The 72,089-nt window shown below is 45.0% G+C and overlaps 1 protein-coding gene and 1 long non-coding RNA gene across 3 annotated transcripts; one reads left to right on the top strand and one right to left on the bottom strand.

Moving 5' to 3' along the window:
* Positions 1 to 34,673: 34,673 nt before the first annotated feature.
* Positions 34,674 to 47,117, bottom strand: LOC147756181 (uncharacterized). Of its 2 annotated transcripts, none has more exons than XR_015326791.1 (3): positions 47,002 to 47,117; positions 46,303 to 46,501; positions 34,674 to 35,813 (listed from the first exon to the last, which is right to left on the bottom strand). It is a non-coding gene; the product is annotated as an uncharacterized LOC147756181 (long non-coding RNA). The 2 variants fall into 2 exon arrangements; XR_015326792.1 differs by having other exon boundaries at positions 46,991 to 47,113.
* Positions 47,118 to 65,571: 18,454 nt separating this feature from the next.
* On the top strand, positions 65,572 to 70,004 carry LOC111249557 (uncharacterized). The gene is made up of 3 exons (XM_022803563.2): positions 65,572 to 66,124; positions 66,962 to 68,036; positions 69,219 to 70,004. The coding sequence occupies exons 2-3, from the start codon at positions 67,369 to 67,371 to the stop codon at positions 69,430 to 69,432; spliced, it is 882 nt and encodes a 293-aa protein (XP_022659298.1). The 5' UTR covers positions 65,572 to 66,124; positions 66,962 to 67,368; the 3' UTR covers positions 69,433 to 70,004.
* The last annotated feature ends 2,085 nt before the right edge of the window (positions 70,005 to 72,089 follow it).

Here is a 72,089-nt window from a genome sequence, read left to right as displayed (position 1 = left end):
AAGATTAAGATATAAAAATACAAAGGTGCCGCCCATTTACAGAGCAGCGCTCAAGAGAAAAAAGGCAAGGCCAAGAAACGCAAAGAGGAGAAAACGCATATAACAACATGATTAGCTGGTACTGCTGCACTGCTCGCTGGCCCGTTAGTTGAAACGCGCACGGACAGACGGAGCCTAGTTCTCTCGGTGTGTAAAAGTCGTGAACTTGTACGACGGACGCAGTCAAACGGATCTGGTTTGGGCGCCATCGTAGCCGTCGCCGCGGAGCCGACGATGGTGTTAGTGGCTGTAGTCGGCGTTTTAGGTGGCGCTGTAAAAATTTCATTTTTCAAATTCACTCGCTTCTTGTTCTTGTTCGTCTTTGAGCGCTATCTAGCAGACAGGTCGGTAGGCCTCTAGTTCGCAGACAGGCAGCCTCCCAGCGGCGGCGGCGGCGGCGGCGGCGGCGGCGGCGGCGGCGGCCGGTCATACGGACAATATCCCTTGGAGTCAGTCATAGGGCAGTTGTATTATAGGCGAACTGGCATCGCTGTAGAATGACGAGGACTCTTGGGATCTCACGTTTTCGTTGGGGTCGCTTTGTCGGATGGGGTCATCTTGAATGGCAAGAAGCGCAGCACGACTTCGCTATAACTCTGCTGTGGCTCTGTAGCGAACCCAAAGAGAATGAGTGACGGTCCTGTGTGTCGCCGGTTAAGTACATGCTGGTAATTCAAGGCGCTAGGCCGTTGAGTTCATCTAGGAGAAGGGACCACCGATGACAACGAATGTAAGGGCTATCTTGTCAAGACAATAAGACCATGTTCATCAGTAGCATGAACATTGTGCTCTGAAGTCGAGCCTTGTAGGTAATGCCATCAATGTCGTTAAATTAAGTCATCGCAAAACGAATTATTCTTTAACTAACATTCTGGTGGATGTGTTATCGGTAGGTGCAAACATGAGCATAATAACGTTTGTTTCAAGTGGCGTATGGCGCTATTGACGCTGGCGTGTTCATAATCAGTAACACAGTTGTATAGTTGCAGAAAAATACACTGACTCATTGAGAAATAGAAACCAGGAAATAGAGGGGTAACAAGAAAACGTCTGAAGTGTTTCTCAACGAACAATGCATTCATATTGTTCATCGATGAACCGAAGTCTGACCTGACGATACCGGAGTGTCTGCTTACAATAAAAGAGCTTTTCCTGGTGAACAGAGTAAAGACAGCAGCGAACTACCAGTGTGGCTATGGCTGCAATGTGTAGTGCGAGTTTAATCAGGATACCACCGTCACCGTGACGACCATCATCAGGTCGCCAGGATAGTCCAGCTCTGTCCTTGCTCTGGAGCCAATGGTCAGTTTTAGGACATTGCGGCTAACTGTGTTGGGCTTTTCGGCTAGGCGGACGGGGCAACGGGGCACAACAGGGGACAATGGAAGGCCAACAAGAGCTCCCAATGGGATCGGCGAACGATCGGGGCAAAGAGACGGAACGAAGGACTAAGTGAGCGTAGAATAGACGGAAGAGATCTTCGAGAAGAATAGGGACACTGGGACACAGACACACATGGACAAACATCAACACTCACCACATACGGCTGCTGCCTTCAGAGCTAAAGACAGTGAGTGAGGCGATGTAGTTGGGAGGAACCACAATAAAAGGCCGGCACCGGCTCGGTTTTAGCCGTCGTCGGTAGGCATAATGAATGAATGAATTTGGCCGAACCTGGAAAAGGCGGAGTAGCTGGGTGAGTGGGCGATATATCATTGTTGATTTTCCGATTGTTGTACCAACCAACACGGCAACCACCTCTGCGGCCAGGCAGTCTGGTCGCAGCAGCGAAACGAAGCAGACGGCGGTAACAGCCCCAACCGAAGCAAACCTCGGAGCCGCCAGCCCCGAGCGTCAGTGTTCATCTCATGCGAACACCAGCACTGCCTCAGTTGGCCCCGAAAGCCCACTGGTCGTGTCAGTAAGGCGAGCTCACTGCCCGCCAGTCGATCGGAGAGAAGGAAGGAAGGAACGGGCGACGTGGGCGAGAGGGGCTATCGCAGCAAAGGGACGTGGGGAGCATAGACTTCGAAATGGAGGAGACATTACACATGGAGAATGGAGAAACGAGAAGGAATGAGGGGAAAAGAACATCTATAGACGTAGGAGAAAAAGACGGAGAGAAAGACACAGAACGTATACACACACACACACACACACACACACACACACACACACATATACACGACGAAAAAGACGGACCAAGCAAGGAACAGAAGTGGCAGTGAAAATAGCTGAGTCATTCGGCTCCTTGTTCTCCTTTTTCCAACTAACTGCACTGTAGCACACGAATAACCTGCACTCACCACCCACGCGGCTGCTCGCACAGGCCAAGCAACAACCGCGACTCACAACGCTTTGTTGATCTCAGATGATGTCAGTGATCACAATAGCAGTAACAACAATCAGTACACCTACCGTAAGGGTGGTGAACGCCGCAACAACGTCCACAATCAAGTACGACAGCCTGAAAAAGCTCAGCGGACACAAGACGAACGGGAGCAATGTTTGCGAGACCTATGCATTTGCCTCTGCATGGGCCATTGTTATCTAGTGCATGCAAGCACGTTAGTGTCTTGCAGGCGCTGGTTTTGGTGGTTGCAGGAGGGGTGGCAGTTTCGGCGGCGGCGGCGGCGGTGTCGTCACGCAACAAGACTCACAATTTATGTGCTCCGTTTAGGTAATAACGATAGGCAAAAACTCATGCATGCTCCATGACCTTCCTGTAGTCGTGTACCAGCAACCTCGCATTAGGCCTTCAAAACGGTCCAGTGAATTTTGCTAGTGTATAATACTATTTACCTATAACTAACATTTGCAATGCTCTCTTACCGGTATCAGTAACTTTTTGCTGTAATTTCCGCAGGTCAGCGTAAACGTGTTATATATTTGTGGCAAAAAAAAAATTATACAACTAACTAATTTCAAAATGGTTCAAGATTGTATGGTCGGAAGTCAAAAAGAATTGTCGAGGTGCCTCGGAATCCTATTTATTTTACTATTGAGCCGCTTTTAACAAAGTCATCCTATTCTCTAGTTTTCCCAGTCAGCGCACCTATGTCGAGCGGTGCACGCAATCATAGATGTAAAACAGTGAAGTAACCACACCAAATAGAAAACTCAAAGTAAGAATTGTCTCTGTTTTCGGCTAATCGCGCCTAAATTGCTTCTGGAATACGGTTCACCGGGCGTATCGAGACGCGCTTACAGAGGCATTGCAAGGCAGACGGACCTGTGAGGCAGGAAATGGTTCCGGATGTCGAGACAAGACAAGATGCCGATACTTTGAGCACAAGTGTCAAACCTCGCGCATTCACGAGAGTACAAGATCATGCCCGCCACTGCCGAAAGCGATAGTGTTTCATGAAGCAACTTTTTCCCAGCAGATGCCACAACGTATGCTATGTCTGTTTGGGCCGCGCCAGTGGGCATGTAGCCACATACGCAGATATGAGTTGTGTCGCATTTTTCGCGTATGAGAGAAAAAAGAGCATAAGAAATCTTATAGGGTTCCCGTTTAGGGGTTCCGACAGACATGACGCGTTTAAAGGGTAAATTACCCGAGAATTATGTATGTGAATTCCTTTGGTAGGAAAGGAAATGCAGGCCTGAAATATGTTGAAATAAAACTGCATTGTACAGCGATGCCAGTAGCCATTTCAGTGGGTGTTGCAGATATCGACATGTTGCTACTTGGTATCGATGACTTTATCAGATGGCCTGACTTTCAACCGACTGTTTCAATGCTGCATCATCAACAAAAGGACCATGTTGTCTAACGAATATTACTTCAAAATAATTCCTTTTTTAATCTTTCGTAAATATGATAAAAAAGCGACTGCGGCAAGCTCCGATGTGGGTTAAGCGTCCGGCCGCGGTGTCCATAATAACTTAATATTGTATTATAGTATAACATATGTAACTTGCATTTATATTGCCTTAAGCTGTTGCTCTATTAAACAACGGGCAAGAGCAGAAATGGGGTTGAAATGGTTTTATCTAGCAGAGATCCATTTTGCAACATATACATTATGATGCAGCATATATATTATGGTAAGAAAAATCCCGTGCCTTATAACTGCTGATGTCAGTTCATTAGCGGAAATACCACAAACATGTTAAAAGACTATACAACACGCTACTCGACAATGCTGTAGTAACCTGTTTACCGTTTATAATACCTGTAGAGGCTGAGACATCATCCATATTCGACTATAAGCATGTACGCACTTTGATTATTCTGTAAAAATCCAAATAATAGAAAGGCGACGAATACATTGAACCCTTCTTGTGTTTAATTGATCGCTTCACATCGACAGGTCCTTGAAACACTGCAAAACATCGTCAACACCCCCCCCCCCCAAAAAAAAAAACTGTTGTACGACAAAGCCTAGCATAAATTGGTAATTTTGTAGATCAAATTAGGTTAGACTGTTTCGCAATTATTCTACTTAGTCGTCTTTATTATCTCAAAAAAATAAACGCGGGATATCGGCAACCTATTTATAGCCTCTCGAATACTATCTACATATTACCATATATTAACAAAAAGGCTAGCCAGAAGTTGAATCGCGATTAGGTGGTCAATTAGAATAGCATCCATATATAATAATAATAGCAGCCTATTTTCGAATAGGCCAGTTAGTCTGCTTACATTTACATCGCAATCTGGTTGTTATGGTGTTCTGGCCATCGGCTGCCATACAATAGACGCGTATATCGGTTGACAAAGAAAAGAAGACGTATCAACAACAGAGGCCAGGACCAGATGGACGGGCAGGCATTGCCAGTGGGAATGCTGGCAGAAAGCATCAACGGAAATCCATGAGCACGGGATCGTGTAACAGTGCAAACACCAGGAACCAAATTTCAATAAGGTAAGATATCCTTTAGCATAATATGTTTTATTTTTTCCTACTAGCCAAACAGGTATGGTAAATCTAATTTGCAAATGTTTTCTCTCGATATCAGATCTATTCTTACCTCGTAACACAACGATGAATTTGGATAATAAATGGTCGCTGTTACGTTGAGATTCATACCGGTATCTGCTAACTGTCACCTGCGGCATCGGTCTTTATGCAAATCTAAAAAACTCAAACAGATATCATCAAACAAACGCGAATGCCAGAACAATTGTCCCATGTAGAGAAAGAACGTAAATAATTAGTTTCTAGCCCCGAGGCATAAAAACTGCGAGCTTTCAGGAAGGGCAAAAGGTTTAAACTGTGGACCATACTGCAACGATTGCCCAACGAAGTGATCACAGTAAGAAATGAAGATTGAAAACCAATGAAGCGCACACAGTAGTACAAGCATTAATCAATTTACTATAGAACTTCTGATTTCGTCGCCAAGGTACGTGGATTAGATTTGCCGGTTTAACCTCAATGAAAACAGTGCTTTGAAAACGTACTCTTTACTTTACATACAGTAACAAGCTACTCGTTGTTTTTTATTTTTGAATTTAATATTAAATTAAATATCGACAAATTAGACCCAATATCTATTAGGTATAAATTTTGTCGTATGAAGGGGGTAAGCGTTAAATATCTGAAAAATGGTCGTTTCATAGATAGATGCCTGGAAAGCATCAGAATCACGTTCGTTCTTCGAAAGCTGCACAATCTCAGAAGACGAATCAGTGGCAAAAATATCCTGCTACACTGCTATAATTATTAGGAAAAGTGTCAAGATTATAGATCTGTGTTTTCCAAAGTGTTTACCAAAGTTGGCTTTTGGCAGCTAGCTCCTTTACTAAAAGGTGCAAGAATATATTTGAGAACGAAATAAAAAAAAAATAACAAAAAGGCATAATGATAAAAGTGTTTAAAATAAACTGGAAAGTTGGGAAAGGATCATATATGTATTAGGTACCTTAAAGACATTAAAGAGAATTCCGACAACTAAATAAACGTTTCGGGTTTTATAGTGAGTATAGAGTGTTCTTTTTCATGAAGCAACAATAAGTTATTTTGTTTGAATTAGAAATACATATTATATAAAGTTGCCATTAACTTGATGAATTGTAGGTGGAGACTAAACGAATAAGGAATACTAGTCAAGGTTCCTGCATTTGTCCTTATATATGTCGCCAATAAGGCGAAGTGATCATAGCCAATAGTATTGCAAACATAACTGCGTGTACTTATTGATCTGGCGAGAATCTGACATTTCCAAAAGATGTGGGCATTCATATTCTCTCAAGAGGTGTATTAAATAGCACGCCATTTTCGTATTTTATTATTATTATTTAATATTATGATTATTAAATGAGTCATAATTAAGCTCGAGGCTTTTATATTATGCATAGAGAGATAGACAAATATATATTTATGAAAGGCAATATTACTGTGTTGCGCGCGGTCGGTTTTTCAGGAGAAGCTATACCCAGGACCTTGCGGGGTAGAATCAACTTACGATCGTGAGTAAACGCATCAACTTTGCTATAGGGGAAGAAGGGGTAGAAGGCATTTCAAGCCCCCCAATCCCTTGAGCTTCGGGTATGTTTAAAAGTCACTAAGGCCTGCAACGAGTGGCGTGATCAGTTGTCGTGAGCGCCCAACGTAGGTGACGTTTGGTGGCTAGCGGCCACGAGGAAACCGGAGTTTTAAATTTGTACTTGAAGGCTGCCTTAGTGGAAGAACAAGGGTGCCGCCGTAGACGAGTGAATCTGGACAGTACGGGCGAGTGCAAGCATCCCCGGCCTGTCGCCTAGGGAAGCAACCACTCCCGGTAAATCTTGACTTCTTCACGATCCTAAATGCATGGCATTTGGCGAATGGATGGCCACTCCCAGGTATTCCTATCCTAAGCATCTTTGCTACTGGCTCCTCGCGTCAGGCTGCTACCCTGACTTTTGCTTCTTGCCTCAACGCCGTCCTTGTGGCTATGATTTAAAAAACGACAGATCGTCCGCCAGTGGAAGCTAATCGTCAGGGCCCAAGACAGTGCAGCAGGGCCACGAGCCGCTGCTGGCCGTCGTCGCTTAGAAAAGGGTGGCCTGCCCCTCCCTCTTAAAGGTCAGACTTCAGAGGTGCGCTGATTAGAACAGCAGCAGCAATGGTGGATTTTGCCACGTCGCCATTGCAGTGCCAGGATTTTCGTCGTCGTTGGACTGAGAGCGTAGTTTGGTAGCAGTTACACGATGTCATATGGCGCCACACCCATCGTCAGGGTTTAGGCGTCAGGGGAAGATGAAGTGACGGGGGTCGTCGCGACATGAGATTTTAGGGCTCTTCCGCAAAGGTGCGAATTTAGTGTAAATCAGGAAGGAACGGGCAAAAGGAGAATCCCGTTCCAATCTTGCTGCGCAAAAACCGCATGCTACTTCCCTGTTCAGCAGTCTGATGCGCCACGGCAGGAAGTTCAATGAAAAGGTGAGTAAATTTGAAGAAAGGAAGGCGACAAACGCGCAAAGGCGTCTACAAGAAGAAATGACGAGTTGAAAGCAGCGTCTCGCTAGCTTTCGTTGGCTAGGACAACTTCTACAAAAAAAAAAGCGGCCTTTCAATTTCGCTACTCGTCAACATTGGTGTGACTCTTGATGAAAAACAGTACCACTGTTCCTTACTTATATCCAGTTGTCCTTTCACATTTATGTTGTACTAGTGTTGTAGTTGTCAGAGGCTGTACTCCACTTCGGTTCGCTGCGGCGGTAGTTGTTTCCTCTAGTTTTCTTTTGCTTGCACGGCTTGACGCTCGTTCCGGCTTCTTCTCCTGTTTGTGCTTGACCTTATTTAGCTCATCTGCTAAGCTGAAGTTCGTTTTCATTGCTGCAGCAGCCGCAGCACCCTGTCTATCCGTCTGACTTTGCCGGAGACCGCTACTTAGCTCAAGCTGTAACGGAAGACTTGACCGGATGAAGTCGCGGCGACAGCGAAGTATCCGAGGTGCTTTCCGTTCCCGTTGACACTGGCGACTCGGTGGTCGACAGTCACTCCACTCCAACTCTAATATATCACCAGACACTCTAGACACGTTAACACCAACATCGCTAGCGTCGGCAGCCGCTGATACATCACAACAGTGCTTCCATTCCGCACTGCCCTAGATGCTGCTTCTTTTTCCACCTTTCATCCCTATTATAAGGACATGGTGACTGAAACCACTAGCCCCTTCAGTTGCTGTTGTCCGGGTACTACAGCCCTTAGACGACTCACTTTTCGTTTTTCCTTTCGTCGGCCGAGGGAAACACAGCCAGGACGACCTGACAACAAAGGCGGGCCTACTGACAAGCAGGCCAGCAGGCAGGCTCCAAGTAACTGCACGTCTCAGAAAATGATCAGGGCGAAGACGACGGCAATTTGGAAGAACGAGTTCTAGGGCAGATAAAGGGCAGACGCGGAGTAAGGCCGAGGCAAGAAAAAAGGAAAAGCTCTAAAGTCATCCAACGCATGTTAAGCATTGCGACGCAAGCAAAAGGAAAACGACACGGCCTGTTATGAGATAGGGGGTGTTTGGAGTTTCTGGTAAGGCTCAGCCCGTCAACTCAGTCCGCTGACAGTTCGATAAGTTTGCCAATATGAATGTATTAATTGACACTACTAATGAAAAACTAGCAGCATCATACTACGAAGCGATTATTGCAACTGGAAAGCCCGTAAAAGACAATGGAAGGTTTGATTATACTTAACTGAAGAGTTGAACGACAACGATACTGTCAACATTTATATGCAGACGATACTGCCATGGCTGATGATAGCAGGTGCTAGCTAGTTAGAATACATAATTGTCAGTAATATGAAAGGAACCTTAAAAATAGCTTTTAAGGTTTTTTAGGGTTTGCAAACAAATGTTTATGATAGGTCTAAAGTGACACGTATTTATTTAAATGTAGATTTTGCGACCAAGACTAGCAGTCAAAACATCTGCACTGACGAATGACGACAGGAATAGCTGATACTTTTTGATTCTTTTATTCTCCTTCTCTATTTCTATTTATCTATAATTACAATATATGCTTTAACGTATAGTTTCATCTCGCGAGTGTTTACGATATGTTAGATTCTCATCAATAGTTTGGTATACCAGTGTCTTCAGTAGCAAGACGATTTCGTGATACACAGTAGGTGTTATACAAATACATTGGTAGCTTTCGGGTTCGTAAACTTACAGCCTTGGTTGCTTCGCTCGACGCTTCTTCGTGTTTTCCATTGGCACGTCGTGTCCAATGGGGTAGGGTGGGTTTAACCATTAAGGCGCTTTCGAACATATATGAGTGATGTATTTATTTGAGAGGAATGCTAGCAGCTGTAAATGTGACAAAAGTGCGAGAGCAGCTTTTCTCACATTGTGAGCCTTTTTGGAACACAAAAAAACTTGCCAATGGTGACAATAGAAGTCTTTTTTTACTTCAGAACCACGCGGCGGCTAGAGCGATACATCAGGCGCATCAGTGACACTGGCTTCTTGTCGAGATCTGGATATTTTTTGAGGTTCTCATCAGCCGTGAGCAAGCTCCTTTACCATCGACACCCAGCTAGATCGAGCTTCACCTAAATTCGTCGCGATGCCTTTGTGCATGTTTGATCGTGCCCATGGCTATAACCGTGTTCGTGTGGTCCCTTCTCTCCGTCCATAGCTAATGATCTCTAATGTCTCCAACGGTGATCGGGCGTCACGCTGGACAGCACCCATTTCTCAATGCAGCCACTTCAAGTGCCCTCGTCCGTCTGCCTTTTAACTTCATCTGTTCACACTGTGAGCTTCACTCAAAACGGAAAACGCGACGACACACGTTTGTACCGTATGTCATAGCATGTGTGTATGAGAGGGTGATTACGATGTTAGAGTGACCAAACAGACGTTCTCTACAATCCGTGCATACCGACGCTCGGCGTTCTACGACAAAGATCATGGGAGGGCCAACACGAAAATGCTCTATGCTTTGCTATATTGCGAATCTAGTATGGCTTTACCGTTGCGCTTGTAGAAATGTGTGGGTGCCGGGGCTTTCGACCCCCGGATTTCCACCTGCTCCCGTTCAGCAGAGTTCTTCAGAGGGCGGAGTTCTGACAAGAGATTTGTGCAAATCGATTTTGAATTGAGTTGCCGCTGCTCTGCCTCTTCTGATTGGAAGGCGACTTGGAGAAGCAAAAACCGGCTATGGAAGATGGCTTCTGCGGGTGTTACAATGATTCGCCACTGACGGAGACCGAGACAGAGAAAACGAATATTGAATATGGTCTTTACGAACTCGCGCAAACTCTCTTGATACCCTCTTTATAGATTCTGGGGTCCTCGTATCCTTACCCCCACAAAGTGCAGCGGAAGTCATTATGTCGCGGCGCCAATGTCGAGAACATTCAATAGTGTGTTGGATTGCGCTTGCTTAGGCCAGTGCAAAAGTAGACGTCAGAAGACAAGACAACAACAATAACAGTATGACGTCCTGGTCGTTGTCGAGCTCCATCTTTTTGTCCATTTATCTTCCGTGATGTTCCACGCATTTCGATCGCGCCAATAGGTAAGAGATAGCTATGAACAAATTCGCATTTATATATATATATATATATATATATATATATATATATCTATCACAAATCAACTACTTTTTGCATTCGACTAGAACAATGATACAACCTATTTATAAAATACGTTTTCACAGAGAAATAGAACCTATATATTGCATGATAATAAAAAATAAACATGCAAGAAGGGAGACCAAAAATGAAAGATTATGGATCACTGCGGCCGACCATGATCAAAGCCGCTTACGGCAAATCCTGAAGAACTGAAGGTAGAAGTATTCAGTAATATGGTACTAGAAGGGACCCAATTGGTGTCCTGAATTCCACGGCGTTATTGTTACAACGGCGCAATGTCTTGTGTGCACCATTCGCGGTGAGACAGATGCTTGCTTATTTGTCGTCCGCTGTATCACCGCATTCTCTGTCGTCGCCAGCGCCGCCGTATGGACGCCGTCGAATCAGAGTGGGTATCCCACGCCAATAGCTTCGGCAGGACCTCTCGCCTGGACCAGCAGTAACATCAGCGGCAACCGATAGCTTTCTCCACGAAGTAAACAGGTTTGTGTTAGGGCAATGCTACGTTCCTTGCGTCGCTGTCGCTCCATACTTCACTATAGAACAGACGCTGTCAAACCAAGGAAAGTGGGGTATGGAGTTATCGGGATCGCCACAAATAGCACAGTGCATCGACGATCGCACTTGACAGCTACAGTTGTATGAGACCTAGAGTGCCACCAAGCAGACCCGAAGGGCAACAAAAGCTGCCTGTCATCTCATGACATTGCCGTACAGTACGGTTGCGAGCGGCAGCAGGCGACCGGCGAACGCGTGGACAATGACGTTGGTCGCGCGAATTCACGACGTGTCTTCGGCGCTAAGGAGGCACGTCGGCCCTCCCGTTACCGCAACCCATCAATGATACGAATCGATATAGACGCGACATTGGCAATTGGCTAAAACAGGTGATAGTGTTATCGACTGTTATGCTGTGGGGAGGAATCAAGATTTAACTGTACCATGAGCTTGAGAAGCTTAAACAAGCTTCGTCACAAGGGGAATTTTGAGCACTGTAGTAGCAGAATACCAAACTAGCGCCATAATAAACTTTGCTATTTAGGTTTCTTTCGATCGTTTAATAAAGACGGCATTTAGCTTGTGACGTGGAAACATCCTAGTTATAAGTGAGAACGATAGAAATGAAGATATAAGCCTTCGAATCTAAACGAATGCAACAATTGTTCTTTTAGTTAATAGTTGGGATTAAGGCAAAAGAAGTTTTTTTTTTCACACACGACAAATAAGAACAACGAAAAAATAATATTAGCCAGTTAAGTTTGGGAGACGAGTGCTACTGTTACTTAAACGCTATGCGACCCAAATATATAATTCCTTTACGTGCATAGTGAGTGGATACACGCCCATATATAATGCCGTAACCTCTTCAGAACCTTGCACGAACAATACTCCAGCCTGTTTAGTAGCAAGAGTGGTCGTGTTAGTGTCTCTTTTACTCGCCGCCCGCTTGGCTTTCTAAGGCATGCAGAAATGACGAGAGAGTCGTTAACATTCTTGAGCCCTGTTGCCCGTAGCTTGCCTCTATGTCTTCCTTTGCCCCACACCCTTTTCCTGTTCGTACGCTTTCTCTCCTCCTGACGCTCGTTCCCCGTCGTAGATTGGCTTTCTCGAAGCGCTCATTTCTATGCGGGACATCCGTTTAAGGGTCTTCATCTTCACTTGCCACTTCTCTCGTTCTTTCTCCCAACCGCTTTAGCTCGTTCGTCACGACACGACACGTTCTCATGCAGGGGCGATACAGACCGAAAACTCCCTGGTAAGCTAAACGGACGTCCGTCGTGTCTCTAGTGTTTCTGCCTCTCTCTCCTCTTCCGTCCTTTTCCTCATTTTACGAGGCCATTCTGGATATTCCATTATGTGGACATTACTGCTCATCAATAAGAACAACACGCTTTTCTTCCTTAGTCGCCGTTGCTATAGCAGCCACCTCCACTGGCGCTCGAAACGAGACCATTCGTTCCGACGTTATCTGCTGCTAAACGCTAGCATTCATCAGGAAGCTTTTTAGAAACTGGTCTGTGCCAGTGTGGTACGCACGCGTGTATGCGTGGTTCGGGCACAAGCGTCCGCAAGTGTAGGCCGGTAAGACAGCACAACCGGGCTGATCCCAGCTTTTCTGAATGGCTAACGGTGGTTCTCAGTTGAAGAGTGCCGGAGGCTAGGACAGAAGGCCGGGAAGAGACAAGCGTCTCTTCAAGACGACACGACGCGGACGGGACGAAAAGACGACGACAAGTTGTCAACAGTGGTGCACGCTAATATATCGTGCACTTAGCCAGCAGTTCACTTCGGATGGTGAGTCTCAATGTTACTGCTTGGCGAGTTCGAGAATCATTGTAAACACCGCCAGAGAACGCATCGTCCAGTTAAGGACAAGAGACAGCATTAGGATCTTATAAGCGCTCCTGGTCCTCAGGTCAGCGTGCGGAGTGACTGATATTTGTGATCGCAAAGAAAGGTGCAAGGTACTATGGTATTGGAACTTGATCTCGATAATAATATTAATCAAAAATGCCTTTGAACGATAGTGAAGATGGTTATCTGAAACTGTTGAATGGACTTTCTCACTGTATCGTCAAATGTAATTCCGATAATTTAAGTTAAGTTATCAGGGTGGAAGTTGTCTTACCAAATAGCATTAAAGGCTTGTTTCGAATTGCGGAACACCTACTACTGAGGCGATCAATTTTACGGTCTATAAACGATTTCAGGTGTAACAATTGGTCCAAGCATCCTCTTCCACCCTCTAATTGTAAAGTTTCGAACCAGCGAAAGCTGTAGCTCTTAGTGGTTAGCCGAATCGGGAATGATCTGTTTAGTGCAACTGTTGGATGTTGCATACAAGCCTGTCTGTCTCCCATTCCCGTTTGCCGTTCCGAGCGCCCCTTTGCCTTTGTCGCTATCCACCACGGTGTTCCCCTTCCTTCTTTTGAGTTCGTGAAGACCGTTGAGACACATCCGGACATGTTGATAACAACCGTCAGAGTAGAAGCTCCATCGGAATCGCGAAATTCGATCTGCTTCTGTATGTAGATGGTTTGGGAAATTTCGATTGGGCAAGCTGGGAAGCTTTTAGCTAAAAGACTGAGCGTTGAGTGAAGTGATTGAGGCTGTGCTCTCTCACTTCAGTATCGAGAAAGGAAAAGCGAAATGAGGAACACTGCAAACTACGATTCAAACCCTCGCTCTGTTTAAGCTGCGGCCCGACGATAAGTCGGCTGTTAAGGAAGAGTTGCTTTTGTAGATCTAAAGACGCACTCATTGTCAGTTGTCACTGGTATTCAGTAGTGTAAACAGCGAGTGACTATGCTACGGTGCGAGCTGACGCAAACATATACCGGTTCGCATCGAAGGGTTCTTGCGCAGGTTCCCCAATCAGATTGTTGCACGGTCGTGTACGTTTGTAGATAGATACACCTGTTGAGTTGATGCGTTTATTTAAATATGAAGTGCTCGAACAGAAACACAAATGGAAATTGTTAATTAGCCCTTATATAACGGCGATATCGTTTGTCCTAGAATCATAGGTAGCCGAAGAGACGGTCCAACGATGAAGCAGATAAATAATCACTGTGACACAGGCCTCAAGGGTCAGCTAGATGTTGTAAAAGATGATTTAGCCCTTAGATTCGCTCTGTCTAAACGTGTTCACTTGTTGCGAAGCTCAAAAGGATTGCGTTTCCAATTAGCATTAGCCAATACTAGACCTGCTAAGACCACCTAGTGGAGGTAAGTGATTGCAAAATAATGAATTAAACGCTATGATAATTTCGGTAGATTATCAAACTGTAAACTCTGAAAAGGCAGGTACCACCGCACCTCAGCAATAGCTATGTCATTCCACACATAGAAAAATGTTTCCTTTGATTCAAATATTGGTAAACAGCTATGTTGGGTTTAAGCGAGAGCAGTATTGCGAAAGTTAGTGGTAGGGAATATATGGCTCATTTGACATATCGACCTTCAGCTTGCTGCTGGCGTACCAGAATCAATGCTATGTTTAGAACTCACTATCAGTATTGCTGCTTTTAATCTACGTCGCCACTGTCTAGCAGCACCCTCTGTTTCGTGGTAACAAGCAAAATTACAGGATGCGACAGGAGCGTGGCCTCGCTCTTCTATCATCGCGTCCGTCAGCAAATTGTGAAATACGCTATATTTGTGTAAGTGTTCAGTGTTATGGTAAGTTAAGTTTGTCGTTGATGCTGTTACCCCCCTCCGAACACTGCCATTTCGGCCCCGCCCGTTTAGCTCTGACCTTTTGCCATCTTCTTTATGGAAGGGACAAACGAACGGGGCTGGAGGACGCATAACGATGTTTCAATGTGCTTCGCCGTGTTCGTCGTTAGGGGTGACAAATTCCTACGAACAGATTTTACCTCGTAGCGATGATCGTAAACTAGCAGGAACAAGAAGAAAGCGTCCACAGTGTAGACAAAGCAGCTAAGCAGACTCTCACTAACAACTAACATCTTCTTCTAGTATCGTGGCCGTTTTGTAGGTGTATCGGTCTTTGCCGTCGATCACGAAGACGAATTGCCCAAAAATCGCACGCGACCAGCCAACCTATATCGCGTACCGCTGTATACGACGAACTCTGTCTACTTCGCAGGGCAGGACTGCCAAACATTGTCTATGGGACCGACTGTTTGCCAATGTGTTCATGCTTACGAGAGGATGGAGCGACTCGACTATTGCGTGTGGCTAGTATTTCGAGTAGAGCAACTGATGACTCGTAATGCCGTACAACATCGTGGCAACAATGTTCGAACAACCAGCATGGAATACAAACATTCCGTGATACAAATCCAATAGCACGATGGCAAGTACTTCATATGCGAATTTTAAGTAGAAGAAGTTGTCATAAGCACAACTTGAAGTAAACATACGATGCCTTAATTCGTAGTGGAAAATCGATCTGACGTCAGGGCGTTCATAGACAAGTGGACCGCTAGCTATAACAGAACGATAGTTTGCTCTTGATTTACTTGATTCAGAATATAGGTTAAAAATAAGAGTATAAGCGATCGAGAACCCGAGCCACCCACTTTTCTTTTCCTAGAACGAAACGCCGTTTGAGGCCTCTTCCTCAGCCGACCGTGCGATGCGAGTATTTTCAGTATTCCCGGACTCATCGTACTCCTACAATTATTTTCGTGGTGACTTTTTGCACAGTTTCGTGATTGTTGGAGCGGTAATCACGGCACGGCTAGTGGGTAAATGCCCAAGGGCTGTCTATAGGGGGTACGCATCGTTTGACAATATATCTTAACAAGTACACATTAGGCCCAACGATGCTGGCTATCGGTTTCCTGCGTCTGTAGATTCCGGTCATGCTAAAAATACTTTTAGGGGCGTTACTACATATAGAACACTTGAATTAGATACGGAACGAAGAGTTTTATGTTTACTGGAACAATTTCTCAAGCCCGCTCTGTTTTCAGTGATCCACGCTAGGTGCGAGCACTTTCCTCTGCCAATCTATATATATACATAACGTATTGTAACATTGTAATTAAAGCTAGAATTTCAATTGTTCACTACATACACGGAACAGAAGGCAGGGAGAAACTACTGAAAACACAATTGTAAGTTCGTTGATGCGCAAAAACGAATGAAATGTTCGTAAGCTAAAATATGTTAATTTAGAGCAACTAACTAGCAATATCGTAATCAAAATTGTCCTGTAGTTGTTGGGCCTCGTTAGGCCTTGTTAGCTGTTCGCTGTACTCTATTAAACAATCCTATTGATGTTATCGAGATCAAGGGTCCCCGCCAATCGTAATGGCTGCCCATTCCAGTTTGGCCTTTCGTCCACCGCTTACTTTGCCTGTTCTCTCACCGTTCGTGTCCATATTATCTCTTGCCAATGGCTGCCTGCGCGGCACTATCGTTGGCCTAAGGTGAGCCAGACAAGGCGGAGATGTTATGCGTCACTTCCGTATTGCCAGGCTTACACCAACTGCTTAACGCCTACCCAACAACCCCCCAAAAGTCTCCCCGCTTGAGGCCCTGGATTTCTCGTTTCAGTCGGGCTCAAGTTCTTGAAGCGGACGCGAGGTCCGATCGGTCCAGACTAGACTTCAGCCCTTGAACCACAGGGCATCGCTGCAGCAGTCAACGCTACTTCTGGGGTTAAGGCAGGAATCTAGGCTCATGGGTCCTGTGGACTAAACTCTCATTCTCACTCTCTCGTTCTCGTTCATGGAAAGGTGATTGCCGCATGCCTAATGCTAATCGGCCAGTATCGAATCGACCGTCACCTACCTCCGGTCACGCCCGTAAGTGATCCGCGTACGAGAAGCTCGCGAGAGCATGAGTGATTGTTTATAGGGAACGTAACGACTGGGATGCGAGTCGTAGTGTTGAACAATAATCTATCGAAGGAATAGTAATAGCAAATTTGGAGCTCGCAGGGAGAATTCCATCGTTCCGCTCGAACCGGTGTTATACCTTGCCGTGATCCTGTCTGATCACGGCTTGTTCGCGGGACCGGCAACTCCGCCGGACGGTTTTCTCGAATAGTTGCCAGCTATAGCGCATGTACACCGAAGAGCCAACAGCCAGCAGTGACCGAACGGTGACGGCCCGTTGGCACGGAGGTAGCAAAATTGTCGCCGTTGCTGCAGCAACGCAACACCCCACTTTGAATTGGTGGGTGCGGAAAGACATCCCCTTCTCCCAATGACGAAACAAGTATAAATGCTTGGCGTTCAAGCACCCAGCATGAATGTATGGTAAGCGCCTCACAATTTTATGCTAAGGACCCCGAAGTTACCTATATATTTTACGTTTGAGTAGTATTGGGTGATAGCAGAAGGTGGTGCTAGTAGACTAAATGGAGCGGCGTGCAATATGGCCTTCTAGGCTGTCGACTATTAATGACAAAAGGGCTGAGGTACCCGTAGAGATCAACTTGTCACGTTTGATAAAACGAAGCCCGATCGGATTTTTGCGTGGTTGATTTTAGCACTGCCTATTAAATGTGTGCGATGGCATCAGGTTATTTCTAAATACGATGTTACTCACTTCAGCCAGGGTATTATCTAGGGTATCTTTAGATAATCAATGCTTAGTTTCGTTTTAGGGTGGCTCGACTAAGACGTACTTATAAAACGTCATTCAACAGTAATTTTTTAAAATACCATTTCTATAAATTTATTATGTTATTATTCTATAAATTTATTATTGTTAATTATATGTAGCTCTTCTAATTAAAATAGGTCTAGTTATAACTTCATTTGACAATGTAGTCATTTTCGCAGAGTCGAGCTATCTGTTTAACACAATTTTACTATACAATATTGATTTGTAATTTAAACAGAACCGACATGGGAAAGGATGTATGAAGTCATTCTATCATTTCAGGTGTAATCCTACGGCTTTTACGGCTCACTCACGTCACTGAAGTAGGCCTCATTACATGAGTGCTACGGCAATCAACGCAGTAGCTATCATAAGCCTGCACTGTTTTCATTCGCAGTTACTCGTTGTTTCCTGTACTAGCTAACAGGCTGCGATCAATAAAATGCCACCATACGGCTAGAGTTCAAGGGGCAATGGGAGATGAAACTAGGCGTGGTCACAGATAGCCTTCCAGCTTTCGGTTCATGTCGCTCATCCGATTAGGTAAGTTCCAGACAAATCGATTTAAATAAGTGCGAAGTTAGTTGCCTACTACGACCCCCCGTGCTTTAACAGTCATTCTAAGCGCAGTCCCCGTTGGATTTGCAAATTCAAGGGGAGATCAGGCAGCAATGGATTGTTAGAGGCTTGCTCGTAAGGAGACGAGCTAAAAACGTGAATTAAAAAAAGGATACAGTGTGCAGACGCAGAACTGTGATTGTAAAGAAATTTAATTATAAGAACTCAAATGATGCACATAAATCACGAACGCCAGATAAGCAGAAAGTGATGATAACATAACCTGTATGTCCTTCTAACCATTAATACGATGCCTATGGTATATAATATCGTACACTTGCCCCAGTTTATTTCCAACTCGTGCCGCGTATGGCCTTTCAGCGTTCTTACCTGCCCTACACTGATGCCTAGCATATTCTGTTTTAATTGTTTAGCAGTATCTGCACGTCCTGACCGATTTGCCGATCTCTCTCTCTCTCTTTCTTTCTCCCTAAGATATCGCTCATCCGAGTGTAAATCTCCCGCTTCAAGTGACAATTTTCAGGTTATTAGTATCTGGCTCCCGGGAAAATGGCAACATTTCGCGCTTTCAGACCACAGTCTATATAATTCAAAGTTACCAACAGCTTTCAGCTGCTCTCACGCATGTGAAGTTAATTTAGCTGCTGCTGCTGCTGCTGCTGCTGCTGGTACAGCTGCAACTTCGCTAACTTACATTGCTGATGTGCGGCTCCTACCCGTCGCTGATGGCAGCATTCGAATGGCATTCGCATGGCTACTTTGATCTTCTGACTACTCCTCATCTTCTTCTTTTTCGCTAGATCAACGGTGGATAACACGAACGATCGTCGCTCGTGCGCCAATCGCGTGTATGCGTGCGACTTTCCTCCCCTAAGGCCGCTCTGCTCACTCCCGCTACAGCTAATCCCCGTGTAATCTTCTGTGCCGCCACCGTCGATCTTGGGCGCTTGCTCCTTAGATCTCGACACGATGCCAGCGATTGCAAGAAGGCATCGATAACCCACTGCTGGCCCACTTTCCACACCTCTATCATACAACATACAATACACCTAGTATAGCAGTAAAGCCAAAGACTCAAGCAATTTTCTTCGTCTGTTACTCTCCGCTGCATGCCGCGCCCTGACTAATGCTCGTGTTACCAGCAGAACTCGCGGTATATAACATGGCGCATTAGTATTGGTACTTGTAATAGGTGTATCGCGGTAACTGGTAGCGCCACTCTGATGTGCTAATGCTGTTCAACGGCAGTTGTAGACGTAAAACTCGAGGCATTTAATTCAGTAGTTGGTAGCGATAGTCGTAATCGCGCCACCGATGCTTCCATTGTACTAACCAGTGTACGACAGCGCGATCCCTATTGCCTGCTAGTTTAATAAAGGTTAGCGAAGAAGTGGCGTTGAGAGACGAGAAGGAGGGGGGTAGTACCTAATGCTTGGCCTGTTCTCCGCTAGGCAGGACTAGGTATAGGTCGACATCGTTATCACATAGGGAGCTGGCGGAGGATGCGAAGGTCGATTGGCACTGGACGATAAATGAGGCAGTTTAGGGGATGAACGGCTGAAGGGGAAGAAGTCACGGATGATCCTGTTAAGTTGGTTGCTTGGTCCTGGCCAGTTTGTAGAAGTTGAGTTCTACTATTCTGTGCTAGTGCTCGAAGTCCACTTAATCCACTCGATTGGCAGCTAGCGAGGGCCATTGCGAAAGCGTCAATAACATCATTTGAGCAAGGTAATAGATGTCTTAAAGGTTAGATGCCAGATTGCAAGCCACTTGCACACTCCAGTCATTCATGTAATAAACGAAGCGACGATCAGAAGCCGCCGAGGACGCTTTCGAATCCCGGATTGCACTTCTGAAGATCAAAGGAAAAACGAGCGATAGATATGGAAATCGATACAGCTGACAAATAAGCTAATAGGTGGGAAAATGTTTAGCGTGAGAGAAGTGGCGGGCTATGGGCCGCGCTGTTTTTTCAGGTCGTGGTTGGATTGGGAAAATGCACGAAGTTCACTTATTTACTTCTTGGCATACACTGATGTAGTAGGCCTTCGAGTAATGGGGGATCAAGTATTTTTGGCCATTCTAACATAATTGACTAGAGATTTACTGCGAAATTGAACTCGAACTACGAATCTGTAAAAAAAAAAAGCGGGTGAGCCGCGGTGCTTCAAACAGCATCATCAAGCCCTAGGATTCCCCTATAACTAGTGCAATGTTGCTATAGGCTAAAACATAGGACAACCGTTCTGGTGGCAGGGACCGTGCCAAAGTCACCAGACCGAATCTGTCTGCACTTGAAATGGACCCATTATCGGGTTAATGTTTGTTTGCATCAATTTAGATCTTTGGCCGCCTATTTGCTGACCATTCTGACGTTCTAGCCCTCCTCGTATCGTTTACGACCTCCATAGGATTGAACTTCGTGCCTCTCATGTGAACTTTAGGGGCTATATAAAAAGTCAAGATTTTGATTAATCAGCTTTAAAATACTTTGATTGCTCGCAGCTGAAGTCTTATGTGAGGGCTTTGAAAGAAGTGAATTAATTTTTTTAATTTCCAGTTCTATCTGAAGAACGTGGCTAGTCCATATATTTTTATTGGATTGGCCCTTACATAGCCTGATGAAAAACTATGCCTGCACTACACACAGGCGTCATAGGATTAGAAACGTTTCTAATAATTATCGGACCTTCAGGCCAAAAAGTACTCGCCTTAGCGCTGCGGTAAGAGCTATATGGTAGTTTCGTTTTGCAATCTTTACGAAATTGAAAGAGTTCGTTCAGATGCACAGATATCCGTTCCGATTGTCGAATCGTGGCGCTGAGTTTAGATATGTCTAGCCATTTCGAAAACGTACATATGGGTTCTACGTACGATTTGCCGTTAACCTATTTGACAAAGGGAACTAGCATCTACTCATTGCAAGCGACTTCTCGTCAACGTCTATAACGTCGTGGCGCACAACGGACCAGTTTACATATATGCTCATCATTTTTTTTTACATGGGTTACTTCATAATGACTTCAGTGTTTGTAGCGTTCGAGGAACGACGACTTTCAAAGGTTATAAGTTTATGACTTCGGACATAAATCTCGTAAGCGTTGTTACGATCATATAGTGGTCGAGAATTTTTCGACATCCTCTGTAACCAGCCAGTGCATAGATGCTTGTCATTGAACACGGAACCAGAATTCAAATAGCGTTCGTCGCTTATGAGATGACATCCCAGCTCGGTGCCATTTTTGACATAATGGGTATAACCATAATGAGTATTGATTTCCATTATCGCAACGCCAACGCCATCTTCTTCCTTGGCGCGTGCCAGTATTGACCAGTAATACTCAATAGATAAACTTGATAAGTAAGACTCAGCTGCGTCGGTGTGAACTAGTCGATCTTCTCTTTACGACAAGACGTTTCCCTGCGATAATTTCGAGTACGTAGCGCTACGTAGAAGCACCACTAGCTATTAATCTTAAATCAATTGGCCCATGCGTTTATATGATAAAAAAAATGAAATATTACATTAAAAAAAAACTAAAATAGCGTGTATTTTTGCGTTGCCTGACATACCATTTAGGCTCTAGTTTTTTCTTTGCTGCTTTCAAACCACCTGCTTTTGAATGGATTAGTAAGCAGATCGAAAATAATTGACTCTTTCTAATAATGCAGGCTACAAGATGATTAATAGCTACCGAAAGCTCTCAGAAGAAATACGTCATACTCAATCATTTACTGGTCCTACGCATCAAACAGGCCACAAGAGAAAAAGTCTTCGACGTACTTTGTCACCATAATGCAAAAGGGTAATTTATATGAGCACTGATTAGTGTTACGCGTAACTCGTATTCAGATCGTGTATCCTGTTACGATAGCATAAATCGGTACTTTATGTCGAAATAAAACAAACAAAAGTAGATATGTCAAATTTTTGTCCTGAAAATTATGTAGAAGCGTCATACGACGGAGCCTTTCATCGAACCACATCACTCACTAGTACACTGAGCAAGTGCCTTTTATGGCTCATGTGTTTATTATTGAGAATGGTATTTTGATGCAACACAGTTTCTTGCAATAAAATACGTATTATAAAATACGTACGCTTACCTTGGTAAAATACTATAGTCATTGTCCAGGGCTAGCTTTCCATAAACATGAGTGCCATAAGAAACCCTGGACTGGCTTGACCTCTGATGAGCATTTGAACCAGCGTAAATCTCTTGCGTCAGCGCAGGAAACCAAAAGGGACTGTTTGTGAGGAACAAAGTCGTTTTGCATGCTCAGAATTCTTCCCTGAATCAGTCATCGTCTGTATGCAATAGTGCCTCCTGCAATTACCTGTAAAGAATGGTCAACTGCTTTCAACAAATCGCTAGGCGCCACCCGCCAGAGCGCGTTCACATTTTAGGTTTTGAGCGGTAAACGCAGGGAACGTTGTCACACGACGCTATCGTTCTGGCGTCGCTAGCAATTTCCCTTACCGATAAACTCTTATCACAAATAGAAGCAAAAATAATCTGAGCACGAGAAGCCCCGAATAGAAATAAGCTAAAATTCATCCCCAGAATGTCTCAAGATGACTTAGCATTATCTACGATGATCGGGCCTGTACATACAGGTGGACTGTGAAGTGTATTGCAGACAACTATGAGCCTAAATCCAGCTAAGCTTTTTTATCGGGACTGATAGTCAAACTGAAGCCCCTTTGCGACAAAATCGCCCAATGTACGACCGCCACCCAGGGGTGATTTGCACTGAATCGTCACACATCGGAATAGGATTTCGATATGCGTTGTATTTAGTCGACAATACAGTACTATGAGAACCTGTAACGATTCACAACTTCGAATATTTTGCTTGAATTTCGAAATATCATTAATCTCTAATTTTAAAAAAAAATAAATTAATATTTTATAATTTATTTTACTGACGAACTTATATTCGATTTATATGTATCCAAACAGGCTTGAACCGAACCTTATATAGTACAGTTATTACCAAACCTTATAAACGGTCGTTAAGACATTTACGAATGGTCGTTTCCTATAGAACTTTGTGTAGCTTTAACGTCGTGTAGGGAGGTAACTCTCGACTAGAACAGAGACCGTGACAAATGCTGCTACGGAAAAGCCCGATTAGATTTTGATTTTTGAAAATATAAAACATACATTATGATTATCTTACACGTGTGTTTGATTAATTTAATGTTAACTGCTTTGTGCAAAAGCCTCGAGCTAAGCGGTTGTTCCCCAAGCGGTGATGCCCCATCATCGGTATCATCACCCGTCTATCCTCGTCCACTGTTTAACTTGGCCCCGTTTGCAGAAACACTTTTAGATTATTTAACGTGAAGTTCTGGTACTTCAGACAACTGATGTGTCTTCCGCATTGCCAGTCCAGCTTTCTTGGTAGATGTCTGCATGCTGGTCTAGTCTCGCTATGCTGTGACTCAACATTTCGATAAACACACGAAATAGTACTGCCGAACCCGCTGACGATTACGGCTACCTTTTCTCAGATCGCTTGAGTCCAAGTTCAGCTCTGGCTGGCGTCACAAAAAGGTGAGAGAAACCTGCAATTACCACTAGTCGCTCCCCCATGAAGCAGTAGTTCACGCACCCCTCAAACATGATTATCACATACTGTACATTCAAACACGATGTTCTGTGGATAACACAGTGGCATAGGCTGCCGTCTATCTTCCTTGAGGTGTAGATGGCCATTCAGCGGAACAAATATGTGGGCCTCCGAGTGCGGAATTGGGCAAATTTTAACCATTTTCAAAAGCATATAGAAAATCAGCCATATTATATTCTGCCACTATTATAAAAGCTTTAGGCCTCGGATTTTAGATTACTTCTATGGTGACTATCAAATACGATGCTGTTAATCAACAGGTTGCACTGTCTGGTTCTATATAATAGTTACTTGATTGGAACGGGACAACGATACGGAACGAGTGATCAAGTAATTTCGCTAGTCGAATGCTTTGTAGAGTTGCTTGAACCCAACGGGATGTGTACACGCTCTGAATTATCGTTCTAGCTGACTCAATACAAGAAGAAGCCCGTACCTAATTGACCTAAGAAAGTAGAAAGTCCTTCCTTATCCTATACGTACTTCTATGCGTCTACCTCGCCATCAGAGAGAGACATATCGCCGCAATGACGCCATTGACAGCATTTACTGTAGTACATATGTATATGATGATAGCGCAAATTACTGTGCAGTCTCGCTTCCTGGCACTCGCCGCATTCGTGTCAAAAGTGGGAGGTGCCAATGACCATGATGGGGGTAGCGCTGGTGAGCTGTAGGAGATGTATCTACAGGCCTGATGTACCCGATATCGTCGATTTGCTCTGCTCGGACTCAGATGCTTCACGCTCGCGCCGTAAGAGGTGATCATATGATTAGATGATGCGTCGCCGGAGAGCGACGCGCATTCAAGAGCGATTCGAGCATCCCCTGGCTGCTGGTAGCACCCAACGGAGCCGCGCGGAGATGCGCTGCTACATCTACATAGAATTAGTGTTGGATAGTAGCAGTTAGATAACCCTCGGTGAACTCGGCATGACGCTGAGGAGTTCTGTATAAAGGCTCTGTAAATATGTGTGTGAGTAAGAAGATGAGACACCCGACGATTCACGTTTGAATGGGAACTGAGTTTAGCGTTCTCAAGGAACTAGCAAAGGGTACTAGTCCATACGCTGGACAAGCGAGGCCGCATCACCTACCCTACTGCTGGCCCACTTGCTGATTGCGGGATTTCTCTGTTGCATCTGTGGGTTCACACCCACCGTCAAATTGTAACATTATCATCATGCGGGTTACGTAAACCCTAAAAAGCGGGCTGCTTAGTGCGGGGCAGCACTGTTGAGTCGAAGATCATTAGTGGCGGCTCTACAGCGGTTGCTGTGCTTCGGACAAGATAGTATCTGGAGACAGAGACTTGCAAGTGGCTATAGTATATTTTTGTAACACTGAAGCTTCTTAGCGCTTATAGTCTCATATTAAACCTATACATACTACCGAACTAAATCATTTTAGCAGCGGTCTGATAACGATATGCGGGTAATTAGGCTCACTCACGATTTCGCTTTGAATTTGGTCAAATGAAGGTCGGCTACTTGTGTCGCTGTCTGTATAGAAGCGTGACGTAACGTTGATTCAGCCCTGTTTCGTGGACAAACCAATCTCCAGACAGCTTGAAATTAAAGGTGAATTTTAATGTGTCTTTCTTGAGCAACAACAACACATAATTCAGCCGACCTTTATATTTCAACAGGCCTACAGCTGACGCGCAGGTCTGACCAACGTACGCCGTTCTCTGCCTAGATTTCGCTTCCAAAATTTCTGTCCAACTACTCTACGACTCAGCTGATTGATCTGAACCCAACAAATAGCAATGTCTGCAGGCGAATTGTAGAACTCCGCGTGCAGCGTTCCTTTCGCACGCTGCGCTCTCTGGCGTCGAGTTCATACATTCAATACGTGTGTGTGCCCCGGCGCACTGCGATGTTTCCGGCTAACAGCTCTACATTGACAGCGATATGAGAGAGTAGTTTCATTGACTCTGTGTTCAGATGGCGCCTGAGCGAATCGGGCCGTTCTCTAGAGTCTCCGCTTCCGTGTCCACCTACAGAGCTCCGCGTACGTGGACAAAAGCAGTCATGGCAGCCCAAGGACGGATTGCTTATATACATATACAGCAGGAAAAGGAGAGAGAAACATCCCGACAAAAATTGTATGAAACGTAAACAGACACACTCACAGGAGTGACACGACGTCATAGTCAATTGTAGCCGTCGTTGTGGCGGGGCTATTCGACCGCCATCTGTTTGTTCAGTTTACATGCTTGACCCGATTACCCTAACCCTAGTACTCACACACATACAGCCACAATGTTTCTATATTCCGAGCTCCGTAGAAATTGAGGATAGGACATTAATAGTGCTCTAATGTTTCGCAGCGGGTGGACCTCACCCGCAGGAGACGCTCATGATAGCGATGACAAACTAAATCGACACTAGAAACGGCCATCGCCATAGTCGGATCTATGGTGAGCCCTGAGCGACGCTATGATGCTATGCGCGATGTTTGTCACTCGGCCAATGGACGGACTGCAAGCCACTCACGGTCTGAGAGGTTTGCGCCAGATTGCTGTTTGTATGGGGGGTGTCTGGGCATTGCTGCATCTGGTTGCATATGTGAGCTGTAGTAGATTTTGTTGAAATTGTTGAATGCGCTCACTGGCGCGTATCGATGCCCTGTTAACTAACCCTTTTCTACCGGGATGCACCCGAACGTCGCCCAGCGGCTGACGATACTCTGAACACTACCACGCGCCACAAACGACATGAGACGAAAGAGAGAGTTGCGAATTCAGTGTTGGCCATGGCTATGGTAAGCCTGGGACAATAGGGCTAAGCGAATTGAAATTTTTAGCCCAAATTCCAGTCTTCTGCTGCCGTCCCCACGAGCTGATCGCAGCTCGTGGGGACGGCTACGCAGGCGAGAACGACACCGAGAGATTACGCTGAAATTGATTTTGATGGCTATATAGCTGTTGTTAGGTTTAAGTTTGAATGTCGCTGCAATAGGTGCGTGCCAGAAAGAAGCAGGTTAGACGATTGCCTGATGGACTGGCTTTTCAACCTTGCGAGAAGCTCTTCAGAAAAGAGTTTAGACGATGTTGTACCTGATGCAAGCAAGACACTCATTCAGACCTGGGAGCGGAAAGGGGGCAAACATAGCACGGGAAAACAGATATAGGACATCGGTTGAGGGACCAACCATACGCATACACATGCTTGCACACTACTTCAGTTCACCAAATGGCTCTAGAATTGTTCAGAGCATGTCTATTATTGACATTATTGTACAGGACACTTATCAGACATGCTCAATGGAAAGGCTATCTAAGAACAGCTGAAAGTTGCGACAACTGTTAGATGCAGTAGCGTGGGTCTACAAAGGCACTGATGAATGAAAAACTGCCATAATGGTAGAAGGTCCATTTATTTCAAAAGCGAAGAAAGTTATATCTGTCATATAAGCTTTTGTGTACGCCGTACAATTTGAACTGAACAGTCAACACGTTTTTAGTTAAAATGTTTTCGTTCTATTTAAGATCTGAGTAAATATGTTTTTTGTTTTTTCGTATTTAATAGGTTTTTCTCAATCGGGATTACCGTTCCTTCTCATATATTGCAGCTAGCTCCTTCAAGATCGTTCAAGTTTCCCAAAAATAATGCTATCGATATACATTACGTCCGGGCATTATTTCGAAAATATTTACATCAATGTGACTTGGGCAGTTTTTGTTAAATTATTGTTTTTACTATTACTGTAATTGTGCGCAACTATTTTAGTTGGTTTACTCGGACGGTTGATACTTATATAAAGCGAGCATCTTTTCAAGCTGAGACTAAATACAAGTATCTACTAAAACACATTTCATTTATGTATTAATTGATTAAAAATGTGAATTCTTAGAAACACTGAAGCTCTTTTATCGACATTTATTACACAGCGGACATGTTAGTAGTTGCGCGTACCATTTGAACTTCAGCTACTTGCTGCACCTTGAAGCTCTATCAGGTAACTTATGCCTGACTGGTTATCACATCGAAAGCGGAACGAAGCTCGTTTCGACTTGCTCTTGTATGCATACTACGGAGGACGAAGGACGAGGCACGTCCAAGCCTTAGCGCGATGTTCAAACTCGACGAAATCGGAAAGGTTGAGTGAAATGAGTACCGCCCACGACGCAGGTGGGCAATCAACCTGACGCGAAAGTTAGTGAACTTCTGGTGAACGCTCACAAACGCGTTACCCCTTGCTGGCTACGGCCTGCAGGATTCGGCTTACATTGCAACCCTATGAAGCTACCTCATAGGTAGGATGTTTAGATCATTGCCAAGGTGATCACACAAAGCGATGAAGGGTTTCAGCGACTTCGCAACGGCATCTCGATAGGAAATACTTCTTGTCACTGAAGCGAATTATCCAGCCCTGACTTTGTTCAAGCTATTGAGAGAAAGCGTAATAGAGAGAGGGGTTTGAGTGAATGTGTTTGGTAATAGCTACACATTAGGATACCAGCGGGCAAGCGATAACACTTTGGGGAGGTAACTCGCTTTCTGGCTGATGCTTGACAGAGAACAGGTCAGCAGGTGGCTGGGGGTGGGTACTTGAACTTACTAAAGAATGCGAGAAAGGCACAAGTTACTGCTTGCCTGCTTTGTGGATATTTCGATTATGCACACTTTCATCGATAAAAGCAACTCTGACATTTTGTGTGCGGCATTAGAAGTATGCATCTGAGGCACTCCAAAGAGCCGAAAGCTTCTTGTACAATTACCTCTATAAAATCTGTGGCGCGATCCAGCTACTAGGTGAAATTGATGCTATGCATTTGTATTGAAGAGTGTCGGTTTTGATGCTATGTATAGTGGGAACAAAAAGGAAAAAAAAAAGTTATCAGCCGCAATCGATCCTAATAAATCTCGACCAAAACTCTCGATTGTGATTTGAATGGGTGCAGAGCTTTGCGTCAATTACTAATACGTTTCTTCTGGCTTTTTGTTGTTCTCAAGTATGAACTTATATTAGCAATAGTATTTAGGCAATATACAGAATGGACGTAACAGAGGCACAGAAAAGCATAATACAATGCTATGCGTCGCATCGCTCCAACTTCATGGCATACAAAACAAGCTTTTGGTTGGTCGATACTTGAGGCGTCGTTGGGACAAATGGCTTAGTAGTTTTTGTTTTTAGCTATGCTTGATCCTAATAGTGTACGAATGTTACTAGCATTTGGCATAAGCGGCACTGCAGCTCGCCTAACTACAAACGTGCGCTCCGTTATACTGCGTGACTGTTTACCGAGAAGCAGTGGTAATCCCGAGAGCCCCCGAAAATAGTATAGACCACCAATATACTCATTGGCGTGAGCCGAAAGAGTCAGTTCCGAGAATACGAGCAAACAGGCAGGCAGTTAGATCGAGGCGTTCCTGCTTTACACCCTCATTCGCCCCCCTCCCCTGTCCTCTCCTCTCCTTTGTCCTATCCGCCCTAGATGTACGGACGCTGAGTATCTGCTTTCAATTTGTCTCCCAGCGCCGCAACGGACCGACTGGCTATTGCAATGTGCGGGGCACTGCACTACTAAAAGCGGTGGCCGGTCGACTGGTTGTCTACCGCAACGACATTGCCCAGCCGACTCTACCTCCAAAACAGTCCTTATGGGGCTGGTTTCGATGTTTTCCTAGTCGTGTACCGATGGGTATGAGCCCAATGACTGCAACTCGAGAAGTGCTCTCGTTCTGTCGAGTCGAGAAGACGGAGGCGAAACGCGCTGCACAAAGCAGCAGCAGCAGCAGAACCTGGCCCGTTTCACCACAGGTCCCTGTTGGACACCCTGAGGCCATCGATGAAGAAAGGGGCAAATCCGGAATCGGGTAAGAAGGCCGACCCAAAGAAAAGCTAAGACAACGACGACAACGACGGCGCTGTCTCTGTTTCTATGTCTGCGTGTCTTTTTCCCGCTATCCGATAAATCTCGCACACGGACGACCGACTACTTCGAAGCGTCCTGCCTAGTAGGAGCCGCGGTCAGTAGCGATTTCAAAAGTAGGAGAAGATCGGTTGGTCAGTGGCATAGCAGAGATGGCGGCGGCTACCGACAGGCGGGCATTATAATTTAGTGCGAACGCAACGCTATAGAATTTGAAATTAGCCGGCAACGCCAAGACTGCTGTTCGTGCTGCTGGTGCCACCTCTAGCCAAAGGCAGCAGTCCGAGCAGCGGCGGCAGTAAACGGGTTTCCCGTGGAATGAAGAAGACCAAAAAAACTCCGTCTGAAAACGGCGATCTTTGGGGAGGAGAGGTTCTATCTCCCCAAGAAAAAGAACCTGAAGCGAATGGGAATCTTGACAGAAGTTTGGCGGGATTGGTTGAAAAAGTATTGGGTTGGAGGCAATGGACAGCGAGGGAGGACGAGGAGTAACGAGTAAAACAGGGGCGCAGACGAAAGAAAGAAGCGAGAAGCGGTAAGAAGGCCAAGCCGACTGGTAAGAACCAAAGAAAGGACTTATTTTCTATGATTTATCCCTCGACGCCTTCCCGGCGGCCGGATCGGGCTTGGTCTAGAGTGGTGTGATGAGGTGTGCTTGTGCCGGCCGGGCACTGACCACTACCCCCGGGGCGCTGCTGGACAAGATACCACGTAGGCGAATCAAGTTTAGGGCACCAATTGGACCTACCTGCTGTCCTTACAGCAGGCAGCGGTCGGTGATCGGTTGGTGGTGAAACTTGAAAGGCCGACAGCCGCTTCCATAAGTGGACAACGCCAGTAGCGGCGAGGGTACAGTGAGAAGCCAACGGACCACACGCAGGTAATTCATCGTCTACAGGTTTCCTTTTTGCCCGGGGCTTTGTTGGTCACTTTTTTTTTTGAGCACATACTCGCACTTGACTCATCCTCAACATTGAAACGAAGTGTTCACCACTACACGGCTTCGGACCTATAGCCAATACGTACTGGCTATATGTATAAGATGGCTATATGCTTTTGCTTTGCCGCCTCATAGATGCGATTGGTTGTTGCAGCTCTATTGGTTTGTATAATCCTTCTTCTTACCGAGGTCTTTCGCTGTCCTGTCTGAGATGGCATTGTGAGTATCTTTTCCTGTTTTTTGGATGGCGAGTAGAATTACGATCGGAAATCGAAGTCAATTGCCCTGTTCAAGGAACCTAATACGGAGTGACTTCAACGTTCATTCCTTCGAACGCCAGCCTATGCTAGGGTCTGCGTTCTAGAGGTTGACGTCTGCTGGACATGCGCACACATACACAGAGACAGGCGTTGTGGTGAATCTTATCAAGCGACTGTTGCCCTATAATTTTCTTTGAAGGAGACACACTGGGAATCACATTGAGCATGAATTCAAGTCGGCGTTCGGTTGATACTGATGTCTTTTCCGTTGCGAGAAAAAGAACCGTTTTCGCCATCGTCAGCAGCGAGCAGCGACATGCGGGAACAAGCCCTGGTTATTACCATGATCTTTCTGCAGTGTCTAAGTGCTTTTCGCTCTCTCTCTCTCTCTCTCTCTTTCTCAATCGTCGATTGTGCGTTCGATTTAGCTGTTCCGCCAGTTGAGTGGACTGTTCAGAGATGTTGGATCTGTTCCACTGAGAGCAATTATGGCGGGGGCGTAAATCTTGAGAGCTGAAACACTTGTAGGGATTTGGTGTTTGTTCGGCTCGAATCCCCTGTTTCTCGTTTTCGGTGTGTTTGTGCAGAGACGCAGACGCGCGTGAGATAGAGGAGACGAAAAGATTCACCTTTACTAGGAAAACCCTCGTTGCCACTTGCTGTGTTCTTATAGTGTAATGTATAGTAGATTGAGAAGACGCCCGAAGCGATTTGATTATAAATTGCTAAATTGAAGAGGATATCGTTTCTTTGCTTGCCGTATAGCTGCCGCTGGGTCCTTGTGGAGGTAGTTGTGGCTGCGACGGCGATAGCTATAAGGGAAGCGAAAAACAGAGTGCTCCCTTGGGTAGAAGCTTGGAAGGTTAGTGAAGACGAAGCTTGGCAACGCGACTCCCAGCAGCAACGTTTGCCCGCAGCAACAACTCTTAGGGTAGTAGGAAGCCGGACGAACCGACGGCCTCGCGCGTCGAGACTCGCATTTCACGAAACGGAAAACAAGCCCAGAAAGAACACACCAGGGGCCTCATGAATCAACTTTCAGTTTCTTTCTTCTGATCTCTTTCGTACTTGACACGGATCTCTGATCCTCTTCTTCGATTGAGAATTTATCAGAGTTTGGTTAACAACAACGCTATCTTTATCGATATTCAGGTATTGACATGCGTGCAGGCCAATGGCATTCTACTATATATGATGGCTAGCAGTGTTGCCTTTACTAGTACAGTAATATAGGCAGACAAGCGTCTTTAGTAAGGTGCATTAGCCTTGGCCTGATTTGCTAGACGTTAGTACTGGTTAGAGTACAGTGGAGAACGCTAGATGGCGGGGGGAAGATACAGTCAGTTTAACTTGCCCGCGTAGTGTATTGTAGCTAGGTAGTTGTTTTTAAGCGGATCCCTTTGTTTGCTACCACGTCAGGTAACGCGTGGGGATAGCCGCTGTTACATAGCTCGTCCGCTGAAACGCAACTCACCTGAAGCGTCGGCCGCTTGGGCAGCAACAAAGTTTTCAATAACTCGTCTTTGCAGTGTGTGTGTCCTTAGTAACCCATGGCCCTTCTGTTTCTTGCCGACCTCTCAACAACCTAGCATAACAACGAGCTGAGCGAACGCGCCAACGCAAACGCGCCTAACAAATAACAAACGACTTGAACGAACTCAAGAAATGAAATAATAATACGTTTTTGCCAAACGACCGATCCGAGAAAGAATAGCAGAAGCAGATGAAGACCATCCTAGAAGCGTCGGTTCGCTCTTTGCTTCGTGAATACAAAACTTTATAATTGTACACCTTTTTTCTTTCTCTCTCTGTATCTTCCCCCTCGTCACTCGCATACGGACGGTCTCGTTCGCTCCTATTGCGTACTGTGTATCCTAGTCAGCTGGAATGCCCTGAGGGGGCACAAACGATGCCAGATGCCTGCATAGCAAGTATGATAGTATCAATGCAACCGGATGCCGCCTATTTTCAGACAGTAGCAGCGGCAGCAGCAGCAGCGATTCTTAACAGTCCAGCAGTCCGATAGTGTATAATGGTCACTTACGTTCCTCAGGTTCGAACTTCGCATACACTGGAGTCCTACGGCGGTTTAGTCAAGCAGATGCCACTAGTTTATAAATCCCTCCTTAAAGCTCGGCCACAACTCTGCAGTCGCAGACGCGCTAGCGCCCTCGCTGCCATATTGCCGCTAAAACTGGTTGCGATGGCCGAGTTAGGTTGAAACGGGGGGGGGGGGGGGGCAGAACAGTGGATAATGCGAAGTGAAGAAACGGTATGAGAGAAAGAAAAGCAGGAAATTAATTCAGTGAAAACGCATTGGGTTGACGAGGGGCTCAAGTTAGTGGAAGGCGTGAGTGTGCACGTTTTGCCCCACTGGATGCCTACTAACCCGCATAGCAAAGGTTCGAATCGGGTCCGCTCGAAATGCCGGTTTGCTGATCGACTCTCTCCTTCTCTCTTAAGACACTGACCAAACATGCCGTCTCAGTCTCCTGCTAGTTTCGCCTCTGCTTTCCTCACTGATCGTTTGCAGCTGCCAATGTGGTCAGAAAAGTCGGTATCTAGGGGGCGACGACGATGATGCTTAAGAAAGCACAGGTTTCTCAAGCCTCCGAGGTAAAATCGCTCGGTGGCAAAGGCGCAGATAACTTTTTGACATGTGTAATCCGCACACGATGCCCCATACGGTGTATATCGATGAGCTGCCGATGCTGCTGCAAGAATGCCGCTGGCTGCAGTAGTTTCCCTGTGGTATGGCGGCGGTTGGTCCTAGAGACCAACGATAACAGAAGAAGCACCGATATCATGTCGTGTTACTGTTTAGGTTTGCCGATCGTCTTTCTACCATTCTATATGCTCTCGATACTGCTGGGACGGAGGAGAGTGTACGGCGTAAAGCTACGACGAAATGTAGACTAGGAGAAAAGGCGTCAGAGAGAAGAAAAAAAGGCGGGCCGAATCAGGCCCTAGCCAACATTCTCTTCTGAACCCCTCTCTCTCTCTCTTCCTTCCCCTCGCCTCTTTATTTCTCTTCCTCTCTCCACCAAACTAAGCCTAACGCTGATTGATTTCTTCCTTTGCGTTTCCTCATCACGGTCCTTCGCACCAGCTCCCTTTCTCTCCGGTTCGTTTCGTCGTCACACACTGCCCGTAACAGACTGTCTTCTCTACTCTCTAGAACACTTCTGCTCGTGCTTTTTCTCGCGTCCTAAGTAACGCCATGATCACCTTGGACACCGCAGTCGGGAGCCAGGAGCGACTTAAATTTTCAACTGGCCACTGGGTTTAGCTCGTATTGACGGCTATCGCTTAGTTTGGTTAGGCTGGCAGGAGCAGTAGGCCAGCATCGGCAGGGGGTTTGGCGACTTACACACTTCGATCCAAAAGGCGAGGCGAGATGGAAGACCGACAGCGTTTAACCATCCTTCCTAAGTGGTGATGTCGAGTTGAGATCCCCCCACGACCCCACCGACCCGCCGTCAAACTCGTATCGATATCGGTCAAAAAATTCACATTGGTTTGTAATCGTCCTGGGAGCGATTGCTAATGATTTAGGGGGAAGAATCTAAGAGAAGCTCGCAACAAAATGAGGTCTTTTAGTGTCAACTTAGCTAGCCAACATAAACGCGAAGTCTGCCTCTGTGTTCTAGGTGGAAATGAACACCGATACAGAAATAGACTGATTTTTTCGGAGTGGTATATATTTTACATATTTGATATTTATTACATATATTTAAAATATTACATATTTAAAATACAACTGCCAAAAATAATAACGATAATAATAATATTACGTGTTGTTTTTCGGGTAAGCTACAATATGAAGTTGGCAGCTTAAATATACAATGTCAAGCAAGTTTGCCCTACTGGGTCTTTCACTATCGGCATCTATAAGATGTACTAGGAACTGGACTCAAAGCACCACTCGAGTTGTCGAATAAACTTAGCATAACTGTTTGTAGGAGTTTACATCGTTCGAATTGCTTCAGAATAAGCAGTCATATGCATTTTAGAAAATCCTCAAAGGCAAAATAGATGAAGAGCTAAGTAAAATGATATTTACCTAGTTAAAGCCACTGCCACATTTTAAGCTATTGGCCTAAGACTTAAACCGGGCAAATTAAAAAAAAAATAAACCCGTTTTAGAAAGTACACAAAGCTATGATATTATCAGTTGCCGTATAGACATTGCAGCTTTAAAATATACGCAAATTAGCTTTCCTAATATTTAGCGAATCAAACCAGGATCAGTGCTTGCAAACTACCAGTTCTAACAACATCGATCTTTCTCAAAGTTAACTTACCTTGGTCATTGTGTGTTTAACAGGTAACTTATATACCATATTCGCATTTAACAAAAGGTTAGGTATAAACGAAAGTTCTCAAGTTAAATAACAACTAAAAGGAATAAGTTGATTTGCCATATGATGACCTATCGAAGAACTAGCTATTGTAAGCACCGTATAATACAGTCAAATACTTTCACATAAAACTCCGCCAGTGATGGACTTTTTAAAAGGTCACGATAAAACCAATGACTGACGCTTCCTTTGTGCCGAAATTATCTGTTTTTGCAAGTTATCCTTCACTACCTTGCTCGAAGTAACAAGTTGGATTACGGCCTGTTTAGTTCATCTTAAACAACAGGGATCAGGCTTAAAGGCTCATTAAAAGTTTATTTAATGATAGCCTTAGGCGCTGTCGCCGAGTGAGCGGTGTCTCTATCCTCGCGACTCGAAGCTCATTGCTCTTTGTCAGACATTTAATTCAATCTGACTGGAGTCTTCGTGGATGGCTTTGCAAGTAGGATGTTATTGGCGGTCTCCTTAACAGGTGCGGTCCTGAAATTATAAAATAAACAGGTCTGAAATGATAAGCTATTGAAGTGAAGCTATCGAATTAAAACAAAAGTCGTTTTGAAAATGACAGTGTATACGGTATAATATACTTGCTTCTTTGCATCATTTACTTTAAAACGATTATTCAATAATAATACATACTTTTAGAGAACTCATTGTACCAACGTTTTTATATAAGACTGGGTGTGAATTTGTTAAAGAAACATATGCCCATTGCTGCCAGCCTTTAGCCTTCGTGCGTCGGACTCTGGTAAATCTTTTGAACCGGAGACAGAGGTTGATCATAAGAAACAATGCAAACTATACTAAACGACCTTTTGATAAAGGTCACAAGGGCGCCGAACAAATGCGAGAGCTACTGGTCCTGCTGAAGGTACGATGCTATGGATGCTCCGACCTACCAGCCGATACAAATAATGGGCGGGTGAATAAGGAGAGGCAAGTAAATTATCAAGCATACTCACTATTCAGTGACGTGGCAATCTCTCTCTACTGCGTATCGCCTACCTTGGAGTATCTTGGCTTTTGCTCCCGATCGTCCAAGTGGCAGAAGCTACAGCGGCAGTAATGGTTACTGCCCGTGCTGTCCAGTACTTCTTTCTTTTCTTCTTTGTGTTCGTTCACCACCCGTGACACTAACCTGACTGGCGGTGACTGGGTGGAGTGGTTTTAAAATAATCTTGATGGATTCTGGCTTACCCTCTGTACGGCTGGCTAGCGTTATTTGCCAGGGCTGCAAGCTAAGAAAGTCATTTGGCCCGCGGTCGATGACCAAATTCCTGCAACCGTTGGTTGTGTGACACCAGGAGTTCAGGCTTTTGGAGAAATCTTGGGAAGCTTTTAGGGCCGAAGACTCTATCGTGGCCGTAGAGGACTATAGTCGGCACCCAAACGGCGCGCTTTGGGCGCTTGGTTACAAACTTGGTGGAGTCCACGTGCACTTATACCACCTAACATTGGCACTTGAAGATTACCCTAAATCCCGGCAGCACTCGTGTGCGTTGTCCACTACGAAGAAAGGCCTTTGACAAAGGCGCCCAGCCGCCGACGGCCTCCCGTCGTCCAGCGTTGGCCTACTGAACTCCTCTTTCTACCCATCGGCCTTTCCCATTTCCCCCGGTGGTCGTGTAAATTCGTAGGTTATGTTAGCCCAGATGTCCTCAAACGTGCAACCATTCCGTTTCCCCATTCTTCATATTGTATTATATTTTTTACGCATAGAAGACGGTAATGCCGGAGCCCAGTGGCGTGAATTGTTAGTAGGCGGGCAGGAAAACGATGGTGTTTTTATGGTCGTCATTAGATTGTCACATGTATATACAATACGTACACAAGGTGCAACTCCACGTAGAGATACGCGCATGTTAGAATGTGGAAAATGTATAATGCTTTGATTTCTTGCGTTTAAAGGGTCTGTAATATTTCAACCTAGGCCAGTACTAAGGGTGCTGCCTCTAGGCTTAGTTTTAGCTGCTATTCAGTTGAAACAAGCATTTTTGCTTGCGGTTTTTTAATGTGTTGTGTGACTAGAACCGCATCTCAGAATTTTTTCATTATTACATATTTTATCATCAGGTAAATATTATTTGACATGCAGAATAGTATGCTTGATCACTGTTCATACAAGGCTGTCAAGCTTTGTTATGGTTTTCACAGTTTCCGATGCAACACACACAGCAGCGTTTTTGCGCTCGCATATGGCCGCCGTCATTGTTGATGTATTGTATGTAACTTTTGCACATGTCGAGGAATTGCGCGAAGTCCCGCTCTCAGTGTGCAGCGGTAACAGGAACCTCCCATAACAAGCAGATCGAAGTGGCAAAATTTCTGCCGACTTCTACAGTTTTTTTCGTCTACTATGAAGAAGTCAAGCGAACTATTCTATGCGTATTTTAGTGCCTCGGCAGCCTATCTGATCTTTGATCTTGCAGCTACATTTTTCGCTCGCCTTCTGTGTACCACGAACCGGCATGTTCCTATATATCACTAGACGCAACTCTTCGTCGAATTCAAATCGCTTACATGGTGTAAGCTCTGCAGGGCCTGAATGTCGACTATTAGGTCACTCACACATAGTGCATTCGCGCTGTTGGCACACACACAGAAAATCAGTCCTATCTTCTATCGCTCTCTTCGTTGGTCGTCTCACGCGGCTTTTGCGACGCCGCTTACTCGACGTTTGCTGCTTGTCTACTTACGTCAGACTGTGATGTTGTTGCTCGAAGTTGGTCCAACGTTCGGCACAAAAGTTTAGATGGTCGCCCCAGAGTGCCCCGCTCCGCTAGCCCACATCTTTCCTACCTATTCCCGTTGTTTGTCTTCCTACCCCCTCGCAACTCGCTACTTCCTCGTGCCGTTCCTCCTCAACGACTGGCTGACGGGATCTCCTCGTAGTGGTTTCTGTACGTTTGGTTGTGTAGTTGCATATGTATGTGAATGCCTGTGTGTGTGCGTGTCTGTGCGCGTGTGTGTGATTCCAGTAAGGCACCTTCTTCTACCCTCCCAGACCTGCTTTGAGTTATCCCGCCCTTGCAACTCCAACGTGCCTGGGCTATGTGGGTGGCATCAGCTTGTTGCAATGCGGTCACAGGTGCGCTGTGTCTCCCGTCCGCACCCAGAAATGCCCCTCCACTCACCAACTCCCGGAGCCATGCTACGCCGCTGCGACTACTACTACCACTAACCCTGTTGACAACGTGAGAACCATATGCGTTGTACCTTCGCATAACTCGGTGGCGAACTCCTGAGCCTTGCCGTCTGTGACCATCTCTTTTATCCCTGTTGTACGTGTATGTATGCTCGTTACCATCTATAGGCAGTTGTAGAATCTTGTACAAGAGACAAGCTATAATAAAAGCTATAGGACATACGCTAAGATGACACGGCATACGGCTTGGACGTCAGGACAGGGAGAGGACTAGGAGAAGAAGGTAACGTCGCATACTTTGCAGAGCAAGCTAAAGACAACAGTGGTAAATAGCTATTTGTACCTCGCGCTATCATGCACCGGCAGAAAAAAAGCGGGTTACGTCGAGGGTACTCCCCCCCCACCGCTGCTCGTCAGCAGGTCAGTGTCAGTAGAACGAAGCTAGACGGAGATCACCATGCCAGCACAATTTCTCCATAGCGGTTGAAAAGGTTAATACAAAGGGGAGGAAGGTAAGCAGACACGAAAAGAAACATAGACAGACCATCCGGGCACAGCTACCGTGCCAGGAGGACCAAACTAAACTAAGTAAAAGCTAGTGGGTGCCAGAACCACTGTCACCATAAACAGAAAACTAAAACAAGGGAAAAGAAAAAGCAGCAGAAAAGAAAAAGAAGTAGAAGGACGCGCTGAGTCTGATGCGGCCTCTAAATCTCGTCGCACCTGTGCCCAATTGTGGTAAACATATTTTCAAAATTCCCCGCTTCAAAAGATAGCTAGGCTCCGGTTCGTGCTGGCGCTTCTTTCGCTCGAGGGTTCACATTGAAGAGCAAGTGCTTTTGTCGGCTTTCCAATGGAATCAGCGGCGGCTGTAACAGCAACGGAGACCGTTTTGCAACTGAAGATTTCTTGAGCACCATCGAGCATCCAAGTCGTCCTGTGGAATCCTGCTCGCTTATATAGAGGGAGACAATGAGCAGAAATGAAGGTGGCGCTGAATCGCGTAACTGAGACTTGAAACTCGAAAACAAGGTGGGATGCACTGTGATAGTACTCCAACGGCTCACCGATGTTGGGCGGTGTTCGTTCTCCCGTACGATGCGTCTGTCTGTGCGCGGATGTGGTTGTACACCAGATGAGCGTGTTGCGACGAGTCAAAGTCGAGGGCACCGCTAAAGCACATTTTCGAGCTAAAGCTAAACACGTTAGACATTGCCAAGTACCGTATATCTTCACCCTCGATAGATGGAGGCCATATCATGAAGATTGGTGCGGTATTCAGCCGCAAAGAAGCTGTCTTCTGCGAGAAAACCAAAACGCAGTGGCCTCTGTTTATGACATGGCTGTTGAAGGAGGCAGTTGGGTCAGAGTTGAGCCAAAGAGAAGGTTGGTTTGATAAGAAAAAGAAGAGGAAAAAGAAGACGCAACATCTTATAGGAAAGAACAGTAAGGGAATAGCGATTGCTCACAGTAGCAGGATTGTTCTCTCTCGATCCTTCTCTCCCATTCGCTCTAGCCCGATCGTCGTCGCAAACGATGTCCAAAGCTGTTGCCTGATATAATCATACTTGTTGGCGTCCATGCAGAGGGTGCCACGACCCCAACTATTTTTACCCAGCATGCCGCCAACTCGTGAGCCTGCGTCGAATGGCTTTCTATGCTGGAATCGAATGCTTGATGTCCTTGCAAACAAGGCGAAAAAAAAAGGATTGTTTTATGTGTTTGCCGATATCAGTCATCGAAACAAAATAAGTAAGTTTTTTACAGTTAAAATGTTAGCTGGCAGGGTAATTTTGACTGAAGAGCTGATTCATATGGTGGTGGGTGATGATCCGAGCCTTTTGCGCGGGTTTTCTTTACCCTCTAAGGTGTCCAAATATCGGTTTCTGCCCTTAACGCTGCTCGGTGTGCTAGCGTCATGGGCGACAGGATGTGAAGGCGTTCTGTTGCGCGAATTGACGACGCGAAACGCACGTGCTTGCGGAGAATCCAATTCCCCCTTACGATTATCAATCAAGCTCGCATTTCATCAACGTACGATGGCAAACCCAGGGCGAAAACAATCATCCTAAAAATATTACGACAGATCTCATACAAGACATAATAAGTGATATGACATGGGAAAGTATTCGGAAGATACAGTGATCAGCTTCAAATTAGTGATTTAACTGAAACTTAATTTTATCGAAATATAGATAATAGGTAAATAGGCTAACGTTAATGTATATTTTTTATATTCATAATATGTGTAAACAACGATTCTTAGGGTATATTCAAAGCCGAAACAGCGTCATTATAATTGGAGGCGCCTCGTTAATATTCCATAGTAACTGATATGGTTTCCCTGCGTATATTTTCGTTTCGCTGAGCTTAGTATTAGTATATATATATATATATATATATATATATATATATATATATATATATATATGTATATAGATACTAGACCATCCGTGTGAATAGGGAAAGTTAGTTTCATATCGAACCACAAAAGAGGATCTCAAGGCTCGAAAGCCCAATTAGAGATAATTAGTTTGTGTACAAAGTTTTTGCGTAAAATATGGGATGGTAGACGTGGATTTATAGGCATTTGTATGCAAAAGCATAGATTTGCACATCAATAGCTCTCAACGAAGTCCATATTTGTATTGTAGATCCTTTTCTTTTTCCTTGGTCTGGTTGAACCTGCAAATATACTATCCATTTAATATTGCCTGTTTTTATTTCCAAAGACCATTTAGCCAATATAAACAACATACTAAATAGTTATTAATAGAACGACGTATTATATGAGTATAACATGCACAGAATTCTAGCTTACCGCTGCGTAAAAAGCCTGACCAGCTGTTCGTAGCTAGGAACTGAGTGTCGCTTATAACGGCCATGTGCACGTCTACAGCTTCATGCGCGGTTCCTGGCCCTTGGTTCGCGGCCCAAATTGGCCATATGCTACTATATGTATGTATATCAGCGTAGTGAATTTCATATCGTCGCTGTTGCCGGTCGCGCTCGGGAACACGCTGCTCCATCCATTAGTACTATGCTACCTTTTATCAGTGATTGATCGCCACTTTTGCTAGCATTCGTCTAGAACAACCCGTCCATTGTCCATGACGACGATGGTCAAAGTCATGGACAAGCTTCTCTTAATTATGGGCTACAATGTATCTACGTAGCATAATCCTATTGTGTAGATAAAAGTTCAGGACAGCGGCAGGCGCGACAAAGTCGCTTGTCAGTCCCCTGTTTCGCATGACCATTCCTAACTATGCCTATATAATCAGCACTATCCAAGTTGGCAACGGTTAATAAGAGTGTATTGCAATAGGCCGTACGGCCAGCCTAAATACATTCGATAGGCTCCGATTCGGCATGTAGATTGAACTGCAATGCATCCACACTACTGGCCGAATGCAACCGTTCGATTGCAGCTGAAACCATATTTGGTAAGCAGGTGGCGAAACCTTTCAATAACGCAGCGGTAACACAAGTTGTTTCGTAATCAGAAAAAAGCTGAGAAAAAAGCCAAACCTGACTGCCTACTAAAAAGGAATAGGCCAATATCCTATGTTATTCGCCAACTATTGTGTTTATGGATCACGTAATATTGTCATACGCAGGTCCACTAGAGCACTTTGTTTTGAGAAGCATTAAAGAAACACCGTAGAAGAATAAATTTGCGCGACCAAGACAATTCTTGTCGAGTCCTTTGTCCTTCTTAAATATGTCTGCGCACACTTTCACACTGCGCACGATTCTTAACAATACAGATTAGTAGAATTATGTTACTTGTGGTGGAAATCACTCAGTGACAGGTCACAAGATCGATGCTCACTCTCCCCCTCTCCTCTCTCTCTCTCTTGAACCGTTTCCACGCTCCTTATCTCGCTCCGAAAGCCACGCCACTCGTATCTAGATCCTGTTCCGCGTAAACGTCTTTGGGTATGCGCGCACAATTGGGGCCGGACGCGAAGACACTCTATGGAAGGGGCTGGCACAAATGTGTTCTGAACTGCAGAGAAGCGCGCGTAGCGATCGTTCAAATGGACGGTCTGCGGGTCATAGTGGCAGTATTGAACAGCAGCAGGAAAGTACGCAAGAAGCGGGAGTAAGCGTGTCTCATTAGAAAATTCCGCGAAAATCAATGACGTTAGAGAGGTTGGCTGCCTTACTTGCTTATCTTTGCTATTACTTTGAAGCTCCAGGATTCTTCTTGGGCCTCCAGGCTACCATCCCGGCTGGCCAAGCTTCATGGTTCAGACCTGAGGCTCCTTTCGATGTGGTCCTTACCTATCTACTGCCTGCTCTCTACCTTCAGTAACCCTCTTTTGCGCTTTTAGGGCCGAAGGCGCTTCGGTCCAGCACAGCAAGCTGCTTTACCTTGGTGGCAGTGGCAGCTGCCGCCTTGCGCAGAGCCGCACAGCTCATGTTTGTCGTTCGTCGCTCGGTCGGCCCGTTCGTCAGTTTGTCCGTCTGTCCCTCTGTACAAAGTGAGAACTTACCCACTTTTTCTGCGTATCCCCGCAGGTGGCGAAGCAGGTTGAACAGCTGGGCAAAGCCGAGCGGGGTAAGGCAGTTCTCCTGCCAGCGACTTCGTCCTCCTTTTCCTGTCTGCTATAGTAGGAAGATGGTCTCTGACTGTTGGGGAGAAAAAGAAAAGGATGAGACGACGAAAAGAATCTATTTGCCGCTTCACAGCGTTTTCACTACCCCATATAACTGCCCCCACCCGCCACGTTCCTTTCGTCCACAGCATTCGACCCCCTTATGCTGCACACTGGATTATTCCTCCGTTGACTCTTCCTGGGCTTTACTTGGCTCTTCTTTAGAGGCCGAATTGAGAGTGCGGCTGAGGCCGAACCAACTACGAAAGGGAGCTGCGAAGGAGCGACAACACGCTTTCTTAGCCTTCTGAATTTACCCTACTGTGCTCTTCTTTCTTCCCCTTACTCCGGTTAACCCTTTAAATAATTAGTTTCGCCTATCCTTGAACAGTAAAACCTAAAAGTGTTCAACCTTTCCTCAGGTTCGTGCTATCTTGAGCGGCTATTGCAGAGAGCAGCGTCGCGTCAGCTCAGCTTGAGACTCTGAGCACCAAACGTAGAAGAGTTTATGCATACGTAGTGTACTTCATGTGCATAAAGTACAACATAGCCCCGTTATGGTGTACATGGCCACAATACCTCACTTAGAAGAGAACTGGCAGAAACAATAAGCTACGCTAATTCGCTAAATCAGTGATCAAACACGGTGGATTTGAGGTAATCTTTGTTTATTTCTATCAAAGAGACTATTTTATGGCACGCGGTCGTCGAAGAGATCTATGAAATCGGTTTTCACAGGACGACAAATTTAGGGGCTCGAAAATGCTGTTTTTGTTTCTAGATGTAAAGAAACACAATTATTCATTTGCAGGCATCAGAGTTGACGAAATATAGGCGCAATTTTTTATTAAAAAATGAGCAAAAACCTTTGGTTCTGTTATCAAAAAAAAGAAAATAAATAAAGATACATTTAAACTTTAGGCCTAACCAGTACGCCGCTATACCTGAAGCGTATTTCACCACATCTTATGATGATGACATTTACGTTTTAATTTATGTAGTTTTGTATAGTGCATGAAGTACCTATGAATGACACCAAAAACCACCTGTGGGGATAGAGTGAAGAAGTCCTAATCTCTCATCCAGAGTTTTGGACTGTATTTATAATTTAGACCCAAGGAGTCTTTTTATTTTAGTATTTCTCCATTATCTTATTTTTAGCATTTGCCAGTCGTCCATGTAGCTTTTTACGTCCCCATTTCCAGATAGTTTCAAGCAGTGCTTAGTATTCGCAGGAAATTGTTGTAGCGCTTCGCTAAATGTAGTATATAATATCATAAACAGACTTCATGTTATATATAAATTGTATGTACGTGTATACGGCCACTTAATCTACTCTCCTTACCTCTAAAATGATTTGATTAACTCCGCGAATCCTTAAAGCTGCTGCGTAAATTGTCGAATAGTTACTTTCGTTAATTAACAATCAGCTGGTTATAGCTTTCGCTAGGTGAATATGCTAGAATTGACCTTATTTTCTCTTTTCTCGAGAAGGTCCCGGAAGGAGAAGGCAGGCTGTAACGATTTCAGCGGGTGTTAGAACTGAAGTAAAAGCCTGTGTATTTAACCATGAATGGCTTGAAGAAGTGGTCAGACCTATTGGGGCGCGACGCTGAAGGAGAAACTATTGTGTGTCTATTCAGCAGCAGCCGCTCTACCAGCCAGCGCGGCAAGACGTGGTCACATTTTATTTTCCTAACCACCCAGAAAAATGAGCACACATAGCCGGTAAGTTGATGTGCGTTCGGGGAAGGAGCTCACATCGTCGGCCACTATTACGAGATCCGACCTGCTTCCCTTGGTGAATGCAGTGGCTAGCAGTCGTAATCACCTCGTTCACACTAGCACCACCACCTCAATCAACCTCGCTGGCTGTCCTCATTCGATTGGATAAAAAGATCAGGAACCATAGAGCAGACACCTCGAAGTTACTATCGGCAAGGAGATGGCCGTTCATCGACTAAATAGAATGAAAGAAAGCCCAATATTCAATCGATCAAGAGAATGTAATCACGGTATCTTTGCTCCTCGCCCAGCTTCTACTCTCTATTATTGTTCTATAGTGTCTTTCTTCATATGGAAAAATTTGCGGCAGCCTATAAAACGTTAGAATATGCAAATTTATGATGTAATTATTAATAATTATCTTTATACATAGGGTTGTTTTGACCTGTACGTGTACAGGTGTTGTATAATGTCGAGTGGTTAATATTTTATTCATGAACAATCTGTAAATATATCAACTACTGCTATTGCCGTTTAGCCTGCAAGACAGACGGTGGAAGAATTAGTTTTTCTAATTGTACCGAACGAGAAACAGCATTTAAATACTTTTCAAAATTGACCAAGCTGTCGTGACCCTAGTCCTCCATATCTTCCTCACTTCGGCCAAGTCATCTAAACGGCCTTGCGTTTCGCTCAGATGTTCAGGCTCAAGTGCTTCCGAGAACAATACCGAAGAGACGGTCGTTCTTCGTCAGAAAATACGCTTGCCTATCCTGTGTCAGGACACCAAAATCAGTTACCGAAATCATAAAGCTGCACACGTAACACTGTTGTTATAATTAAACAATGATTATTTGCCTATGGCAGATTAAATATGACACTTGGTGGATAGGTAAATTTCATCGATTCTCCAACTCATACATGTTCTAAATTATGATATAAACTATCAATCGTTGATGCCTTGATACAGGATGCAGGAAAAGGTCAAGTAGAAAAAAAACACCAATATTCCGTCGTAAGTCACTCTCGACGCTTTCCGTGTACTCCACAGTTTGATCTGTCCGGACTTTGGTGAGTATAGAACAAGAAGCTCGACCTGACCCTTCCGAAGAGGCAGATGTAATCCAGCCTAATTGAGCTCATCGGTATCCTTTCATAATGTACAATGGCATACTTGCATAGTTAAAATAGTCGCATATTGTTTGCTGTGAAACGTATGATATACGATAGATTCAAGGAACCCTACTCAAAGTACGTTTTGTAGCGATAGGAACGTTCAAAAATCGCGCTTTGCGACTAAACACACCATACGATGCCGTCAGCACAATGACTTGCTCCACTTACATAGTATTACAACGTTAACTTCAGAATTAAAAAATGCTCTCCATTCATCTTCAACTATGACTAGAAAAATATTATATTTAGGAGGTACAAGACTAATATTTCCAAATAATCAATTGAACGCAATGTTAATGAGCTACAAAATTACACTCACCGAAAAACGTATCAACGAGAATGTTTTTGCAAGCACACCAACCGGAACAGTGAAACGTTTATTGGACGATAAACATGGATTCGTACCCACTTTCTCCTGATGAAACAGCCCATGCTCAGAATGGGGTCCTAAAGTCGAGATTTTTGGTTGTTGGTCGGCTTCTGATTCTGCTTGTTACGATCCGTAGGGTAGAACACCGCTAAAAAAGAAATAGAGGCAAGCAAAGACCATCAGTTGTGACCGCAGAAACGACACAAGCCACGCCACTGCCGTAGCTGATTGGAGAACTCTGCTAATCGTCGCAGTTAACAAAACACCTATAATTTGCTAATCATATCGACAGGATTCTTTCTACTTTTCACCTGCCGTTTTTTGATGAAAAACGCACCTAGGCAATACCTAGAAGGCGTCCAATGTTGAGTCGCTATACGATACAAAATTTTAGTCTCCTGCTAATGGAAACAATCTGAACGCATCAAGCTCGTTAACAACTGTCCCCATCATATGTTAATACTCCTTAATAGTAAGAAATAGTTGATAAAAGTACCTATCTAAAACAAGTATTAGCAAGGTGGGCGGCAAAAGCTCCGTAGTTGAGCCAGTTTAAGACAATGAGCTCGATGCGCCTTTCTACTAGAACTGTATGTACTACATATACCAAATATTTATACCAAAATTGTATATATACCAAATATGTACCATACAACAGCATGCTAGCATACAAATGTTGCTAGCACTTTTTGTCATGTAAACGAGTAGCAGACGAAGTGGAAATTGTTTGGCTCGGCGTGCCACAACCGTCTAGTCGTCGTTTGATCGCAGAATAGCACTGCCGACGCCTTTAGGTACGGGCATGTTTAGCTATGTCGCTAGTAGAGCTGGTCCTAGTAGTCTGAGAGGGCAGGGCAACAGCGTATTTTTTAGCTGGCAGCAGGCGTGGCCGCCGGCCGTACAGCGGCACTGATTGGCAAGCCCAGTTCTCTTGCTTGCTGTCGAGTCATTTTTCTCAGCTATTTCACAAATCCTCGGACACTGTCCCCGTCACCGCGGCCGCTGCTTGCGCTTGTCGTCGCCATCAGCGTAGTAGTACTTAAGCAGGTGGTGAGCACGCCTTAATCCTTTAAGACTTTCGAAAGAACCGAATTCGTGGTAGTGCTGGCAGACTCAGGAACGCACGAAGGCCGAGCCGGTGGTAGCGGCGGAGACGGACAGAGAGGAAGAGCGGGCGAAATGACGCTCTCCTTCCCTCAGGTTATCATGCTCATACCGTTTTCTTTTCGAGGACCAGCTCAAGTCAGGCTCAAACCCCCAATTGGTGCAAACGATGGCCTATGGCGCGATACCCTGTCCAGCGTTAGCTTCGCTCTAAATTATTTTAGGAAGAAAGAGACGGTAGCAGCGACTGTCGGCCACCGAGCGCCGCTAGTCGTCTAGAGATGAACCAACTACTCACTAGCTCACCTGAGCCATGCGCGGCAAGCTGTTTCTATGCGTTGTTTTTTCTGCTTTTACTAGCTTGTACAGTAGGTCTAACTATCAAACCAGAGCGAGAGAACGTCTGCGCGAGACAGACGATATAGAAGAAACCACTGCCACGCTAGGGCTACTTGGACGACCACGAGCCTGGACAACTGGGAGTTCCTTTTTAAGTAGCGTATAGGCAGCCAAAGATCTCAGGCCACTGCAGGCAGAAGCTAACTGCAGCAGGCGCGACACCATTGTAGAGTTTGCGCCGACGACGCTTCGCGCCGCTATTCATCGTGCCGTAATTCTCAACGAAAAGGAGGCAAAAACTTGTCAAGTCGTGCAAAGAGCCCATCCCCAAAGCTCGGAACCTAGCGACTCACGAAAGCCTCGAAAAATCACACAATGATGTCAGCTCCATGATAGCGGTTGTATTACTCCTTGTGGCTAGAAGCACCTCATCGTCGGTAGGGTAATTGGCATCAGCCTCTCCTTCACTTCCCAATGGCTCAGACGATGGTTCGCACACGCACGGGGACACACAGACTAATTAGATTATTAATCCAGTTAAAACTTCTAGATTTTAGCATAGGTATGCATGCACTTTTCCTAGTTCCCTCATTTATTCCGCTATAAAATTTACCCCTTGTACTTCAGTCAGTCATTCTATATATATATATGCTGATGCTGAACTATCTGATGCCATCACAGTACCGCAATGAGCATAGCGTACCCTAAAGCGTCTAGCACGTGCGCCAACAAATACAAAATGGTGACTCTAGTTATCAAACAAGGACATTTTGTACGTTCTAATTGTACCGTAAAACAAACCTCTTTCAGGTGGACAGTTCACTAAAGATCATCAGATTCCTGTTGTGGGTTCCACCATCCATATCGGCTTATGTTTCAAACTGCCATTCACACAATTTGAGTTTATTAATTGTAGTTGCTATTGTTCTTAAGAATGGAATTGCCATTACCACGGGCCAGCTTTTGCGGACAACTTGCGGAAGTCCTTTGCGCAGGTCTGTTGCGCTCAACTTGCTGCAGTCTGCAGATCCGTTAACGTCCGCTGCCGGTCGGCAGTGGTAGAAGTATTAGCAGTTGCACGTACAAACAAACAGGAACCAGCAGCCTATCTCTTACCTCATCAATCCTTCTATCAAGCCTATGTTTTCTCCTGACCAAATAGTCCCTCGAATGTCAAAAAGCCGACTGCAGGACAAGGGCTATAGCAACCGAATGTTGCTGCTGTAACTTCCAGGACGAGCCCACCATACGACCCCGTCGGTTCGGCTCTCCTTTCAACGGCAGTCGTCGTTTGCGCTGTCGCCGCATCCGTCTATGTTCGCATTCCCGCTCCTGTCTGAGGAGCCGGAAGGATGGCTGCGGGTGCACGCCCTGTTCTGCCTTTTCGTTAGGTTTCCTCTGCTTTCCTGCTTTTGCTACTGCCCTCTCTTTTTTTCTCTCTCTGTTTCCCTAGTTTTTCCTCATGCTCAGGAAGATGCACCGCACAGTGAAGCCGTTTCAGAGCAGGCTCAGACATCTCTCCGCCAGTAACAGCACTTGAAGACCAGCCGACGCCTTTTAGTCGCGTCGGCCATTAGTCTTATATCTGTCGCTAGCTGCCACCGCGCCGTGCGTCTTGGATCCCCCTAAGGCCGCTCCATTCACCATTGCACTCTTCGTGCCCGAACCTCGTTGATTTCTTGTTTTGTATTTCCTCCTCTTACAGACCTTTTTTCAAGTTTCTGCCCCCATCTGCTTTTCCTATAAAAAAAGGCAAAAGGAAGGAATGAGTAAGAGAGAAGCAAAGGCGGCATCAGTGGAGGTAGTGGTATCGCGTCTCATCGCCTGTCCATGCCTTAGGACGCTGTGGCACCAAGTGGCCTTTTTTCTTCCTGCGCGAACTAGCCATATGACAGCCCATCTCGGTTCCGCTCTCCCATTGCGTGCCAGGGCATTACATTGCGTTCTTCCTGCTGCGCGTCCTGCAGAACGGCTTATGCTGCCACCACGGTCGCCACATACTATACCTTTTTACGTGCGCTAGGAGGCCGGTTTAGCTTTCAATTCTCACTCACAATTCTACCCATTTCGCCCACAATGCTCGCTCCTTCCCCACAGACAGCGCCTTCTCGTCCCCTCTCAAGTTAGTCTCCCCGTTTTTACCCGTCCTGCTTCTGCGGATGCGTCGTCTGCTGCTGTTCGTACCCGATCGAACAGCAGCAGACGGCGCAGCAGCGCCTTACCGCGAGCATCCATACATTCGAGTCGACCAGCGTCCGTGTGTGGCGCAATCCTTCTGCGCCAGTTCTTCTACGAGAAGCTGGCGACGGAAGAATCGTTGTCTTTTTCTCTTCCCTCAAGAACGAACAGTTCACCGTTTCTGCTACTACCGCTCAGTGCCTGCTAATGCTGCTATTCCTTTCCTTAATTCGTCGCCTCACTGCTACCTCCTTCGTTTTCGCCTCCATTCCGGCCGAGTGCTTCCATCCATGTTGCATACGCCATAGAGACATCCCCTTTGCCCATTAACCCGCTTTGCCCCCGACAGTCCGTCCTCATCCTCGTCCGACCCTGTTCTTACTCCTTCTTACTTCAAGGTTGCAATGCTAACTCTTCGCACAGCGGCGCAAGAGCGATACGTTACTACAGAAGATTCGATTCTACCAGATCCTGTGCATAACCCTTTTTGGGTCCGCTCAGTACTCGTCGTCTTCTTTCGACAACGCCATGTCGCCATGGCCTTCCTAGATGTTCCCGTGCGCGATCCACTAAAGTTTTACCTTCCAACCAGCCGTCAATGGTGTGCCATTCAGCCTATGCCATCGGCTCCCCTTCGGAATCGCCAACATTGTGCAGGATTCTCACTGTTAGGCCTCACGCTTGGATGCGACGCTGTACGGCCTTCTCAAAGGAAGACGACCACTCACAGTAAATGTGTATACAGCAATCAGTGTAGTCGCGATGGGGCAGCGCTAACAATAATAGCTGAAACAAGACGAGCGAATACGATAATGGTCACCATCGTGGTCACGACCAGCACATAGGCTGTGTATATTTATGTATGACCGTAGAATGCGTGTCAGCTTGTTGAGGTATCGACAATGCACCGACGGCATATCGAGCGCATTTTCGCACAGTTGATTTCCTCGCTCCTATTATGAGTAGGGTGGTGGCTAATCGAGGTTCTTCAATGGGTGAACTGGTTCGTTTGTGTCACCGTTGTATTGGATGATGATACGGTGTAGCAGTGCAGATGGCTTTCAAGAGAGAGGGCGCAGACAGAACGCCAGAATGTTACAAGATGGGGCCTAACATTTCGTTCATTGTCGTTGTATCGCGTTGTGTTTGTCTGATAGGGTGCTAACAAGGAACAGCTAATGTGCATATAATGTGGTCCGTTGGACATGAGATAAAGATTAACACTCGAATTAGGCGCAACTGACTATTGCTGGCTTTGTATTAAGGTCCTTATTGCAGTTGAACGAATGGCTAACTAAGCCTGTACAAGACCTAGGATTTCCGTTTCGCAGCAGGGTGCAATCATTGGATTTACCTTAAATAACCTATATCTAGTTAATGTATTATATATTCTGTATTAAAAAAGTGCAACATGGATCCCGTTATCGCGCGGTTCGACGAACTATTCTACACGAAAGGCAAAGTTACTTCAGTTAGTCATTTATATCGTACTAGTAATTTGAAAAATTAACCTAGGCACCCCTCGCTCAACCTGACCTCCTTGACCTGCGGACGAAGCGGGAGCGCTCACGTTAGCACCAGAAACGCGCAGGCTCCCACAGTCTAACTAGCTAATCGTAACGCAGCGGAACAACCTAACATATCAATGGCCATAACATGCCCTTACTAACGCCGATCAATTCGGCTATGGTCTGACTTTAAGCAAAGCCTCAGAACATCGAATTAGGATGAAATTAAGCCACATCTTGTTTATTTATCACATATTATCTGTTTACTAAAAAAGCAAGCTCTCATTTAATCTGACTTTTGTAGGCAACCTAATAAAAGGTAAACACACACGACTATTAAACAGATATTTACCTAAAGACGGTTATGCTATATGGGTAGGCAGAATGAGCCTTCCTGTTCAACTGTGGCGGTACGCAAGTGTGATCTCGTTCCGCCTGAAGTTATATTTGGTTACCTTTGTCCATTGCAAACACCCTTTCGTACAACTAAAATATATTCCAAATATAAGAATTGAATCCTTACAGGCAGACTGTGGCCATAGCGAGTCACCGGTTGTGTCAAATGACCGGCAAAAGAAACGCTTGCAGTGACGCTGGTGATAGTACCAATGAAAAATCCTCCCACCCAAAATCAATATAATTTCACTCGTAGCAGCGGCAGCAGTTAGCCGAAATGATCTGAAAGAAGAGTGCCAATCAAATCTGTTCAATGGCGATCGAATAGAAGTTCAGCATTGACATCAGGGAGTGCGCTCTCAAATACGCCAGCGATGTCCAAAGTTGAATATGTCGAAATTTGGCAAAGTCTGCTACTGCTGCTTGAATTGTTTGATACCAGGACACCGCCGGCACGGAGCAGTGCTAGGAGAGGTTCTACTGGTCCGAATTGACAATAAAGCGACACCATCGCTCAGGCAGCGTCCAGATATCACAATCAACCCTATGATGTTACTGATCCTGGATGCGTTCTTCCGCTAGATGACACTCTTGCTCTTAGCCCTTTTTGTCTAGTGGAGTTGTTCTTGCAAAACGCGTCTTGCTAGATGATTATCTCGCGTGGGCCAAAGTCGATCCGCCCCGGCCTGCATTGCTTCTTTGAGAAAAGCTCGTCCTCTCTTTGCACCCTATAACCCGACCATCAGCGCGCTCCTTTCGACTCTCAAGAATAAGCACCCTGTCCTAGCCATCAATAAGAACGCTTATGTACAACCGCCGCGTAGGACTGCATATATATGTATACGTGCGCCTTTGTAGGGATGTCTGTACAGGTCTGTGTGATGTGTGCACGATGACCTAGTCTTCCGAGTGGCATTGCTATATTCATCAAGCATCTCGACTATCACCACTGGGACAATCAGATCTTGCTCCCCCCTCTGATCAACTAGAACCGTCCCAGCATCGTTGTCGCCATTGAACGACGCCGGAGTCTTTCTCAGTTACTCGATAGCTACTTACTTCGATTTGTTTTGTCTCTGTAAACCATTTCTGGTTTCTACTAATCCACAGTTGTCAATCGCAAGTTTGCAACTAGGCTTGTATTGGTTAGTCTATCTGTCATTATCAATCGAGATAGACATGAAACCTGCGTTTCGAACAACCTAAAAGTCCTTCGCACCAACCTTGTAGTCACCTCAATAGTTTGCTAATTCTACGAGACATCAACAGATTACTCATCATATGACCCTTTCGCACTCAGAGAGAGAGAGGTTCGATAAATAAAGCTATTTACAGCAGTTACTTTGTTCAATACGTTCGGGCTAAATCAGGGCACGTTCTAAATGGCCATGCGTCGTAAACGGCATGCGTTCAGCTGCGATTCCTAAAATTAGAAAAAAAAAGTCGATTCTTCATTAAAAAAAAAAAAAAAAAAAACAACTTTAAACTAGTCATTGGGTAAACACGGGCTTTGTGTTCCGCTATTATTTAATACCCTTTCAAAAATCATTGTCGTTTTCGGTTTTTCAAAATCAAGAATCTACGTTGCGGCTAGTCGCCGTGGTGTTTCATGGAGCCGTCGTGGTGGCACATTTCAATTGGGGTAACCATGAGTGTACGCTTTGAAAGCTATTTAGGCTATGTCAGGATTGGGAGCAACCGCTGAGCCGATCAGCTATAGATGACTAAGAAAAAAAAAAAATCTTCCAATCGAACCTGATATATTTGAAATCGAAATCAGAGTTCCACGGGCGATATGTCTTCCTTGAATTACTCACATGGTTGTCGAGGCTCTAGCGTGCGTCTTTAGCACTGCAAAATGAACTCTATTAACTTATTTAATCATTCTCCGCTGAGAATTATCAGCTCTCATTATTATTATTATACCTTGCCTGTAGCTTCCACAGCCGTGCCTACAAAATGAAGATGTTCTATCATTAGCTGTTAGCTGCTGTAAGCTTACCTTATTCAATGACGCAATTGAGCTTTGCGATACAATGAATCGTCACTACGAATTATTGTTATGGACGTTCCCTTTGCTACTACGTCCGCTGTCCGGTAGTATTACTAGCAGTACATCATTCTTCTTTTGCAGAGAAGTATTCTGGGCATATTTGAGGCAAGACACTTCGGTTCATGTATTTCCCTAGGCGCCATCGGCACACACTATACGCTACGAGCCAATAGAGCGCTAAGCTGATAGAATCTGGTCGAAAAAATTAATTCTAATACAAGATATCACGATTGGTCGGGTAGCCGACAAGTTTATTCCTAAAATCGATTTCTACCGTACAGATCTCTTGACGGAATAGCCGCCGTCTCCCTACAAGAGGCGTCACGTTGCACGTGCATGTAATAAGCGTAACACCCCAATGGCCGGAACCCAGACACGAGTTTTCTTGCGAGGCTTGCCGCCTTAGCTCCGCAGCACAATCCGTTAGAGGCTGCTTGCATACGATGAGACGCTAGCGAAATATCGTTTGTCTCAGTTCTGGCCCATCGCAATGTTTATAACGGGCACTAGGTTGTTTCGTGTAATTTGACTCCGTTCTCCTTTAGCTCCTCAGGATACGTTCAAAAAACGGCGATCCAGACTTTACGCCATGCACGGAACGCCTTTCTGTTTGGAAAGCGTATCCTCAATTCTTCTGAATTACCCGCATGTTCCTCCGCTCCTGAGCCGCGATGCGTTATGGAAGCGAAAGGCTAGCGCTGATAATAATGGCGTTAAGGAGAGCCGTTAGACGTTATACTGGAAGAGCCTGACTTACCAGGTAAAAAGGAGTCGGACGACGATCGCTGCTAAATAGCTCGATATGCATACGAATACGAACTGCTGTGACCATTTAAAGCTAGCCATTAGGATTATTATTAGTGCTTGTTTATAATGCATCAGAAGTGAACTTCAAACTGCCTGGCTGCAACGTGCTCGTCTGCCCTAGAATCCTTTTCCGCGCTCGCCTGAGTGTAGCAAATCCGCAAAGAAAGACATCATAGTTTCTAACAACATTTGTAAATAATAGCCAAGATATTGAAATATCTTGCTTCGAAGTTAATTTCGGCCATATTTCGTTTCGGCGGGGGCAAGCCGAAGCGCCCGATGTAATTCTGACCCAGTTTCAAACATAACGCCATGTTGGATGAAAACTTTACTTTTGTTTTACTATATTTTATCTATGTATAAATAATGCTATATAAAAGTAAATGATCGTGAAAAATAAACCAGGTTCCGACGTCCAAGAGAAAGACACCTGTCAGCGAAAGGGGCAAAACATCTATTACAAAACGCAACGAGCGCTTCTCGTTACGTTGAATGCAAGCTGGTATCATAGTATAACGATAGGAGTAATTATGCCATAAGATACAGCTGTCGAATAGAAAAAAGGAAGTATAGCTTTACTCTGTGCCGATCCAACGAACACAATACGTTTCAATATCGTTGTTTTTGTGTGTGAGATGTGAGACGGCGCATTATAACCTCATTCGCACATTTACATCCGAGGATGCGGCCGGACATTTGAGTGGGCGTTGCCTTGGTGCAAAGTCAACTGAACCTATACGGGAGCAAGTGAGTATCCAAAGAGAGCTGTTAGTAGCACCATTCGAAGACCAAACGTATGCTCACTCGTGCGTCCGAATATCTTGAAGGCCAAAAGCAATATGAATGCTGTGCCGCGTGAACAGGGAACTCCAGGCCAACAAGGAATCGACCCTTGCCGCCCATTTCCCATCGATAGGGTTCTTCCTTTTTGAGACTACATAAGTAACCCTTGGCGAGATGACCAGGAGTCTGCCTTCCAGCAAGTATTGCGTCTGTCGAAATGGTTGGCGTCTTCTCTCAACCCAGCGCTGACACCCTCTCCGCCCGCCTAATATCCTTCCTCTTCGATAGTCCTAGTTGTCTGATGCATGATCTCAGTAGGAGGACGCCAAGTCGAATAGGGTGATATCGGGTGCCTCACTGATGCAGTAGATGTTTCAAGCTACAAAAGGCCGAGACAAAGATGCCCTGCGCGCAGGCGCCTGCTGAAACATTAGCGTTAAGGTCGACGAAATAATACCAACCGTGGACCTACAAAGAGATAGAGTAAGAGAGAGAAACTGTATGAGCGTGAGCCAATGATATCTACTCGATGAGTCGAAGAGCGCGATGGCTAGGCCGCAGCTTACGGATCAATGGACTGTCCTGATCGGTCTAGTCAAATAGCTTCTCTCTGGGGCACGTTTGAAGAAAACACCCCTATACACATATAATGCAGCAGAAGAAGCAATGTTGCTGCAACTAGCCAGCAGCGTGCTTGTCGTAAAGGACATCTTCGTGCAGGGGCGCCGTAGGCCGATGGATGATGGCCTGCGGGGCAGAGCAAAACTAAGCGAACAGGAACGAGTAGGCATAGAAGAGTACAAATGGAGGTCACGTGTAGCTCTAGGCCTTCACGAAAGCGAAGTGTACGGATTGAGCGAAGAGCGGTAGCAGCGGCAGCATCAAGAAGAGAAACTGTGCGTAGGTCACTGATGATTACTACTCCATCCATTGAGCGCAACGAACTCCAGGAGTGCGTGCAGAAGTATACAATATTCTCCTACTATGTGTACTCCATTGTATAGGTGGTCATGCCAAGATAATCGGATGCGACAACGGATGCTTCAAGGTTGATACCGTCCCCATTCGCTGATACTACCTTTTTTCCTCGAGCTATCGATGATAGTGACGAGGTGGGATCAGAAACCGGCAGTTTGTTGCAGACTTTCCTCGTTCTAAACAAGGTGACAACGGTGGAAGTGACATGCAGGTGTCTACCCCAGGCTAAAGTCAGTTTTAAAGCATAGACACGCGCTGCCCAGATATTGCAATTCAACCGAACTAAGTTCGAAGGTGTGATGACGAAACTGGTATCCTATTTTCTTTTCTGGCAATCAGAAGTGCGTACATCCCGGTCTTTTCACCTCTGGTATATTTGATAAAGCTAAACATCATATACCGATGATTTGGCAGTACTGCCGTTCGGTATCTGTAGTTGTAGCTATCCTGCGTCTGAACATAATCTCATAAATGGAACGGGTGTGCGTCAAACGGCTCCACTCTATTAGTGTCTGATGCTCGCAATGCGCCATAGCTGAACAATAATAACTTTTTTTAGAACGCATTGACATAAACATTTTCTATGAGTTCGTTAGAGACAAATTAAAAATGAGTCAACCATTTTTTTCATTATTTAAATAAGTTACTTTATACCGGTCCTCAACTTATCCCGCATTACATTTGTAGGAAACCAGAAAAATACCAAAGGAAACGAGAAGGAAAGGTTTCTAAACACGCCACATGTAAAGGCGTAACATGTTTATTATTAGCTGGGCAGATTTCACAGACGCATAGTGGACCCACTTTTTTCCATTATATACTTTACATATACAGTTGTGTAGAGGAGAGCAATAATGTGTCACGTTTAAGATCTGAAATAGAGGGTGGAGGAAATAGAATCGTATATCGAAATCTTCTGCACTATCTTGCTAGTTCAAGCCTTAACTTTTTCTCCGTCCTTTTCAAGGAATATTACCTTATTCAAAAACATCCTTACAGTCGCAATATACGCGACCTAGTTGACTCCAACAGAAGTGTAATTAAAGAAGGGTACAGGATGATCATTGTGCTCCTTTTCTGCCTCTAAGTAAATTGGCTTCGGGTGATTACGCCAATGGTGGATAGTAGGGTTTTGTTCATCGAGTTAGTCTTTTATGTTGGTTTCGACACAGAAGATATCCATGCTATTTCGTACTTACTTCTCTGGAACACAGGTCCACTCGGGGATCGGCTAGGTAGCCTAAGGCTTTCTTGTAACACAAAGTAAATATTCTAGTATCCACACCTCCTTGCTTTACAAGTTTTGCGGCGTAATCATCATGCGAGTTATCCATATTTTTCTTTAGAGGATGCCTCTAATGTGCTATAATGGTACGGATTTTCTACGTCAGCTCGGCGCTTGTGCGTCTTCTTTGGTTCTGATCTAACCTACAATTGACAGAGACAGAGGTATTATTGATTATATACGACAATTTGATGATTTAGTAAGTGTTTGCTATCTGCACAATCTGTTTCTTTCCGTAAACTGCACAACTGCTTAGATACGTTGGCTGCTGTGTCTCAGAGACCTTCAAACCGAATCTACATTTTTGACACATCAGGGCAGAAATCATGCCTACTCATTCATATGCATGGCGACAATGTTCTTTAAAGGCAATACCTCATTGCTCAGATCGTGTTCGAAGCGCTCAATATAAATGTGTAGAAAAAATAGGGTGGCCTTATCTACTATGTGTTTGAATGAAAATGCTTGTATAGGACTGCACGCGTTCTCATCTTGACATAGACCTCCTTGACATCTCGCTAACATCCGACCTCTAGCAGCCGATAGATGCTTATGTCTTGATTCACACTTGCGTGGCGTGCGTCTTCTTTTGCCTAGGGCGTAGCAAGTAAATCGTCCGGAAGGACTAGGAAGGTGCCGCGGCGTGTCCTGCGCACGACCGGCAAGTAAGAAAGCCCCGCTAGAGAGCAGAATCTTACAAGATACTGCACATACCGCTACTATACACAGTCGTTATTCAGTGAAGAGGCTCGAGAAAGTGAAAATGGAAAAGGCATTGTACAGTTCTAAGTCAGGCATTCTGATTAGGTAGACTTCAGTCACCGGTGAGGCAGCCAAGCGAAGGCAGATAAACCAGCAAGCCAGGTTTAGATACTGTTGAATTATTGTACGATTATGAAGCTTAATGAGGACAATAGGCAAAGTCATGGCGAAAGCGCCACAGGATACTGCCACTAAAAATAATGTAAATGGGTTTCCCAGAATATTTAAAAAATCATATCTAATAGGCCTTTTACTCACGCTATTTGTTTTATAAATCCTTATTATAAAAAAAAAAAAAAAAAACTCTATGTATTCATCTTTGTGTCAAAACTTTCAATTTTCAATTATATAATTTTGTATTAAATTTAAGAATTGTTAAATCATGCCCCTAAATTTTTAGAGAGAAATATACTAAACTCAGCGGATCTTTTAGCTTGGATGACCTGTGTGTTACGGTATGCAAAGCCTTTGCTAAGACAGTTGTTATTAATAGGTATTTTCAAAGAACACAACCACAGCCAACAACAAAAATAATAGCTTGTTTCTACGTATACGCATTTGGCAGTAAATAAGTAAGTATTTACAATGTAGCATTGCTGGACCAAATCTCAGCCTCCGGTTAGATTTCTGCAAAATGGCAGGGTTTCAACTAGCGGACAAGCAAGCAACAATTCGACCAAAGCGGTAAAAAATGCGTATTTACTTCTAAAGCCCAATGTGACCCGGGCGGGAAGGGGAATGTCTGGATTTCAATTAATTCTCCCTCTACCCCTTGAATCTGACCCGACCACCTCTTAGGTGTATCCCTCTGGGATACAGCTATCCCTGATGACCGTTGGTGCTTTCTTCTATGGAAATATACATTCACCTTTAATTTCGTTTGGCCTTTGTACCTCTACGGCGGCTGACTGCTGGCCGTGCGGCTAGCCAGACGACCGCTGAGAGTTCCTGTAGCAGAAGTTGAAAGCAAACGGAAGCGCGACGCCATGACAGTACGTTGTTAATGAATTTCAGAATCATCCATTTGAAAGCTAGGTCGCCGTGCCAACAGGGCGCATGAAAACCTGTAGGTCGGTTAGTCGATGCCTGTGGGACGCTAACTTTTGCCGGTGCACCAAGATAACCCTCCAACGAATCAATGCTACAGATTGTAAACGTCTATTATCTGGCAGCGTCTGTGTTCGAAATTGGGCACCTAGTCGGTCTAAATAAAAAATCTAATGGTTCTTTCCTATTAGATGTGCTGGATACGTAAATTGAAGGGAAATTTTTACAATGATGCAACATGTAATGTACTTATGGGCATTCCTGCAGCACTCTTAACCAAATTAATTCTGAGGAGCTCTAGGTGTACGTAATGTCTGTTTAGAAAACTAGTAGACTTTCGATACTTCCGTTCAAAATTTGAGCCACGGCTGACGTGATCAATATTGGCTGGATTTCTATGTCCTTTGACGCATTGTAGATAATTGCTTACCTATAATATATATATAAGTAATTTCCTTATTATATAATATTCTTGCAGTATTTGCAGACCATGTAGACCCGGTCATCTGACAAGCCGGACTTTTGGATTTCAACGTACTGAAACGTTGTATGCACAGTAGTTCTGTAATTCTCCACAATATAAATGTCGGTTTTTTTTTATTGGTCACATAATGTATCTATAGTAAAGCGTTGATCGCTATAAGAAAGTTCTACTTGTTCGCTACCACCGAGCAATATTATGCCTTATATCTACGCAATTTTTCGCACAGGAACTTTACTGTATGATGCTACCAAAAAGTTTTAAGACGCGCTTTCGTCTGTCTAAGACGAGCAGTCCTTCTCTAGCGCTTCAAATACATAGCCAAATTATATATTATAAAAAAAAAAGGTTCTCACAAATTAAATTATTGCCATGGGATCGTTGCTGCGTAGCTATGGCTCAGCCTGGACCCTCTAACTGAAACTACAAATTTGTACGATCGTTACGTTATTAGACTCCGGGTCATCGGTATAGCCGTATATAAATACATGTGATTAGCTTATAGCAGTTGAGTTGCACCTGGTTTATTATATCCAGGTTCGGTACGATGTCGTTGTAGGGTAAGAGGCGGGCCATTGGTTCTGCCCTATCGTAGATTCCGACTCGATGGTCTACCTGTTTCATCAATTCGCTTTGAGCAGCTGCTTTAGGAGCTCAGGGTATTCACATATTCATACGAAAAATACTCGATGCCAGACAGGCTAAGAGGCCTTGCAGGCGCTCAGGGCCGCATTTACCTGTGTCCGTCGGTGCAAACGTTTACAAGCGCCGCCGCCGACGGCCTGGGATCAGCCGTGTTCAGCTGCGTATATAAGCAATGCCGTTTGTAGTCCATCTGCTTTTTCCTTGCATCAATGGCCTGGGGAGGAGGGGTGGGGGTGTTGGCCTCCGCTTCTTACGAAGCCGTTTCGTAGATGGGAAGGGAGGAAGGTTCGTCGTACCCGGTTTCGAAAAGGCATGAGTTTGACCGTATGTCCGCCTGCCTGGCTCTGTGGCCGATGCTCAAAAGGCCCAACAGTGTTGCAACAGAAGGCACCTCTTTTTGTCGACGTTGTGGCCAAGATGCACTCTGAAAGTGTGCACACCGTAGATGGAGGTCTGCTGTTCAGCTGTCGGAACGCACTCCGTTAGCAAAACGGCACGCCTAACCAGTACACGGACACGTACTAGCGACGCGCTACGATGAGTATTGGGTAGAAGTAAGTGGATTTTCCTGTGGGACGTGGCGAAGGAAGGGTAGGCCAGTCGGAAAGTAGTGCTTACACCCCGCACCTAGGGGATGAAAACGGGGCAAACCTAGAATGACTATGGTCGGTCAGAAATTCTAGGCACCGCCACATAGGCCAGTATACCGGTGCAGCTAGCTGAAGTCTACTCAGGTGTCTTTCATTCTCTTTTTCCGCAGGAACAGATACTCACAAGAGCCTTATGCCGAGTAGGGCCAAAAGTGCACTTCGAAGTGGCGAGCTTCAACTGTTAGGAATCGCAGACAAGAGTAGACCTCCTGTAGAGTGTTTGGTTGCGAGGGCGCATAAAGCAAGTAGAACTGTGATGCACCAGGAACACTACCGTAGAATCGTCTGCGATATACCTTGTACGTATTGATATTCTTCGTTCGATACCAGTAGAAACGGTCGAGGCCGTGCTAATCAACGGGAAAGAATATCGAAGGAAGGAAGGAGCAACACCGTAGACCACACATCTGTGATCCCTCTCTCCAATGCCCGGTACGGTTGGTCAAGTAGTCTGTCGACGACGGCCGCTGGCCACTTCGTCTATCGAAAAAAAAAACGAACCAGGAAAGCGGCAGTGTAAAAAAGAAGCCAGTATTAGGGGAAAGTCTGCTTATAGAGCCTTAACTCTGTACCGGTAGAGGCACTGCGGTATCGTAACGCTACAGCGTGTATCAACATGAACAGGTCTTATTGTTTGTCTTTACTTGGCTTGTAAATGTTTGTTGACCAATCACCAACACTCCATCGACAGTCGTTTATATGCGGAAGTTTTGCATCAGTTCTACAGGCGTGCATATGACCTATTTCTATGAAGGAAAGCTAAAACACTTCGAGTCTGCCGCTGTTTAATGAGTCACAACTTAATTTGATGACGTGACTTTTGGTGCGCGTATGATGCTGCTGCTGCTGCTGCTACTCTTCAATCTCTGACGTATTGTTCAATTAATCAAATTAAATCTACCTATTTAAGTACACATGCTTATTGTACAGTTGCTCTATTGCAATATAAGGACTTTTATATAACTAAAATAAAAGGCAAAAGGTAGGTAGCTTAACCCAGCTTCGCGTAACAGTAAGCTATTAGCACCTCTATCTTTGTTTCGTCTGTAGGTATTGGGTCTCGTAAAGACAATTGTGGCTACAGCCAACCGAAAACGTAAAAAGTGCAGGGGTATGGGGATCGAGAGAAGTCTCAAGTCTGCTTCAAGACCAGCATTGTCTATCTAAGTTGGCCAACGAAACGGTTCTGAGGGAAACTAGCAGCCTATAGTCGCGAGGTGTTTTGTTGTCAGCGTTGTAACTCCGCTGCGGTGAAGTTAGGCTGTGGCTTCGCTTTCATCGCATCGGAATTGGATTAGCAGAACAGGAGAAGCAAGGGGGAACGTCTCCTGGCCAACGAAGACGACTGACTAGTGAGTAAGAGAAAAGGGAGATAGAAGAAGAGAACGGGAGGCTAAGGTTGTTTTGCCCTCTTTTCTCTCACTAAAGAGAGGCGCCACTCTCGTGCAAACGAACTTTGCTCACTCGGAAAGACTTGACGCGGACGCCGACAAGGATCAGCAGAGGTGGCAGCGGCGGCGGCGGCCGCCGCCAGTAGCTGTTGTGTGGCTGTCTGCGTCGGGGCAAGCAACGTAGCAAGTGGATGAGGCACAAGGAAAGCGAGGGTTACGAACGAGAGGCAATGGCGACGAAATGCTGCTGCTGCTGCTGCTGCTGCCGCTACTGTTCCTTCTGTTGGGAGAATCGAAAGCTCACATCCTAACACACGTCGATCAGGATACAGAGACCTAGTGGTATACGAAGGAAATAACTAGTCACTCACACGGACACACGGGTCGAAGGAAAACTTCGTACTACTGCCACGTCGACCGAAGGCTTCTTCGTTCCAGCTTCAGAGGAAAAGACTTTCGCTCGATCTAGACCTATGCTATATTCTCCTATCGTCGTCGTATCCTTTCCCGCTATGTTGTATCGTAAGAAACCACAGCTAGCATTAATGTTAGGATTCGTTTCGCCACTTCGGCGAGCGCCGCCGTTGCTGCTGATCTGGATGCTGACGGGCTAAGAGAATCAAAAGCTGAGCCACAGCAGGAGAGGGCTTAGCCTTCCATAGAGATACTTTGTAGCGTCGTACCTGTTACAAGTTCCACGGTGTTGCTACCTTATCTGCCTAGCCCATAGGTTCCTGTTTTGTTGCACGCTCCCTCTTTAATTCTGCTTCTCATTTCTACTTGTCTTTTTCGTTTTCCTTTTCAGTTCGAAAACTTCGTCGTACTTTGAAGAAGTGAGGGTGCGGCGCCAAAAAAGTTCAGTAGGGCGGCACACCTTTCTGCACTTTGCCTTGATTTCGTCGACAACTAAAATGAGTTATGATGATGCCCATGTAAGATCGGTTTGTATGGAGCTTTACGTTCCCGGCTACCTTAACTTCTAATTCTGATAGAACGCGATAAAAGACATGCAGGTTCTGTTGCAAGAGATGCGTCAAAGAAGGTCGCGCACCGGATCACGGATGAAAAGCACAGCATGATCCTTATTGTTATACCCTCAACACAGTGGCTAGCTCAAATAATTATTGTTTGTTTCGTGTAACCCTCCTGTCCTCTCAGAAACAACGGAGCAGGCTAAACCTTGTAATCAGCATCAAAGAGTAAGCGATGAAAAGCGAATTATAAGATCCTTTTCTTTTGGCATCTTCCACATGCGACACCAATTCTGCTTGTCAACCCCAAGCACTTATTCCTCTCCAAACTGATCCCAACTCTGAATGAAGACGATATCAGTCATTGGCAGCCGTAAGAACGTGAACAAGACAATGAATCGATAAAGACCAAGACGTTTTTGTTGCGGTTGTCAACCGTTGGGCCAGAATTTGTATCCCTCGCGGCTCTGGCTCGTTCGCTTCTCGCCACAGCGCACAACCACCACCGGCGTATTTAATCCAATTGTTTACTTTGATATCAATCTTGCAATGTCTTTATGCTAAAATACCGGGGCATCTATAGATGGCCTCGTGGCCGGCAGGCGGAGGGCGTCCGCATTCCGTAATTGAGTTTGGCTGCCCTTGTGCACATATGCTGAGCATGCATCAGTGGTCGCCTGTTTCGGTCGCTTTAACAGCGCTCAACTGAACGGAAAAACGAGTTGCAATGTTCTGATGATGTTTCTCCGTTGGGATATTTCTTCGTTCGGGATCCGTTGTGATCCAGATGCCGAAAGCAGTATATGGTCAGTGATTGCCCGGTGGCACGACAATATGAGGAGCGTGACGATAGCAAGCTATGGCCTTATATACGGCCATGTTGGAAGTTCACAAAGTCACGGTGCAATACCGTGTTGTTGCAAAGACGGTAGCTCGAGTTATTGTCCTTGTTGCTTTCTGTTGGCAGCATTTCGAGCTGCACACTCGTTTGCGCATGCACATATAGATGGAGTAACAGAAGAGCCTTGGAAACAATTCCCTGGGCCGCAGGCACATGGACACCTCATGCTATTGATTTTATGGCAGTAAATATTTAGCGACTCCATAGTGGCCCGCGGTAGCAAAACGACGAGCGCACTAGATGGAAGTCCTCTTGTATGCCCAATGTAGAGCATGACAGCGAAGGAGGGTACGTTGAGGAGGGAGAGTCTTCCTTTGAAGAAACAACCGTTTGCCTATTATCGCTATACTGACTGGCCGTTTGATCGTGACTACCGCGAGTCTTCACAAGACACGTGCGAATCAATAACCAGCAACATATGGCAGATTGCGGAATGGTCGAATGTTTGAAGACTATTACAGCCGCTGCTGCTGATACGCCGTTATCTCGGGTTGTATTCAACAAATTACCAGCGTGAATGGAACGAGTCTACTATATTGCAGTGGGCTGAGTCGTAGGGTTATGTACTTTTTAGTCTACGCCTCAGAGAAGCCCGGTATATCCCGATAGTCACAGTTGCGTTTGGCCAAACAAATAGATGAACATGTAGATGGGACCGGATCATAATTTTCATCGCGTCGCGGGCAAAGGCGTGCCACAACGAGGGCAGGAACGCGACTCAACGAAGAATGCACCGGCTGCCCAAGATAGAAGAATGCGGTGTATCTGCACTATTGCTATGGGAGCGCAGCGCGCTCAGTGGAACGACTTATGCTTGGGTCAAGAAGGGCGCGCCGACGGCAAGTCTCTGGTCTTTTAGAATGGAATGGCATACATAACTCAAGGTTAAAATAGACAGTAGTTTGGTAACTGGGGCTAGCTGTCGTATCCGACGCCACTTATTCTCGGGCAAACACGGATCTGGACGCAGATGTAAGCAGCGGATAAACACATGCAATACTGTGACGATTAATGCAAAAATGAGGGGCTTTCGGTAAGCGCTGCAGTTCAAGGGCCACCCTAGTGGATGTAACGCACAGATTAACATCGCAATACAACCCCTTACTGGAATCTATCGTTCTTTTGGGTGTATTGCTGCTTGAATGTCAAATCTCTTCCAAGCTAGGTAGCGACTGCAGTATTCTACGTACTGTACGTATATACAACATACGACCATCTCCTCACAGTATGCCTGTACCATTAGCCTCCATCGGATGTCCATGAGCCTTCGAACTCGACCGTAACTTAGTGATTTTGGTTTTCCCCTCCACAAACTTTCCTTCTATCGCCAAACCCGTTCTTGTCCCATTAGACCCCTGTTGGCTTCTCGTCGCCCGCTGTGTTTCGAAACGTCAAATCACTAAAGTCATCACGAGATGGATGAAGACTCTGATTGCGGCCAATGGAACGAGATCATCCGCTTCGCTTCCTTATTCCTCCACAACGTTTATCAGTGAGTACACCGCTAGACCCTGGAAGCAGCTGATTCAACTCTCCCTGAAGTGAATATACATACAAACCTCACAAAAGCTAGGCAATATGGACCAATGTTACATATGGCTATATATGATGATGCAACTTGTGGACTGACAAAGGCGAGCACTTAATATATCAATTACAATACGTATATTTGTACACGCTGCGAATTTAGCAAAGTAAAAAGGTATCCATACAACTATATTCATTCAGTCGACAAGCAGAAGGACTAGTGACTGGTCGATTTTCTATATATATATATACACATTTTTTTTCAAACATATTTAGATCTGTTTCTTGTTTCGGGTCATTCACATACACAAGAACGATATTAAGATAGTGTCGAAGAGGAGAGAAAAATATATTATGGATTCATAGTTACATTAAATCTTTTCTCTGTCTCGAAATATTTGAATGAACAGTCAAAAACCTCGTTCTCTTTCGAAAAATTGCAAAACATTTTCTGCAAACGACCATTCTACCTGAATAAGAGAAAAAAAAACTTTAGATATCGTGAACATTTTCCACTAAAGCTTTTGTTTTTTTGAGCTATATTCATGTTTTGAAATTTTTCTAAATTCTGTACTTTTCGTCAGCTTTTAGGAAAAATTCCAGATGTTTAATCTTGCAGGTAGGTCTTCTATATAGTGTGTGTACTTTGAGGGTAAATTGTTCATTCTAACGCTAATGAACTCACTGTGTTAAGCATTATTTAAAACATAGCTCTCACAACTGGCGAGTCTTCGAAAGCGGAGGTTCGACGCCGGCTAGCAGGTGTGTTGAAACCACTAATTATGTCGCCTTTACGTTACAGTTCGTTCAATATTTATCGGCCATTGTTATCGGTCGGCGCAATACTGCCGAGATAGCCGTCAATCACAATCGGAATGGTGAAATACTACCCCGAGATATTGCGGTGAAGCACAGTCTGCCCGTGCTGTCGGTGTGTCGTCATAACAATGTATGGCAGGCCAGTTGGGCAGGAAGGCATTCCCGCCGAAAAACAGTGATTGGACAAGCAGTCATGCTGCACGGTAAGTCCAGAGTTATCTATTGTCCGTCGACACTGTGAAACGTCAGTCATTACAGGAGGAGGCCGACAATCGCAGCTCTGACTGACCGTTCCATCACCCGTTGGCCGCTTGCTCCTCGCGTGATCGCTGCTCAAGGCTGGTTCGATTGCCGCGGTCTTCTTCAGAATAGATACGGATCAGAGACGGCATGATTCTCGGCAAAACCACTGTATCTAGATGGCCCTCGAGGCTGTTTTTGGCCAGCGTTTTTCTAGCGGCCATAGCCTTACATCCCTGCACAATGTTTCTAATTCCGCCAGGTCAAACAGAGTTTGTCTTGTTGGGTGGACCTGACGATCCTACATCTCTATACCCGGGAGACGCCACCGCGTTTCGGTTAATGATGCCAAGTCAAAAGGAACGCGATCCCAACCATTGCGAGCCATATGAGGTGATGGTCATCGAAGACGATGACTGTCATATCTATTGTGAAGTCAACGGAAAGATTGGCAATCTCGAGATTCGCGATCCCGGCCATCGAACGTTGCAAGCATGTAAAACTATTAACAATGGATGCAATTCGTGTATGCGGCAGTTCGACGAGAACCAGGGTTCAATGAAAATTTTTGGTCGGTGCGGACCTGGCTGCGTCTGTCAGCCAATGGCTAGCTACACGCACCATCTACAAGACAAACGAGAGTGTGAAAAAGCTACTAACCATAGTAATTTTGAAGCACTCACACGAAAAATTGACAAAAAGGAACGTATACATTTCCAAGTTATTATCCCCCCTATCGGAAGTCGTAACAAGAAAAGATGTGAAGACTATGAGACTCCGATGACCAGGGAAGAATTGCTGACATCTGGCCAATGCAGGTTAGTGATATTTGCAAAAAAGGAGATTATCTAGTCCAGATTTTAGGAAAGCCATCTAAAACACTTGGAAGAACACGTACAAGGCATAGGGTTTTTGAGGAATTATTGAATGAATAAATCAGCCTGCCTCAGGGTTTGTTATTATATAGATTTTTTTTTTTGTTTAATAGTATATTTCACTTATGTTATGTTGACTACATAGTCAGAATGATTTGCTATACCGAGGTTATGTTTATAGTGACCAGTGCCCACCGAGGTGTGGTTCTTCAAAACACTAATAGTACCTTGTTTGGTATCTTTAGAATCAGTCAGTTTTGTACGTCGTAAAACCATTACATTGCAATATTGAGCAGAGCTTTGTTTTCGTTCAGTCAAAGATCTGCAGGACTTCAATTAAAAAATGACTCGTTTTCTATTAGGGGAACGTGTCGGCCTTCAGTCGACTTCTCAGTGAAGTATGTGAAACAAGGCTGCCGAGAGGGCCGAAGCCGAAAGCCGTCTTGTCGCCCCGTTTTAAGTCGTTATTTCGATAATCCGGCCACAGATTGACATTTAATAGCGTTGCATGAATTAAAAACGGACTCCAGTGTTGGACCAGACGTAATATTAGTATAAATTTTAGACAAAGGGCAAACGGGACCTTTTCTGAAATTGCTTTGTAGATCTTATCAATAATACGCACATTTGTTTTTTGCTAACGGTCTCACTTTGTGTTGCACATGGTGTTGTTGAAATAATTCGTGGCTACTGAACTTATAGCATGCCCCAGATCTAAACGCAAGCGTGAACTATGAAGGTAGAAGTTAGCACATTTCTGGTACTCCCAAAAAGTATATGACTGGTTACTGGGCTGTTATCTATACATGTTATCACTGCCGGAAAAAAAAACTTACTCATAAATGCTAACTTGTATTATTTTTTTTCGAGGCTATTGGGGTTGGATTTCAAGCAGACACTCGACTTAGAAAGGCTAGAATGAAACCAGTCGTCGCGTAATATTAATAAAACAAGTAGTTCATATTATTATCATATTGAATAGTGTATCCTATTGTGATCCACCCTTCATTTAATATTCATATACGAAAAGTCATGCTTAAAACTGTCTATATTTGTGATTTTGCCAGTACGCGCACTATTCTACAACTATTTTTGTCTGTACCAATTTTGGTTGACGCACTGCAGGCAAATGTGTAAGATCGAAGGCCTATTCGGCCTCGTCAGGATTCGAGGTAGCCACCGCGTCATCGACGCACTCCCAAACCGCTTTCCTGAGCGCTGCCAGCTTCCGATCCTTCAGGGAAATAGCATTCTATTGCCGGACTTTGCTGTCGCGTCTGTTCACGGTCTCTGCGACAACTTCGGTAATTGCGTTAAGGATGAGATTTACATGAATTGACTCGTTTCAACCTCAGGTCTACCTTAATTCTGTTAGGCTCTAAAAAACTGCACTGACCAAACTTACTGGACATTTTGTGTATGAAGTATACTGTAAAAACTCAGGGATTTTATGTTCGATGCAATTAAGCAAGACTAGAGTTACGCTCGAAAGGCGATTTAGGTAAGAAAGGTTGGAATCGGAACGTTTTGCCCAAGAAGCCTCCTCTTCATTGGCCCACCTAGTACATATGACAATTTAGTATCAGTTGGTAGCTGTGCAACGTCCCCGACCTTCCGTGAGCTGCGTTACGTTCGGTCTAGAGTACATAACCTATTGTTTCGTCCCTGTTACACAAACATAGCTTGACTTGATCAGTTAGTGAACATCGACAAGTTGTACCTGTTGACAAATTCATAGTTAAGCAACAAACGCATGTAAATAATATGTTCTTAACAACAATGTTAATTTCATGCACGTGTTTATTTTTTTTTTTCACACATCGGATATGTTTTGGGATTGGGTCGATGCTGTGTGTACGTCGCCAGACTATTTATGGAGCAAAATTGAATAAAATTGAATTTTATTTTCGTCAAAAGCTGCCCGTTTACTTGCTTTTATGATCTGTACTATATATATTGGTAACAGAGCGGACCAGCAGAGCTAATTCTAAGCAGTAACAGTTACGAAATCTTAAAGAATACGTGTGGTAAAAACTTTTCGACAGACTGTCGTCGTTGGTTATGCATTGATTTCTCCTATTCATTATGCCAGTTCTAAGTACTTATTTTCAGTTTATCCTTCATGCTGTGAAGCCTGATGTGTTATGTCTGGAATCAGATAGCTTAGTTAATACTGCACAACGACATAAATGACAAACCTAGGGATATAATGAACACATCCAGCACAGATGTGCTACAAGTAGTCAATCATACTTCCGAAACGAAGAAACTTCAGCATCACATTTGAGGCTCGACTGTTATAGATTGTCGTAAGAATATCGCTTTTAAATCGCACATTCCCTTCAGAGACATTTGCCTGATTCAGGCGTTTCGAGATTGAAACATCGGCGGTAGACGCAGCAGCAGCCAATCGGATGTTAGCAGATAACTTCCTTTTCTTGAAATCCACAAGTAATTGCCTCACATGGAGTATAACTGCACGGCAGAAATAGCTGAGAGACAACAGTATTTTAGGGCTGGAGCGGCGTTTCTGCTTGCCACGAAGCTACTATGGCTGTTCTGAGATGTGGGGACGAACGACACCGTCGAACAGCAAATACCGCTAGAGCAGCTGCGACGACGGGCGCAATTGCAACGACCGAGAGCCGGGCTACGGCAGGAACAGCAATAAGATCAGGAATTAGTCCTGCTTTCAGCTTCTTTTCCCCATCGCGTACGATAGAATCCACCCCGCTCTACGTCACACTCGACCCGCGGGGCAGACGGGAAATCGAACAGGCTGAAGCAGGCCCATAAAGCAGGCAGCATGATCCAGGACTGTGGACCATAGCAATAGTGGTAATGGTGGTTAGGCCGCTAAAATTGGACGGTATCATCAGGAAAACGGGGTTCAGTTTTGGGCCTTCGAAAAATCTCGCATGCAACGCCAAGAACGGCGAACTCATTGCGCGACCGCTGCGTCTAGATCATTGGGAAGGCTCCTGACTGTTACACCATCCTCACCCTCGAACGCCCCTACGAACCTCACTGCGCCTTACAGATCGTAGAAGCGAAGACCTCGAGGTGCGCAACCTCCCCATTTGAAGGCACCGCAGGAGAGAGAGAAAGAGAGTTATATACGTATAGTAGAGAGTAACTCTGTATGCCATGAAGAAATAATTAAGAATCAATTAGCCCTCATTAACATTAGGTTAGACCGATTAGGAATCACGGGGGAGCAGAGGCAAGGACTTACCAGGAGGTAAGGTGAGGGAGTAGTCGGTTGCGTCTCGTGGAGCTGCTGTAGGTGCTAGGTGGTTACTAGCATCATGGCTTCGGAAAACCAAAGCGAACAGGGAGATGTGCGCTCTCTGCGGCGACAGGTTGGGCCTGCGGAAAGTGGAGCGAACCGACAACAGGCACACGATGGCTAGTCTACAGTACGGCCATTTGAACATGTACGGGGGTGTTAGTGCCTTACAAGCAGGCACCTTATACTATAGAAATGACAGCACAAGGAGGAAGTCTTGGGCCTTTATCAACGCGCTGGCCGGTTTCCGCGTATTGGTTCACTTATTCCGAAACAAAAAGCATATTGAAGCAAAAATTAGTTGGCAAGTTTTGTCGTACGACTAATCACTTATTCTATTTAAAAATCAGTCATAGATCAGGTTTGTATAAGATTCGTCTGCTTATTTTTATATAAAACAACATGCATCGCAGAGCTTGATCCCCAATAGGCTCACCGAATGAGCATAACAATAGCAAAGTAAACGTAGGATTCTTATTCGAAGCTTAATTAGAATTGGCTTTTTCAATGTTTTTTCGTTCTCCGTGTAAGCTAACTTCACACGTCAAACTCAAATACGTTCCACTTACTCTATTTATGCAGGATTATATTTAAACGGCCTCGAAATCGCTGCATCCTTCCTTAGAGCCGAAGCCGGTTGATGATCTTCCCAGGATTCGACAGCATCGATGGCTATGACCTGCCGGCTGCCGTGTTCATTGTAATAG

Source organism: Varroa destructor, unplaced genomic scaffold (genome assembly GCF_002443255.2).
Source record: "Varroa destructor unplaced genomic scaffold, Vdes_3.0 BEIS01000004.1, whole genome shotgun sequence".
Lineage (NCBI taxonomy): Eukaryota > Metazoa > Arthropoda > Arachnida > Mesostigmata > Varroidae > Varroa > Varroa destructor.
The sequence above is the reverse complement of the archived record's forward strand: the minus strand, read 5'-3'. Positions and strand labels throughout refer to the sequence as shown.

Excerpts from the sequence above, each read along its gene's own strand:
- LOC111249557 (XM_022803563.2), top strand. The coding sequence starts at position 67,369 with ATGATTCTCGGCAAAACCACTGTATCTAGATGGCCCTCGAGGCTGTTT. Across the intron at positions 68,037-69,218 it reads CTGACATCTGGCCAATGCAG|GCAAATGTGTAAGATCGAAG; the intron begins GTTAGTGATATT and ends GACGCACTGCAG.